This window comes from Pinus tabuliformis, chromosome 7 (genome assembly GCF_031772625.1).
Source record: "Pinus tabuliformis cultivar Carrire ecotype Pingquan chromosome 7, CPIR1, whole genome shotgun sequence".
In the NCBI taxonomy this organism is placed as follows: Eukaryota; Viridiplantae; Streptophyta; class Pinopsida; order Pinales; family Pinaceae; genus Pinus; species Pinus tabuliformis.
The window spans coordinates 454,782,974-454,855,062 of NC_142293.1; the positions used below are offsets into that span (position 1 = coordinate 454,782,974).

General features: G+C 34.6%; 2 protein-coding genes across 2 annotated transcripts; both read right to left on the minus strand.

The window, feature by feature from the left end:
* Positions 1-1,322: 1,322 nt before the first annotated feature.
* LOC149247928 (FT-interacting protein 3-like) lies at positions 1,323-40,756 on the minus strand. The gene is made up of 2 exons (XM_089446254.1): positions 40,440-40,756; positions 1,323-3,119 (listed from the first exon to the last, which is right to left on the minus strand). Exons 1-2 carry the CDS (start codon positions 40,754-40,756, stop codon positions 1,529-1,531), a joined length of 1,908 nt encoding a protein of 635 aa, XP_089302380.1. The 3' UTR covers positions 1,323-1,528.
* Positions 40,757-43,126: 2,370 nt separating this feature from the next.
* LOC149247929 (uncharacterized) lies at positions 43,127-45,374 on the minus strand. The gene is made up of 3 exons (XM_089446269.1): positions 45,209-45,374; positions 44,320-44,449; positions 43,127-44,201 (listed from the first exon to the last, which is right to left on the minus strand). The coding sequence occupies exons 1-3, from the start codon at positions 45,372-45,374 to the stop codon at positions 43,127-43,129; spliced, it is 1,371 nt and encodes a 456-aa protein (XP_089302395.1).
* Positions 45,375-72,089: the final 26,715 nt, after the last annotated feature.

Below are 72,089 nucleotides of genomic sequence, written 5' to 3' on the forward strand. Positions count from 1 at the left end.
TAAGACATCTTTACTTTTTTTTATTATTATAACATACCAACATGCCACTTTACATAAATAGAAACTTTATCATAAAATATTAACATGTCATTTTATAGAAATAGAAACTGTGCAAAAAATGAGGGCACATTAGTGGGACTACTGTAAAGCAATTCCAAACACCAAAACTCCAAAAGTAAATTTTTCTTATTCACTCAAATTAAACACATGTGATACTTCTTACAAAATTTTGATTCATTAAAAGAAGAGGTTTTATGAAATCCTGTTTGGTGAGGACTTTAGAATTGAACTGGATACTGGGAGGGTTAGGGTATGTTTAGCACTGTTTACAGGTTGAAGATTTGTTTCGTTCAATGCAAAACGGTAACTCAGGGAAGTTTAGGGAGTCTGACCTGCTTTCTCCATAGTTGTTGCATATGTGTTGCACAGTGATGCAAAATATTTACATGCTGAAATAGTTAATACAATGGTGTTGCACAGCCATACAGAATATGGAGATGGAGAAATAACTCACATCAATTGCATAATTCCACAAACCACTTCACAGATGTCACTGTAAGCATCCTAGTTGAAGTAAAGTGATTGAATTCGCTTTAAGCATCATAGTTGGAATAAAGTGATTGAACTATTTTAGTCGAAATGAAGTGATTGAACTATTTTGTTTGAACCTTAAGTTACAACTGCTTCTTCTTATGATTGAACTATTTTGTTTGAACCTTAATTTACAACTGTTTCTTCTTAGTTTTGGATAATAAACAGAGACTATGGTAATCCTGTGGTGGTCTTCCACTTTCTTCTTAGTTTTGGATAATAAACCGAGACTATGGTAATCCTGTGGTGGTCTCTCTGGTGGAAGGATCTTCTCTGTGGTTACAAATTTAAATCTCTTAAAAACCAAATAAAGAGTTACTAATCTCGTGGCATAAGCATTTCTTCTAGATCACAAATCTAAAAAAGATCAAAAATTTCAGATATTGATCAGATTCAACCACGTTCCCACACCAAATTAACTTGTTATTAATGCAGTCAGTCCAGTTAAGAAACATAATATTGGTTTATCTTCTGAAGAGACTATGGCAGAAGCACGGGTGGCTCCTATATAGTATCCAAAGCTGGAGCTGTAATGTAGGGAAAAGAGAGCACAGCTGAAATAGCATCCATTTTCTGTGTTGAAAAATATGGTACAGTTGGCTATACAGCGCATCAACTCTCCAGCAGTTCCAGAAGGAAATTAGATTATAAGAAAATTTACAAGCTCCTCCACTACACAACATGAGGAAGTGCCAATACATTAGATTAGCTGAAGGAGAAAAACCTTGATGACATAGTCTCGGAACAGGAATGCTGGTAATTCTGCACTGTTGCAGCTATAAAATCATAGATAGATCGTCAATTACATCGGTTAAGAAATAACATGGAAATGTAAATTAAAGAAACATACACAACTAGAATAGTATATTCGCAGAACAAAAGCTAAATTAAAAGAACAGAGGTCTAGCTTCAGCAGACATGAAAGACCAAGCTATTTTTACAACAGACTATCGGTACGAGCAGGCAATCTCCTGAAGAAATTGAGAGGAGCAGAAGGAAGCCCGTGGCGGAACCTCGGATGGCGCAGGAGATACAGAACAAAAACCACTGCAGTTTGGAAGGGCGTGGTATAGAGAACTGTGGCAGCTATCAAGCAAAATATGACAAATATGGTAGTCGCTCGTGGATCGCTCCACCTCAGAAGATTTTGAAGCCTTTCTACTTCAGTAGCCATATCCCCCGCCATGGTCTGTATTCGCCCAGCAAACTCCCGGATTCGATCGTATCGCATTCTCACAACGTTAGAGGCTTTGCTAGTGGGGAATGTGTCGAATTCTTCACCGATTTCGTCAGGATGAACCAGTCCGGCCTGGAAGAGGCTTGTGTCCATATCGAGTGAGTGCCGTGGACGGAAACGAAATTGCCATAAGCCAATCAGGAACATGCAGAGGAAGACGGTAGGAAGAATTAGCTCTGGGTACCAGATGAGAATCAAGAAGAGGATGTGCACCAGGACGGTGGTTGCAGGGTTTTTCCAGAGGCATATATCGTTAAACGATCGCCCTGCCGCTGTGAGAGGAGCCAGGATATTCATTATGCGGAAGAATTCCGCCTTACTGCGGCGCATGCTCCACATATGTGAATCCACATCCATGATATACTCCACCACTTCTCTCCTCAGAGGAGGCTCGGCTCGGCTCAGCTGCATTGCCACTATCCGCATTGCCTGGTATGTCAAATGGTCAAACTGCCTTAGAGAAAGGGGACAAAGATAATGCATCTTCGGCAGCAATGTCTGTGTATAAATCAGCATCATGTTCATCAGAGACGAACAGGAGAAACGAAAAGCCAGATGAAGCTCGCCCACCTTCAGGACTCCTGAGGGATTAAACCTCAACAGAGGATAGGCATGCGTGTATACGCGATCTGTTTCGAGAGTCGAAAGGCGGATTCGAACCTTACCGATCCTGGCATCTTTCACGGATGCTGAAGACTTTTCGTCTCCTTGAAGATGGAAATCGTCAAAAACACAAACAGTGATTACTGTACAGGGATCATAAACTTCCCAGGTATATTGCACATTCCATTTTGGACTCAAGGTATCAATCATAGTCCTGGTACGAACCCATTTCTGTCCATATTTTGCAACGCAGTAAGCATCCATTCTGTGTCGTCCATCTTTGCACTTCGTAGGAAGCAAGTTCTGAGCGCTTAAGATCTCAACCTGCAAAATACCAATGTTAGGCTTCCAGAGACGCTCGTCGGTCGGCCTCACATCGCCACTGTAGTGAATAGGCTCGCCCAGCACATGATAGCCCCCATCTAAAGACAATCTCAGATAAATTCTACTCGCGGACTCCACTTCTTTCTTCTTCGACTTTCCCTCCCCCGGAGCAACAGCAGGGTTGTCAAGTCTGAACCATCGAGGATTCACAGGCTTATCATCCAGTCGTTTGTCTATGTTATTCACAGGAATCGTTACTCTCCCAAGAATTTCATCCTCAGATATCCCCAAACGATTCTCGACCGTGAGAATCAAATGATGCTCGAATGGTGCCGCGTTCAGAGTAATATTCCTTAACAAAACTCTGCACTAACGCTTCTCTGCAGGTCCCCGCCTCCGTCAACATCCCCGCCCTCCTCTACATCAAACGTTGATATCCACGCGTCAGGACGGGTTCGATAACGGTTTTCTTAATGTTTTAAAATATTTCTTATTAAATTGGACGGCTGATTTTATTTCAATCGTCTAACAAAAAGATCCGACGACTACCATTAAGACAGAAAGGCATCTGGGGGACTTCATCTCAGAGGGAAACGCCTTACGGCGTAATAAATATAATTATGGACAATATATTAAATTTCTATAAAACAATTCATTGCAGTTGTGAAAACAATGAATTAACACTATAAACCTATTAAATCACAAAATAATTATAAACCATATAAATTCTAATTTCTGATAAATGTATCCACTCTAACAGATCAATAACAATAAATGACACACCCATCATGAAGTTTCAGAAAGATACACTAATCAAACAATTGTGAAGTTTTAAGAAGATAAACTAATCAAATCTTAACATAGTCATTAAATGTACTTAAGAAATAATGTATATCTTGTTGTAATAAATTAATGATAAAGCAATCAAAGAAATATCAATAAAGGATCATAGTCTATCATTAACTCAATGATTAAGTTCAGATCATCTATAGGGCTGTATAGTCGTTTGGAAAGAGAGAAAAAGGTTTTGAATATAAGTAAGAAAGTTTTTACATCCACATTAGAATAAGTACTGCGAGACGCGCATTCGTCCATGAAATAGGTCTACGTATATGAACTAAGTATAATATATATTTTATAAAAAAAGATTTATAGCTAATTTGTTTTATATGTAATTAATTTTTAAAATGTGAACTAAGTATAATGTATATGTTATAAAAATATTTATAGTTAATTTGTTTTATATGTAATTTATTTTTAAAATGTGAACCAAGTATAGTGTATATGTTATAAAAAATATTTATAGTTAATTTTTTTATATGTAGTTTATTTTATAAAAAGTTGATTATTAATTTAAAAAAATAAGGTGTTACTGAGTTTCGATAGGTATATTATTCGTGTTTTCCAAAATTGTTCTGATATTTATTTCATAAAATAATAATTATAAATAAAAATATAAATTTATAATATTAAATTGAAGTGAGGAGGGGAAACAATAATTTCTATGTAAACATTTTCATAAGAGTAGAATTCTTAGGGTCGAATGGGTAGGAATGGGCTCAAAGATATAAAATCTTTGTAAAGTTGTGGTGATAATGATTCTCGATAATTTGGGTTGCTGTACTTGTAACGGTGCTAGAATCAACATGTTGGAGAACGAATACAAATGAATGGGTTAGCAAATTGGATGAGAAATGAATGACACGTTAGAACCAAAGATATATCCCAATGGGATGACCGAGGTATTTGGAAAGGTTCGATATGCCTTGGTTTTCCTACAACTTTCTAATCACAATGGGAACTCCTATTAAATTTACTAAAGAGATTAGTCCCAATTGAAATCTCGTATGGGTATCATCTCTCATGGATGATCAAACCTCACCAAAGATACTATGTCAAAGAAGGATATGAGTTTCTAATGAAAAGACTATTGCATCCAACACTTTCTAAGTTGTCGAAAAAAATTGGCACAAATATGGGATTGCTAAAGTAAAAAATATGGTTGGATAATGGTTCATGGGAAAATTTTAACTAACAAGAAGAGAAACATCAAAGGTTTTTCGAGGTGTGTTCTTTGCTAGGTAGTGGAATAAGAGATTCCTCATCTATTCAGGAAATGTTAGTTCACTATGGAAATGTGACAAAAAGCCTCTGAAATGGTTAGCTATATTGAGGCCATCCTTGAAAGATGAGATGACATGCTTAACTCTTGGAAAAAAATATTTTGTGGCTGAGGAAAGCCTCATCTCTATCGGTGTGTTGTATGGAGGGTCTCTGAAAATACTTATGTTGTTCAGTTTGGTTAGCTCAAAATAGTGCAACATTTTATGGGGATGGACCGACCTTTACCTCGAAAGCAAGTAAAGTTTTAAATCTCTTATTTAAATCCATCACGACCCGAGGATTTAAATTATTTGATTTGGAGGGCTTAAATCCAAATTAAAAGGACTGGATCAAAGTAGGAAAGGTTCCATATCATGCTAGCAACCTTAACCCCGGACTAGCCTTCAATAAAAATCACAGTAGAAGAATGGAATCTGTGGATTTCTAAATATGGTGCATAAGTAAAGAGCATTACTCTTTGTTCTTTTATGGGGCCTCAAAAGGTAATCTGTGGTTGGCAAAACTGAGTGGTAATCTTATGCCTCAACAATAAAAAAAGAGATACAATTTACATGGGGATTGTGTACCTCAACCAACAACCAAGTGAAATATTTGGCTTTATGGAAAAGGCTAGGAATAACTATAGCAAGAAGAATTTGCCAATTAATGGTATTTGGTGACTCAACGATAGTAATTAGACAGGTAAGACGAGTCAAACAAAATTTATCACTCCCAACTCTCCCATTCTATAAAGGACAACAATAAATTCGACATTTTAAAGAACTGGAATTTTATCATGTATATTGACACTCGAACACTATGGAGGATGCACCCACGAACAAGGGAGAAACCTTAAATCAAGGTAGGTTGGGGCAAGATTAAAGAAAATGTCATATATACCTTTTCCATGACTTGTGGAAACAATGTTCTTGTCAATAAATATGAGAAAAATGGTGTTTATAGTAATGGATCAAGTCAACAAATAATTGAATGGATTACCAATATACATCAATATTTAAGCTTCTCGGAACCATTTAATCACTCACTCAAAGGTAGAGCGGAACGGAAACCAAATCATAAATGGGGGATGATGGTGGAGTATGTTTGAATTGACAACAATCGCCTCTGGTTAACACATGATAGAATTTGGAAGGACACTTCGCGACAGGTTGAATGTTTATGAGCTGTGGCATGGAGGATGCAACAAAAGTTCCCTATAGCCATGAAGAGGTAAGCATTCCATTTTAGACCTAATTTAAATGTACAAAATATCTGTATTGACCAATTTCCAAAGGAATTAAAAGTGGTGAACAATATCATTGATGCCCAAAATCAAAAGATAGAACAGAAAATTATGAAATGGGAAGACTTAAGTTTTCGATAACATTGGATTGTTGATAATCCAAAACCCCCTCCAATGCAAAAAATCACTTCTGCTGATATAAAAGAGGGACCATCATTTTCTGTAGTGTCCTTTCCTAGAAGATCTACCATAGATCACAAAAGAATTGATTTAGCCAACAAAGCTCCATCTATGTACATAGATCCACAATATATTGATATTGCTAGTTCTCATCCACTATCTGTAGATTGCCAACATATGGATTTATTTGAATATGCCTAGATTGTAAACTTTGCCTCTTGGCAGGTAATGTGTCCAAGCTGCAATCATAAAGTAAATATCAGTAGCCTTGCCGACTTTGTTATAAATTAGAACCATCACCCCAGAACGGGAGAATCCCCACCAAAAACTTTTGTAACTCCTTGTACTAATATGGAATGTTCTGATATTCCATTCCCACATGATCCTAATCATGTGATGATGATTCATGAGCTTCCTTCCTTAGAAAATGAAGATCCCTGCCTTAAAGAGATGTTCACAAAATGCGTCCCTCTGGTATGCCTCGATATGGTCTACGATATCTAGAACAACTAGATGACATAATCCCCTAGTCCAGATTTAATAATTTTTTGCCTCTTGATTGTAAGAAACCTTCAAAACTAGAAATGCACAAATTCTTCTCAGTTATGAAAGGATGTAAAAAGCATACGATTGATAATCAATGGATAAAAAATATGCTAAATTGGGATTTGTATACCCATCCAGAGGCTAAGAGTTTTGACCTTAGTACTCCATATCCTGAGAAGACCAGACTATCATATGAATGCAAGACATACATGAGAAAGGAAAACATTTGGTTATCCTTTTATGAATGTAAAATAAAATTGGAAAGCTCAGATGTACATATGACAGATGTTGAATCATGTTCAACAAAACATGATTGGATCGCTATAGATGGTAGAAAAGTTGAAACTCCTACCACTCTTCCTCCTTACAAAGGAATTCTATTAGAAGAAGCACAAAACAGTGCTAAAGCCATTCCCTTGATCTTAAAGGATGTTAATGCCCTTGGCATTAATGGTAGGATACAAAAGGTCAGTGAAGAGATAAACTGGACCAACACGGCAGTAAAATGATTGGAAATGAATTGTGCAAAGACTACAGAAGTAAAAGAGAGTTTTGATAATTTACAAGATTTTGTAAATAGCATCAACAACACTTTGAATGATGTAAATTATTCTACTACATTATTAAAAGGCCTTGTCAAAGAATCTTTAACAAGAGTTGAGGATGTTGAAAAGAAAGTGGATATAGGGAAACAATCTACTAAAGGATCCATTGAAAAATTATCTGAAAAATTTGACAGATTGCATATAGCCTCCAAATACAAGTCTATTCCTATTTCTTCTATGTTTAAAATAACTATAAATATCCAACATCCTATCAAACCTATTGATAAATTTCCTTTTCTTCTCCCAAAAGAAACAATGGAAGAAAAATCTGAGCCCATAACTCTTTCCTCTATGTTTAGAGAAACAGAACAACCTGAAATCTCAGAATCACACATGTTCCCCATTTATGAGCCTCTCCAAAGCCAATATACCACTGCACCAGAACTCAGTGGAAAAGGGAAACTCCTGAAAGACACAGTTTCCATCCTGAATCACACAGAGAGTGGAATATTGACAATATGAGTATTGTTTAGATAAGGCAAATGATAAACCTAATGTTTATTGAATATAAGATTATGTGCCTTAAAGGGAAAAATGAAATAGAATCTTGTAAATCTATCATTCAGTGTTTTACTGGAACCTTATTAAGATGGTGGGAAACATAGTCATCGCCAGCATTGGTAATACAAATGGAAAATAAAATCTCGAAGGATGAAAGGGGGAGATATCATCCATAATGCTGATGGAGACCCACAAAGCAACATGATTGTGGCAATAACCTCATTCATTTTAGAACATTGGTGTGGAGAGGAAATTGAAATTGCAAATAAGCATGAGATTATTCTCATGAACATTAAATGTAACAAAATTTCCCAGTATGAAGACTTTCATAGGGACTAGATTCAAAGAATATACGAGGTCAAAGATAGTAAAAATATCTTATGGAAACAAGTCTACTTATCAACTCTACCTTCAAAATTTATAGATTATTTCAGACAACAAGATTTTTTTCAAATTCCTTTTGAATCCTTCACTTGGGGATAAATATACAGTATAATAACCAAAGTTCTGGCAGGATTATGCACGAGCATGAAAGTAAATAAATCACTGAAAAAATTGTCAAAACTACTAGATAGTAAATCCATCTGTAGTAAATATGGCTTATCTGTAGATGACCCCATAGTAAGAAGAAGAAAATCCAAAAATAAGGCTAAGAAAGTAAGAAGACAAGGGTATAGGGAATATCCACAGAAGAAAAGAAAAGGAACCACGAAAGGATACTACAAGTATGTCCCAAAGACACACTATTATGAACCTAAGGATATTCATCTACAAACACAAAAAAAGGATCAGTGGAACAAACTGACTTGTTGGCTCTGTGACCAACCAGGACAAACTTCAAATCATTGCCCCCTTGCAGATGAATCTAGGAAAAATAGAGGGAAGAAATCCTTCGAAGTAGCAAAGAAGAAAAAAACAGTAAAGGTAGAGAGCATGGTGTCAATCATGTGTTGTGTTACAAATGTGGTTCTAAAAACCACAATTATGAAAATTGTCCTAGCCTCTCACATGGAGAACAAATACAAAAACAAATCTGCTCAACCTCAAAATCCTCTGAATATTATTCCTCAGAATCATGTGACAAAGAATTGAATATGCACATGAATGAATGCAATTATACTGATTCAGAAAACTACCAATGTGAATCAAGCACTGGATCAGAAAGCTCTTCTGATGAAGAATTTGTCTCTAAACCAAAAGAAAAGGTTCTCATTGCATAGACCATAGATGATTCTGAGGAAAAGATGCTTGCTCAAATGAGAACATTAGAAGAAGGAGAAATGAAAGAAAATTTACTTGAAGCTTTTTTAAGTACCATGCACAAAAACCAGGGAGGCAGTAGTAAAGCTGCTTCAAAAACTGAATCCAAGGCATTATTCATTGATGCCTCTTTTGAAAGAAATACAAGATCCTTCCAAAGAAGCCAAAAGATCTCGAAGGCTAGGTCCTTAACATTAGGAGAAGTCAGCGAAGAAATTCATCATCTTAAGAAGGAAATTGCCTCCCTAAAAATAAAGATCTCTGAGCTCGAAAAAAGGAAAGGCACCTGAAGAAGAAAATGATGAATATTCTGCCAACTGAAATGTTGAAATCTTTGAAGGAAAACGAGATGACTTTATGGATTTTAGAAATATTAGAGTCATGACTATCCAATATCAACAACATCATGTTATGTTGGATATTTGTATAAATAGTGAAATGTTTTCCCTAAAGACACTTATTGACTTAGGCGTAGATGTTAATATACTAAATTCAAAGATAATACATGAAAAATACTGGGTAAAGTCCTTCAGACAGGTAATTGGGTTAGGGAACAAAGATTTATTGTATGAAGTTCCTCAGGTTTCTATCTGCTTCAAAGAACATTGTATAAAATTAAAATATGTTGTTGATGACATTCCTATTGATTGGATCTTAGGAAATGTATTTTTGGCTGCTGTAGAGCCACATGGATGAGGTAGACCAAAAAATGCAAAGGCTGGCTACTTTATGTATATACCAAGCTCAAATGGTAAGTTGTAAACAAACAAATTACCTTTTATTTCTACTCCAAGGGTATCCACTATGGTACAGGCAATGAAAGAAATTGAGAAAGCAAAAAATAAATTAAAAGATCTCAAAGAGCTAAAGACTACCATGAAAATAGGAGACTATCTTCAGACTCCTATAATCAAGCAAAGGATCTCAGACTTGAGATCATAGATAGAAAAAGAATGATGTGCCGAAGAACCAAACACTTTTTGGAATAGGAAATAACATTATGTAGAATTATCATATAAGGAAGAATATGAAGGTAGACCTTGCATGAAAAGAGAAATTCCCATGTACAAGGAATACAAAGATCTATGTGAAAAGGAAATAGCAAGCTTGTTAGAAAGAAAATTAATCAGAGAATCCAACAGTCCTTGGAACTGCTATGGCTTTTATGTAAATAACCATTCAGAACAATTAAGGGGAGTTCCAAGATTAGTCATAAACTACAGACCTTTAAATATTGTTCTTTTAGATGATACTTACCATATTCCTCATAGAGGGAATCTCTTAGCAAGGATTGCAGGGACTAAAGTATTTTCCAAATTTGATATGAAATCAGGTTTCTGGTAAGTGGCAACTCGAGAATTTGATAAATTTAAAACAACTTTCAGTGTCCAAGCAGGACACTATGAATGGAATGTGATGCCTTTTGGTGTAAATCATGCTCCATCCAAATTCCAAAAGGTCATGGACACGATTTTTAAACCATATTTTGATTGGTTATTGATATATATTGGTGATGTGCTTATATTCTCCAAAAATGTCCATGAACACTTCAAGCATGTTCAGAAATTTGTACAGCTGGTAAAAAATAATGTGTTGGTCCTCAACAAGAAAAAGATTGAACTTTTTCAGAAAAGTATCAAATTTTTAGGCCACACAATTAAAGATGGGCAGATCACTTTGTAAAGGCATGCTCTAGAATTTACTGATATATTTCTAGATATTATGACTAACAAAACTCAGTTGCAAATTTTTTTGTGATGCTTGAACTATGTGAACAGTTTTTATAAAGATTGTGCTAAAGACAAAATATTTCTTAATCATAGGTTGCAAAAACATCCACAACCATGGTCTCAGGCACACACATAAGCCATAAAAAGAATAAAAATTAAGGTAAAGACTCTCCCTGTTCTTCATATTGCTGATGAAGATTCTTTCAAAATTGTTGAAATAGACGCCAGTGACATGGGGTGGGGAGGAATTCTAAAGCAGAAGAAAAAAGGATAAGAACAAGTTATCCAGTTCATCTTAAAAACATGGAACCCATCTAAGAAGAACTACTCTACTATAGAAAAGGAAGACAAGGAAACATGGAACTGCATTGACAAATTTGATATCCACCTAATCCATAAAAACTTTATTTTGAGGAATGATGCCTCTACACTAAGAATGGTCTTCAACAAAGACATAAAGAAACCTCGAGAAGCTAAGTTTGCAAGGTGATAGGCTCTATTCACAAATTTCGACTTTGAAGCTGAACACATTAAAGGAGAAAAGAATTGTTTACCTAAATTTTCGAGTAGAGAATACCTCAGTCAGAAATATAATGTCATGTTGATAGTAACTGAATGGGATCCTTCCCAACATATAGAAATCCTAAGAAGCATTCTTGAAACAAAAATTTGGGAAGAATACTGAACAAGGTGGAAGCCTGCATGGCAGCTAAGAAGTACAAAGATACTAGATGCAAATCTACAATCTCATACAGACATATAACATTTAGTACCAGAAAGAAAGATCTACCCCAATGGCACTAAGTGGATAAATGACATGGCATATCAACGAAGTAAGTTACCTGCTCATTCGGTCGAATAATCCCTAAGCAAGGATTTTCGGGATATCAAATGTAATCTGGATAGAAGGAAGTAGTAAAAAAAGAGTCTTCGATAAGTTTTTTGCTATTAATTGAACAAGATGGTTAAGATGGTATGATATGTATGGAATGTGGCCACAAGGTGATCTAGCCATTCTCTTTCTAGATATTATTTATAATTTCATAGACTACAAAAAACTATGGTGGGACATTACGAATGTAGATGGGAAGGATGAGACTCATTGTACCAGAGTAAAATTTGGAGCTACATGGACTACATAAAGACAGAGACAATGCGAATGGTTTCAACAATGGTGGGTTGATCTTGGTATTAATAAAACATCTATGGAACCTCTCTTCTTCCAAAAATATTTCCAAATAGAATGTAATGATTATGGATTCTTAACTCAGTGTTGGTACACTCCTTGTAAGACTATTGGGGATTCAAATTATTACCTAGACACTCAAATTTTTGGTTACTTTATGAAAAGACAACATGAGTGGTTAGTCACGACCAAGATAAAACACCAGATTGTTCTAAGGAAACCAATGATTGTACGAAGAATATATACAAAATCTTGTGAATCATATAGATATTCCAAGATAAGATTTCCAGGGATCACACCTTTGGGAGACTAATGAAGGCTCTCGTGGGCTTGTCCTAGAAATGATCCACTATGTAATAATGATGTCTAGTCATAGGACTGCATGTGAGCAGTTTTCTCATGGGTTTTACTATTTAAAAGTCTCCACTATGTAAATATCTTACCTTCTACAGTTTAAAGAAATGAACAATGTAAAATGTTCTGTGGGATTTGTTCAAATCATCCATTGTGTAAACTGGTACAAAGATCCTTTTCTAGTCATGAGAGTCGGAGCACTTCTCCAAATTTTGGTGGGATTTGACCCACATCTCAATGATTGATGGATATAGTACTCGATTTGTCTGCTAGATGGTCGAATGTTGGTCTCCTCAATATCCTATATAAGGAGAGAGCTAGGCTCACTTAAGGCATTCAAAGTAGAGTGTGAGTAGGAGTTGTTGGGTTTTTTGAGTCTGAAAAGAAAGTTCTTGCTTTCATCTCCTTAGAGCTCAGATCTGAGAAGCCTGCCCATCAGAGTCAGATCTCTGGTGAGAACCTAAAGTGGCCAGATACTTAGGATTGAAGTCTGTCAAGTGTGTTTTAGAGATTGAAGTTCTGATACTAAGTATGTGAAAGGCCAGGAAGCCTTCAGATGGCTTCTTGCTTTTCAAGTCACAACATCTAATAAAAGCCTAAGCAATCTATCTCTAGTAAAGAACTATAGAATCTCTGTCTGAAAATTGTAAGAAAAATCTTCATAAATAATATAAGTATCAATTTCTGAGTTGAATTTTCATCTGAGTACTTTCTATTTTCCACCTATATTATATTGTCTGTTGAGGTAGTATCTGTGAAACGAAAGGTTCGCTTGAGGTTCGGCGAGGTCTAAGAAACACCAGTCTATTAAAGGCAGGAGGCCATGTGAAGGATGCTAGACTGTGAAAGATCAGAGGTTCGTGTATTGTTCACAAAGAAGAGACTCAACAATAGCAAGCTTTGTGTCTGAAGCCCTTGCAGCAAATTGGTAATCAAACTAGAAGCATCAAACAAAAATGTGGGGAAGTCGAATGCAACATATATCATTCTAAGTGTTTTGGTGTACAAGAGAGCTCTAATAATGACAAGCGACCTAAAATCCCTTAAAAATGCACAAGAGAGGATGAATAATTTATTGGAAAGATTGTCATAGGTCATGGGGGCCATGCTCGACCGCATGAGGCACAAGACGACATTGAAGACTCAGAGATAGATGCACATTTGGAATTGTTGGAGAAAAATAGGAGTTGTTGCAATGAAAAATTTACAAATTAGAGGCAATCACAGAGGCTAAATTGGTTGTGTATAATTTAGCAAGGGAGAAAAAGGCCACTAGGATGACATGGACTACAATGAAGAATAGCTAAGAAAGATGATTAAAGGCACAATTGAACGATAATTGAAGCCCCATCTTAAAGTTGGACCTTTAGTGCCAAGATAACTTGATATTCTATGATTTCTGTTGATGTATTGCAAATTTACAGATTCATAGGAGTTCACTTTAAGGTTTATGGTAGAAATTTGTATATGAGAGTGGATAAAAGAATGCATAGGAAATAAATATTTTGGACATGTATGCATAGTGAAACACTAGAGAAAGCTAAATTTTGTAAAGATTCTATCTACAATTAAAATTTTTCTTATAATAAAAAATTGCTATATGTTCCTTTAAAAACATAAAAAATAAAAAATAAAATTAGAGTAAAAGATTTAATGTTTCCTAAGACTTGATAGATAAATGTTAAGATGGATCTAGATTAATTTAATTATTAGTTATAATTATAAATATAATTATTAATTTTATGTTTTTTATATTATTTATTTTTATTTAATTTGAACCAATTAAAATATTCTATTGCTAATTATAATTATTACTTCTCTTATTTTAACCATGTTAAATATTACCAGAGTTATTTATTTTATTTTTAATTTATTAAACAAGATGTTAACCACAAATGTTTCAAAGTTTAGAATAATGAAGTTAAAATAACGGAATTCATGTACGAATAATAATTTTTTAAAAATTAAATTCCATCAAATCAAATTTATATAATTGAAAAATAATAAATAATAAATAAACAGTTTTAAAATATTGAAGTAAATAAAAAATAAACAAATTTAAAATATTAAATTAAATACTACAATATTTATAACATTGATGCTTTTGCAATTTTTAAAAATGAAAGAGAGATTTTTTTGGATTTTTTTATAAAAAATATTATGACTAATTAATTAAAAATTAAAATAATAACCATTTTCATTATTCAAAAAAAAATACAAAAATGACTTTTCATTTTTTGATTTATTATTATTATTTTTATATAATAAAATGGTGTAATATTAACATTTTACAAGTTTAGATTTTATTAATTCAAAATAATTTCAAAAATGTTATTAAATCTCCATTTTATTTAATACAAAAATCTTACTCTAATCATAATTAACATAAAAAGTTATTCTTATCTCAATATGTGTTCGTTTCCTTATCTATTTCAACGTTCTCTTTTAACCTATTAACAGAGTAAAATGGTAACAAGGTTCTAAAAAATTGCAGGTACATACTCGCTGTTGCTAAACTGAATGAAAGGAGAGCCCAGAGAGAGTAAATCCTCTATTGATATCGAACCTGGATCTCCTGAGGGCTAATCGACCCGTGATTGTTCTTATCAATGCCATTTCGTAGTACTGAAAGCACAAAAATAAAATAAAATTTGGAAGAGATAGAGTGGTTTGTTGTGTAGGGTCTACTTTGAAATTTAAATGATTTTGTTAATATATTATAAGGTAAATTATGAAAAATTTATCATATTCTTCTTTTAATTTGATGTCCTCTAGTCTGTATGGACATGGATATAGTGATATAAAATTAAAAAATAATTCACGTCATTAGATTCGTAGATAGTTACACAGAATTAAAAAATAATTCATATCATTTTGTTTCAGATTACTAAATATCTCGAGAGTATCCCAAAAGCATAAACTTGTCAAGAAAGATTACTAAATGCACAGAGAATGGCCCAGAAGCACCAATCTGTTAAAAAGGAAAATAACACAGCAGAAACGTTGTATTTTAACATGATCTTATCATTCTGTTTCATACAAAAATGCACAAAGAATGTCCGAGAAGCATAAACCCGTTAAAAGATTTTATTTAATGCACAGAGAATGGTCAAGAAGCATAAACCTGTTAGAAAGAAAAATGACATCGCGAAAAGCTGTATTTTAACATAATCAAATCTTTACTATTATAGACCAATCTGAGGTCACGATCAGACCCAATAGATGATTTTACAACCAGCCTCATATTGTTATTTTACAATTGGCATTCTCCACTACACGCATCATACTGAAAGCAGTAGCTCCAATTTTATTTTATTAGGTTAAGCTTAGGTTTGGGCTAGCTTAAAGCCGATCTATTCACAATGAGATGTTTATCAGTAAGACTGTGGAGGTTCGGTCTAGTATGGTAACCTCACAGAAAATTTAATTCCATTCTCTACCCTTCACCATAAAAGTCTTCTTATGAATTATTATACGACCCTTTCGTAGTTTCGGTTTGGAGGGAGCTGAGGGCACACCTTTCACTCTGTGATTGGATGCCATTGAGCATGCGGTGCGATCAGCAACGGCTGATTCTTAACTGTTAAGTGCTTTGGTCGGCTTGCGAGTGGGAACTGGCCCATTATATTTATACATATATAAGATTCGAACACTGGTCTGTGTGAGGCTGGGATGGAGATGGAGCACCTGATTTTCCAAATTTTATTCCAAACATCATCCTCCTACTCCTACCTTTTCTTACTATTATATTGTCGTTCTTTCACGATTCGTTAGATTTTTTGAATGGTATTATTCTCCATTTTATTCGCCGGAAAAACCTAGAGATAAATAATAATTTTCTTCTCCTGGTTGATGACTTGGAGATGAGCATCAACTGAACTTAAAATCTTTGAATATTTACTATTCGAACGTCATCTGGGGCATCCAAATCACGTGTTTGCCATAGAAAGAGCTCGGTCATCCAAATTATGGGCTTGCCAAAGAATATCAACCTGCCAATTATTGAAGTAGTCGTTTGATTCATTTATTTTAATAAAAAATTAAATCATTAAAAAAACCCTTAAAATGATACAACCCGAAATTAAAAAAAAAACAAATTAAATAATTAAAATGTGTAATTTCCCTCCCCAAAAAATTATTATGGCAAAAAAAAAATTATTTAAATACAAAGAATTGTAGTTAATTTCAAAAAATTATTTGAAAAAGTAGTAAGAGTAGCTAGATCCGTAATTGAATGAATGTGAGCATATGGTAACTGATATATCTAAGGTTCAAAATATATACTCGTATTCTAATTAAAATAATATATAATTCCTAATTCTAAATCTTTATATACACATTAACCCATGCAAAATAATTGGTCTTTTCTACAACAGTTAACATATAGTAATAACATTCAGTTAACATATATTAATAACATTGATCTCATTTACTATAATTTTACTATGACTTTTTTCCATTACTATTAACAAATACTCTACTTAGTTGTCTTATAAGAAGAATAATAAAACCTCCAACCCTTCAAAAATTAAGTGTGTACAAAGCTCTTTATATACACACTAACCCCATGCAAAATAATTGGTCTTTTTTACAACAGTTAACATATAGTAATAACATTTCAGTTAACATATAGTAATAACATTGATCTCATCTACTATAATTTTACTATGCCATTACTATTAACAAATACTCTACTTAGTTGTCTTATAAGAAGAATAATAAGACCTCTAACCCTTCAAAAATTAAGTGTGTACAAAGCTCTTATCGAAAGTAAAGTGCTATATAAAGAAGAGGCAACAGGGCCTTCTCCACCTTTTTAAAGATGAGCGTAGAATTTTTTGGAGAAATATACATGTTTGTAAAACGAAAAAATTTAATTTGATCTCCATGAATAACTTGGGTACTTATCTTAAGAATCTTTAAGACTCTTGGGACACCACGAGAAGCGTCTTAAACATTCTTGTAGAGGAGGATATTTTCTCTTCGGAAGACGTGGTGTTTGAGATTAAGAAACTCACTAATGGGAAAATCAAGGATATTTAAGGCTACCGAGGTGAGATTTTCCAAATAGGAAAGTTTATCCCCATCCCCTATATTCACAAGCTTCTCAATTTGGTTGTAAAACATGGCTTTCCTAAGCCTTGGATGGAAAGCCATTGTGCCTATCTTTAAAATTGGGGATAAAAAATTCCCCTTTAATTACAACATCATTATGGTTAGCCACATCTTAACCAAACTATATGGGCTCATTTTGGAAAAGAAGATTAGCCTATGACTTGAAAGACATGAAGACATGATAAAAGAGCTAAAAGGTGAGTTGGTGTTAGAATACATCACTCAGCTATTGACCAAGTTGTCACTCTTAGGATGATTTCCCAGCAATGTCGCAATATTAAAGTTGATCTCTTCTATTGTTTTTTGTTAAATTTATAAAATATTTCAACACGGATCCTCACGACAAGTTATGGAGAATATTCGAAGAGATATAATTTCCTCTTGAATTCAGGGCTTTTGTGATTCAACTATATGAGAATCTTGCCACTAAGCTCAAGACCACTAAGGGTTGGTATACAAAAATTAAACGCAATCTCAACATTAAGCAAGGATGTCCCCTATCCCCTACCCTTTTTGGAATTTACATTGATAAGCTAGAAGCATATTTGGACATAGGCATGTGTTGGCTTGAATCTTGTTGGTATGGTTGTTACTCTTCTGTTTTATGTTGACGATATTGTTGTTCGAGCTAGAAACCATGAAGATCTTGACAAGCAACCTAAAATCCTCCATGATTAGTGCTCCAAGATGATTATGACCATTATTACCAACAAAACTAAATTCAGGATAATTAAATCCAAAAATATCAACCATGGCGATTTCATCTATGTCAACAATTATTTAGAGAAGGTTTCCTCAAACAAATATTTAGTTATTGACATTCATCATCAACTCAACTTGAATTAGGGCATTGAGAAAAAGATTATTGGAGGTTCGAAAGTTTATTACAGACTTGAAAACATTTGCAAGATGACTAATCTTTAAGTTTGGCGTGAAAAACGTTTCTCTTGAAATGTGATTTGAACCTTTAAGTTTGGCGTGAAAAAAGTTTGTATTTGAGATGTGATTTGAAAGCACCTGCTAAGAGTTGTGACAACAACAAGATGAGAAACGAATAGAATACAATGAATGTTCAAAGAAAAGAAAAGAACCATAGAGCAAAGCTAGAATGGATAAAAACAAAAAAACTTGTTTCCTTGAATGGATTGCAAGTGTATAATGAGCCATTCTTCCAAGTGTGAGAATCCACCACATTTAATGGCAAGGCATAAGTAGTTAGCCCATCTCAGTCTACATTTCTTTCCACATCTTTGTAGCCTTGCATATGCAGTAGCATTGAATTGTCACTATTATGAGTAATATATCCCTTAAACATGAAACATTAATATTTTGTCTTATCGAAATATCTTTGAATCAAAAAAGTTACTTTAATAATTGGTTTTGGAAATATTTCTAAATTGAATATAACTAGAATATTCGATTTTTTACTTCACTCTTATTTTATCTATTTCATTCCAATAATTTTGGATTCCAATATTTTTCTAAAATTAGTAATCAATTTTTTTTATAAATTACTGTAAATTTGAAATAAATAAGAATAGCTGATAAATTGCTTAGACATTGAAATAAATTTTCCTAGATTACTTTTATATTTGATGTAATTGCAATAATTAAACACTACGTCTATCGATATAGCTCAATTAACTCACATTCAAATGAATGACCTAACAAAAAAAATTATATCTATTTCATTAAAAACAATTATTTTACCTATTACTCAAACTAATAAACTGTAGATGTCTAAAATATTTTAGAATGTGATAAAATTGGTCCAATAAATAGAAACGAAGTTAATTATTTAGCTTTCTCTACATCAATTTCAAGAATATTTATAAAATCTTAACTTTTAGGAAAAGAATTATAACCTTACTTCCATCCCAAAAAATGTTTAATATTCATTGCAATACTGTAAATGGAATCAAAGTGCAAGCTGGTGAGAAATTAATAAATGATTACCAACATGTTGAGTGACACAGGTCTAGGAGTAGTCCTGCAGGTGGTTGTTGATGATATAGGCGATAAGTCTCTCATCTTCATCAGGTGATCAGAGCTCTTACAAGTCTCAGATCAGGTTTGAACTAAGATCCAGAAAGGATTTACTTGTATGATAAATCATCTGTCATTCAAGTCATCCACAACGAAACCACAATTAAATAAAATCTTTAAACATTTACTGTTCGAACAAGACCTGGTTCATCCAAATCATGTGTTTCCGAAAGAATCTCATGCTGGCAGTTATTGAACTATACGTCTGATTAATTTATTTTCACGATGGAATCATATCACCTAAAAACATACGGCAGCATTAAACTATAGGCGCCCGTGTGTGTCAATGATAATATATATATATGTGTGTTTATTATTTGGATTTAGATTTAGGTATATATAACTAACAATAATTTCTTTTTTTTGCTTAAGCAAGAGATAGACTTTTTATTTGTTTAAAAAAGAGATAAAATACAAAGGTTACAACAAGCGCGCAGAGGCACAAACCCCCACAAAGGTTACAATATGCCCTAAAAGAACCGCCTAAAGGAAAACTAAAGTCCAGGCCAAGACTACCCTAGAAACTTACGCATGCACTTGGGCCATAAAACTGCTCAACCATCGTTGGCCGTTGATCATCTCCAACTAATCTGACGGCTAGAAACCATATCACATGGCTTAAAAGCATGATATATATTGCGCGATGAGGGTGGTTTACTTTTCCGGTCCCCAGCCACGTGTTGCTCACAGAGTGGCATCGGTGGCTTTCTGCGAAAACCACTTCCGGGCCAAAGAGCACCCGATGCAAGTGGTTTCCCTTAAGCAGGATTTGAGTCCGGTTACTCAAACCACTGTCCTCCAAAGTATGGTGCATGGATGCCTATCCTCCAACATCCATCTCGCATGCACGTGGGCCCCAAATCCGTCGATCAATGAACTAGAAACCAAATTGCATGGATCATTAGCCCGCAGAAAGTCCCTAAACTGCTCGACCATCACTAGTCGTTGATCATCTCCAACTAATTTGACAGATAGAAACCATATCGCACGCCTTAAAAGCACGATATAAACTATGTGATGAGGGTGGTTTACTTTTCCGGTTCCCTGCCACATGTTGCTCAGTAAGTGGCATCACTTGCTTTCTGGGAAAACCACTTCTGGGCAAAAGCGCGCCCGATGCAAGTGGTTTCCCTTAAGCAGTTTTTGAACCCAGTTTCCCAAATCACTGTCCTCCCGAGTATAGCGCGTGTACGACCTGCCCAAAAGGGTCACCTCATACATGTAAAGACCTGGGATTTGTGAAGGCGTCCATCGTCCATCTTCTTGGTGACCCATTTCCTCATCATTTTTCCTTTTTATGCAGCAATCCCCTGGCCCTATGACAGTCTCTGTCTAGGAATCCTATGAGAACTTACGATGCTCATCCTTAGAGAAATAGTTATGCTTCATTAATGTGGAGGGAAATACTGTCTCGTTATTTATTCTGATGATGTTGTCTATCACTAAGGGCCCACGCAGAGCATTCATCTCTCAATCTGTCCTCCATTACCTCCTTCCACCAGCAGCACATGTCGGTAAGCTTGCTTCTAACCCCCTCATTGGCAAGCCAATCCACCACTTTGTTGGCTTCCCTGCGAGCATGTACAAACCTGAGAGTCCTTAGAATTCTAAGGTGTAGTTGAATTCTTTGGTAGACATGGAGAAGCCGCCAATGACTTGAAATTCGCCAGTGACTTGAGATTCTTTCTGGAGATGCCCATGTGCTTATCCACTTGACCAAATTAATTATTATTTCCAAGTCAGCCTCAATGATGGCATTTTGTATGTTGTGTCTGCATAATATTTCCAAGCATAGCTCCATCGCCATGAGCTCTACCATATTGTTGGTTGCCTTTCCTAGATAGCTATAGAAAATGACCTGTATGTTTCCCTCCTCATCTCTCATGACCCCTCCATAACCTGCTTCACTAGGATTTCCTTTTGAGGCTCCATCTATGTTAAATTTGAAAAAACCTATAGAAGGGGGTTGCCAACATGCCTTACCTTCTGAGATATTATTGTTGAGCTGTAGAGGACACTGGGTGAGATGAACGTGAAGCTCCAACTTTTCCAGGATTTTCGCTTCTCTAGGTCCTATGGGTCTAACAGTAGAAACACCCGTGAGAATGTTGACAGTCTCCTTGAGTTTCATAAGGATTAACTTTAGGATGCTGCTCGCCAGGCCAATTTTGTCTTTGAAATTCCTATTGTTGCACTCCTTCCATACATTCCAGATTAAGAACCTTGGAGTCAGCTCCCAGGCTGAGTTTAAAATATTATTATCTGAAAAAAATTTCCTCCAGTTTTTCAGCATAGCTATGATGTCATCTTCTTGCCTGTCTGTCTGCTCGAGGACATTTCCCACCCAGTTCCATAGTGTGGCCGTGAAGGAGCATCTGTTGAGGAGATGATTGGTGGTTTCTTCCTGGAGTCCACACAGGTGACATCTTGAGGGGCCAACAAATCCTCTTTTTCTAAGATTATCCCAAGTCAGGATCTTGTCTTGATGAACCAGCCACTTGAACAGTTTAACCTTCATCCAGTGAGGGTTGTCCTAGAGTTCTTTCCATGTCTTGTTAGTGCTTACCAGGTTGAGCCCTGTGGCTATTCTTTTGGCCTCTCTGAGTGTGAAGAGACCTTTCTCGTTTTTCCCCATCTTAATTGAGCTCTATGGCTATTCCTTTGGCCTCTTTGAGTGTGAAGAGACCTTTCTCGTTTTTCCCCATCTTAATTGATCATCCAAGGTTCAGATTAGGATTTTCCTTTTTCCCGAAAGACCTTTGAGGGCAATAGCTTGAGTATTCAGCCTACTCATCTCATTGTAAACTAGAAGTTTCCATATTCTCCATTTCCCATCGTTCCTTGAATGATCCTAGAAATCACTAACCCTCCTTAATCCTTTGCTGATGGTATTTGTTTGAAGACTAGCTAAATCCTCATTACAGATATTTCCTTCCTGCTGCCAATTGTCCTCCCAAAACCAGGCTAAATTTCCACTTCTGATCTCCCAGAAAATATGATTTTGAACTGGGGCTCTGTTCTCCCAAGCCCTGTTCCAAACTTGTGAACATTTAACTTGACCTCTCATTCTTATGAAGTTCATGTCCTGCCAATTAATTGCATACTTTCATTTCCATAGTTTCTCCCAGGGGGATTGTATTTCCTTTAGCAATCTTCACCAAACTTTGTCGCCCAACACATTTTTTAGAATTTCTGGGTCATGTAGACCTAGGCCCCCATGGGATTTAGGTTTGCAAACCGTTTCCCATGCCACTAGGGCCCATTTCTTCTTTTCGTCACCTTTCCCCCAGAGAAAGTCTCTTTGAATGTTTCTCATTTGAATATTGACCCCAGTAGGTACCAGAATGGCTGATTGCATATAGATAGGGATGGTTTGGAGGATAGCCTTTGTGAGTATCAGCCTCGATGCAATATTTAGTGCTCTGTTTGTCCACCTGATGATCTTGTCTTTCAATTTATTTAAAATATGCCCCTAGATGTCCTTCTGCAGCGGTTTATCAGTGAGGGGAACTCCCAGATATTTCGAGGGCAAAGAATCCCTTTGAAAGCCCAAGATTAGTATTGAAAAAAAAAATCTTTGATTCAGTAAGGCTTACCTCAGTACCTACTGCCATAGGAAACTCATGTAGAATTAGCTTGAATGCTTTGGCCTCCTTGACAATAGGTGTGCCTTGGAGCATAGTATCATCTACAAATTGCTGATGTGTCACTGTGTCCCACCTCTAGTGAGTCTCAGACTGTGAATTCTGCCTTCCTCCTTGGCAGACCTGATTTCTCTACCTAACCATTCCATCATTAAAATGAAAAGGAAAGGGGAAAGAGGATCACCTTGTCTGAGACCTCTTGTAGGCTTGAAGGTCTTGGAGGGAGAGCCATTGAGAAGAATTGAACAGCTAGCAGTGGTAACTAGAGCCATGACCCATTTAATCCAATTATAGTCAAAGCCATAAGCTTTTAGTACTGCTCTTATGTACTTCCAGCTAAGTTTATCATAGGCTTTCGCTATATCCACCTGAATTATCATTCCTGCCTGCTTATTGGTGATGAGTGAATGAACCACTTCATGAACTTGAATTATGTTGTCAAGAATTTGTCTTCCTTTCACATAGCCCGTTTGCTCCTCAAACACCAGGGTGGGGAGGAGTGGTTTGAGTCTGTTAGTAATTACTTTGAATATTATTTTGTTTACCACATTGCATAATGCTATGGGTCTAAATATGTCCGGAGAGGTGGCCTTTTCCTGTTTTGGGATTAAGGCTATGAAAGATTCATAGAGTTCCCTTAAGACCTTTTTATTTCTACGAGAGTCTTCCACTACCTCCAGAATATCATGCTTTACAATCCTCCAGCAAGTCTTGAAAAAGTCCACATTGAAGCCATCCTGGCCTGGAGCTTTCCTATTGTGCATCTCTTTGATGACTTCCTCTAGCTCTTCCTCTGTCACTGGTCTGTTGAGATTGTAATTTTCTTCTCTGGAGACTAGTTTAGGAATGTACTGTGTAAATTTTTCCGTAAACTGTGATCTATCGTCATTAGTCTCCTCAGCAATTTTTTGAAAATGCTGAACTAGAATCTCTTCCATCTCTTCATGAGTGTTTCTTTCTACACCTTGCTGATCTGTAAGTTTGACAATTCTATTGTTGTTTCTGTGAGCTATTGTAGATATGTGAAAGAATTTGGTGTTTCGCTCCCGTTCCTTTATCCATTGGATTCTGGATTTCTGTCTCCAGAATATTTCCTCTTGTAGACATCTATTTTCCCATTCATTCTGAAGAGACTCTGCTATCTTCTTCCTTTCCACTGTTTAGCCTTCTGTGATAAGAATTTGGTTTATCTCCTTCAGTCTCCTTTCCAATTCTCCTTTAGCTTTGAAGATATTACCAAATTCCTTATTATTCCACTCTTTGAGTCTGCCTTTAATGTGTTTGAGCCTGCAGTGTAGGAGGAACATCTTTGTTCCTTGAAAGTTTATCTCTTCCTTCCACCACTTTTCTATGTTTGTGAGGAAATCTGAGTGAGTGAGCCAAGCGTTCTCAAACCTGAATGGGTTGTTCCTCGGTTTACCTAATAGCGAAGCTTCCAATTCTATGGGCCAGTGATCTGAACCTCCAAAAGGTAGGATGAGCGCAGTCAGGCTACCTCCCATGAGAAGAAGTTCTTCTGAGATAATAAATCTGTCTAATTTTGAGGCTACTTGGAAAGAGTGCCCCATTTTATTATTCAAAATGAAGGTTCCATTACTGGTTTCCATGTCTACCAGTTTCATACTGGTGAGGAAGTCCTGGAAGGTAGTTGAATCCTTGCCTAGTGTTCTAGTTCCTCCTTTTTTCTCCGTGAGTGATTTTATCATGTTAAAATCACCTCTTAGAATCCACGGTAGAGCTGTGTACCTCTTCTTCATCTCCTCCAGTGTTGTGAGGAGTTTAAGTTTGTCCTCCATTGTCTGTGGACCATAGATATTAGTGATCATGTAACATTTCATGTCGCCCACTGGTTGGATAATCAAAGAAAGGTGGTGTCTGGACGCCTTTGCATCAATCATGCCAAATTTCTGTGGGTCCCATAGAGTGAGAATCCCACCAGCAGATTTGTTTGCCTTAACCTCAAGGTATTCATATCTATTTAATCGTTTGTTGTTTTTGTCTCTGATCTTCTCCACTGAGCATTTTGTTTCCTGTATGAACACTATATCCTGTCTTTCCTCTCTGATCGTATTACTTAGATTCCTTTTTTTTCTTCTACTCTCTAGTCCTCTAATGTTCTAGGTTGTAATCTTCATTGAGGTGGTGTTTTGAAGGAGTAACTGGAAAGGTCTTTCATCCTTCTAGAGTCAATCACGAGTTTGCCACACTCTAGCAGCAATTCTTTCTGTCTTTTCCTTCCCCTTTTCTTGCTTGGGTTTTTTGTTAATTTTCCCATTATTAATCCTATTGAGGAAGTTCCTTTATGTTCCTGGTTATCATGTCCTCGTTTGACACCAATCGCTGTTTGGTGTTTGTCAATGTCCTCCTGAGGTATGGAGTTTATTCCTAGGTTTCCTCCTTGTTCTAGAAACTTTTCCAGCTCTAGGTTCTCCCTTTCCAGGATCTCCTATAAGTCTTGGTCCTCTATACCACTTTCACTTTGAGTCATTTCATGGTCTTTTTCTATTTCCATGGTGCTTAAAGGGTCAGTCATGTGTTCATTTTGTTCCTGTGTGAACTGCATGCTGGTCTCTTTTCCTTTCCCCCTTGCTGCCTGATTCTCTGTGCTCTTTTGGATACCTCCATCTTCTTCTCTTCCTTCTAAGATCTCAAAACTATTGTAACTTCTTGTTTTGTTATCATTCTCAGTAGGGTTCTTTTGTGTCTTCTTTCCCCCTCCTTTCCCTTTTCCTCCTACTTTGATGAAACCTGGCTGCTCTTTCCTTTTGCTGGTGCTTAGGAATTCCTCCCTTTTGTTGAGAGGACAATCTCTAGATAGGTGCCCATGCTCATGACATTTGTGGCATCTAAATGGGATATGCTCATAGTCCATTGTTTGAACCCATTCTTCATCACAGACTTCTAGAATGACCTCATCTGGAAGAGTTCCTGATAGGTCCATCTCCACGCATATACGGGCATAGGATGTATATTTTTCTCATAGAGTTGTCTCTGAAATCTTTAAGAAATGACCTAACTTATTTCCTATAGCTTTTAAAGACTCTGGCATCCAGTAATCTAAATGTAAGGAGTAGAGTCTAATCCATCCCGGTACCGAAGTGAAGGTTTCTCGTTCTGGTACAAAGTTTATCATCCATCGGCGCATATAGAGACCAACAGTAGCATAGAAGTATGGTCCTCCTTCAAAAATCCTATCTCTATCCTCCATGTTTGTGAACACCACTGTAAAAAAGCCTTTAGATCCAAGATGTATCTTTAAGTCCCCCTTTTGTTTCCAGTTGTATTTTATCCAAGTGTACAAAGCTTTCTCTGACGACCACAATCCCATAAACTTTCATATAATGGCATGGTTTGCCATGTGATCCTTGTGCTCTTGCAGAGCTAGATCGCTCGATATTACCTGCGGTTTAGTTATGGTATTGGGTTTACAGGGCCCCATTTTGGTTCTGCTCTCTGCTCCCTGACCTCTCTCTTCCGTTGTCTCCTCATGTTTATCTTCCTCGTGGGTCCCTTGCTCTGCATGGGATTTGTCGCCTTCTGCCTTCTGAGTTTTAGTTTTTTTTGTCTTGACCTTCAAAGATTGTGGAGTTTTTTTTCTTATTCTCTACTGTTCCTCTGTTCAAAACCACATTACTGTAGGAGGGAGTGGAGCTCCCTCCTCCCTGTGCCTCCATGGTTGCCTGCTACCCTCTGTCACTCTCTTTGTTGAAACCTAACCCTAGTCTCCAATCTAGCATCATCTATAACTAACAGTAATCTCATTATCAGTCGGGATATATATATATATATATATATATATATATATATATATATATATATATATATATATGAGATTAAAACTATTATGATTAATGTTTTGTGGAATCAAATTAATTTGTTTTTTTAATGAAATATAAATGTTTAGTGCTTCGCTGAGTTTTTTTAATTAAGAAGAAAATATCATTTTTAAAAATTAACAAAAAATTTTGAGATGTTATTGTTGTTCATAAGAAATCAAATTATGAAGAGTTCATAAGAAATAATTATGCTTTAATGCTATGAATGAGTAATGTTATATATGTGTGGGGTTATTATGTTACAAAATCATATAAGTTATTAGTTGTTATATAAGTTATGAATTGTTATTTCAAAAGACAAAAAAATATTAGTTAGTTATTGTCTATAAATGAGTGGGAAAAAGAATATTTATGAAAAGAGAGTATAGTTGTGTAGATAAGAAAAACAAAATCCATAAGATAGAATATAGAAATTATAGACTAGAGTTTTGTGTTCCTAGAATTTGTTTAAAAAGGAAAGTAGTTGTCCTAAATACCTAAACAAAATAAACAATACAAAAAATAATAAAATAATTATGAGTCATGAACATAAGAAAGTATCCAAATCAATGGGATGATTTGCATCCTTCTAGTGTGTTGTTGAAGCTAGACCTAGAGGTGAGCCCATTTCAAGGCTTTTGGTGTTCCTTGTGTTAAGGATCCATGTAATGGTACCCTCCAGAAATTGAATCTAGAATACCCTGTTTCTCATGATGCACTTAATCCTTAGCTACAAGAATCTCAAATTAGATCTTAGGTGACTGTGAGCTTGGTAGTGGCACACACAAATCATAGATACTTTTATGAACTCCACCTCCCTTAGGGCTATGAGCATGCTAGTGCATCATAGAAACCAAGGGAAGAAAGAAACAAGTGGGATAGAGGAATCCTAGAGTTTAGGGATAGATGAAATGTACCCCAAAGAAGAGATTAATGCCATCTTGGTGAAAAGAGACTGTGACTACTACCTTTGTTGCATGTTCCTCAACAACCTTCAATTCCTACGAGGGCGAGAAGAAAGTTGGTGAAAAGTAACTAAGTGGAGAACCAATAAAAAAGGAGTTGCATCCAAATGCCATAGGAGATAGAGGAAAAAATAAGGCAGATATTTCCAAAATGAAATTAGGAATCATATCAACGAGCCTAGAGATAGCACACCTAATGAGGGATTGCAGGTTCTAGTATGATGAGATTCAATGTTAGACATCATGCGATGAGCGAAATGTCATGTCTAAGACAAAGTTTAATGAACTTATGTTCGAGGGGCTTGTGGCTTAGAGGTAAGAGCCTCCTTTTGACTAAAAAGTCACGACAAGTGTTATAGATAGAGTGAATTAGTAATGTTATTACAAAAAAAAATATTAAAATTAATATAATTAATTTGATTTTCAAAATAAAATTTAAGGAATTTTTCAATGATAACGAAAATCTAAATTTTACAAGTAATTTTATTAAACTAAAAATTATAATATTTGAAATATATTTAGAAATAAAATTATAATATTGCAAAAAAATTACCATATTTGTAAAACAAAATTATAATATTACTTTGATATTTTGGAATAGCAATTACAAAATTTTAAATTAATTACCAAGTACCATGACCATATAGTTAAATAAACAATAATACACATCAATATATAGTAAGAATCAAAACACTTCGTGATATAAGTTAAGATGTTAAAATTAAAAAAGAAAAGAAAACGCAAAAACTAACAAAATTATAATTTTTAATTATTATTAGTATTAATTATAACAAAAAATTAATATACAAGTTAAATATTTTTACATTCAAAAAATATGAAAAAAGATTCTTAATCATAGACATTTAGTCCCAATTAAATATGGGGAGTCTTAATTTGTAAATAAACTTTGTTACAATACAATGGGTTAATACTATGCCTTACCAATACCACAGGCCAAAAAACCATAACTCACTTCATATGGCACCCATTCATATAAAAAGGAGATAACTAATTTGAAGATAAATCTGAATCTTTGACATGTGTATACTACTATGAATATTGTAGGTGGATGGTAGAGATTCAATCTCAATGGATATATTAAATTTTTCATGGTAGCATACACAAATCAATGGTTTATATTTATCTGCAAAGTAGTTATGCTTTACCCTTTTAATTAAATTGATTAATTAAAACAAATGCTATATGGAACAAATGTTATATGGGTAGCATAGTCCGGCCACCAAAGTGAAAATAGTGCTTTTATAAAAATTGTAAATTGACATATGAAATAAAAAAAAAAATTTCCTATTAAGGAATCGCATAAATTTTTAGTGGTAGTGATGATGATTAAGTTTACACATTTACATTTTTGCTCTTTATTAAAATCTTGTGTAGGGAAAAACTAATAAAATAAGCCAATTTTGATTTGAATGTAAATTAACCATCATTATATATAAAAATGAACACAATTGAGAAATTCTTAAATTAAATAATATATGAAATAATATTCAAAAATCCAAATTTTACACTTAATTATACTTATTGAGAAAGTTCATCACCATAAATATATTATTTTTTTTTAAATATAATTTATTTTAGAAAGATTATAAAGCTTTATAATTTGAAATTAAGAAATATTATTTTTTTTTAATGTCAATTTTATTTTGGAACATTTGACATTTAAAAATGCGAGGAATACTTGACGTCATCCGAGAGAGCCACCCTACTGGTTGTCAACACTGTAAACAATTTTTCGAACTACTTTGCGAAGGATCATAGCCTGCTTCCATATCCACTGCATTTCTCCAATGGAAGTATTTGTTGCTTCAATTTCAGTGCCTCGTTACCCAGATCCAAACTAGATCGAAATTGGCCATTTTTATTTGAAGTACAGAGTAGCCAAATGAACAATGTAGACAAATACCATTGTCACTTTCTCCAATGAAAGTATTTATTGCTTCAATTTCAGTGCCTCGTTACCCAGATCCAAACTAGATCGAAACTGGCCATTTTAATTTGAAGTACAGAGTAGCCACATGAACAATGTGGACAAATACCTTCTCGAAACTGGGCCTTGATTGAATTCTTGCTCGTTGAGTCCTGAAAAACTTCTCTCCTTTTTTCTCAACATGGAGTTGCACTTGTCCAGTCCAGAACGCTTTTGACAAGATTCTTGCAGACTTTGCACCTCTTTCTTTTCTTGATCATGAATTTCCCACGATTACGATGTGCCCTAGTTTATCACATATCATTTGTCCCAATGCATTGGAGATGTCAAGAAGCTTCACTGGTGGTTGTGTCCACGTACCATCAGCCTTCAGTTACGACAGTGGTCACCTTAGGTTAGGTCTCAAATGTCGAGATTAAGGTTGATGGATACAAAATCACGTACATATATTGTTGTGGTAGAGAGTTTATTGATGAGATTGGGAAATATGACATTAAGGCTGAAATAACATATCAAATTTTTGTCTATGGAGTGTTTGAAAATGATTTTTTTTTTTAATTATAATAAAAATATGTTATTTATTTCTAAAATTTATATTGGGTTTTATATAAATTAAAAATAAAATAATAACAGTCAAATTTTAAATAGATTGTTAGAATCCTGTTTTGATAGGGACTCATAAGTGTAATATAAAGTGAGTGTAATATTGATAAATCATGATATTAGTTCATTATAATAAATCTTATATACAAATCATATAAATTAAGAGTAAATCTTTTTGGTTAATAATCTTATTCTATGCTTTTTTAAATTTATATATTAATTATTTTAATAATAATAATAGTGGAGGAAAATTATAATTTTTTTCATATATAAGATGTATTATGAAGTAAAAATTTTGATTATTTATTTTTTTCATATATAAGATGCATTATGAAGTAAAAATTTTGATTCTTCATGGATTGATGCAGTTTGACATTTGTCAACTTTTTAATTTATATAATTTTGTCAATAAAAATGTAGTTATAATCTCTATAATTTCTTTTATAATTTTGAAGAAATCCCCACGTAATCATCTGGTTTCTATCCAACGTTTCCAGAAGTGCCTTCCACCTCTGCAAACTCCTAACTTCTCCACATAAATCCAGGAGATCATTTTTTTTAAACATAGGGTTTTGTTATAAGGAAATATTTTGAATCTTGACCCCAAAATGGAAAACAAGAATAAATAACCTGTAAAATTAACTAGTAGATAGACAATCACGTTTAAGAATTTCAATCCATATTTAAAATGCGGTGATCAAGTTCAATCCATATTTAAAATGCGGCAATCAAGTTCACTCATAGTGCACATTGCTTTTCATTGTGGCAAAGTGGTTTCTGCATTAGATCGTAAGAAAGTGGTTTCTACATTAGATCGTAAGAAAACATATTAGGAGGTTTGATCCTTTCGTATCTATATTGCAATTTTATAAATGTTTTTAATATAGATTTAGTTTTTAAATTATACATTTTTGTTTATTTAGTCTATTTTTTTAACTTTAGGAGTAATAAAATAATTTAATTATTTTTATAATATGTTATTTTTATACTATTATAGAATAACATATACCATTATAGAAAGAAATTTGTATAACTAAATAGCTAGTTTTATTATTAATGAAAGAATAATTCTAATATTTTTTATTTGGTTGCAAATAATCTTAGTATGGTGTTATTAGTTTGTAAGATCTATTTCTTATATCTAAATATTTAAAGAATATATATATTTTTAATTGTGTATTATAATTAAGGGGGTTAGGTGTTTTTCAATATGGAGAGAAGTTGTCAAGAAAACATAATGTTACATAAAAAATTCAACAATCATAAGATTATATTGAAAAACAAAAAACTTGTAGATCTAATCTATCTTCTTCTTTTTTCCTTTGTATCTATAGGAATTGACAATTGGACCAATCTCATACTCATGTGACATGGGTTTGATTCCAATGACTATTACTATAACCTCTAGGCTAGGTGCTTAGATATGAGCATTCCACATATATATGTGAATTTGGGTGATGTGAACCAAAAACCTCTTCACATATAATATTTCATTTACTTACACAACCATCATTAGTTGATTTGTCCCTTGAGGGCTACAAATCTACTCCATCATTAGCAACATAAGACATATATATATATATATATATATATATATATATATATATATATATATATATAGATAATATACTTACTAAATAAAATATTTAATTCCTCTCATGCAATCACCCCTTTAAACATTTGCATGTCCTTCTCTCCTATCACCTAGGTCTACTCCAAGACTTCACAAGAAAGGATAGGCATGCCTAACCAAGTCTTACATTTGCATGCCATATACATGTAATTTACAATTTTCGTCTCCAAAGTAATATTTTTTTGTTATTATTATTCAGTATTTATGTCACTATTCTCTCATTTTAACACACTTGATCACACCAGGTGCTCTCCTCACTAGATCTCACTTTTGTAGTTGCATATCACCCTACTAGACCTCTATTTCCTCTCATACAATATTCATGTATGTATGTAAAATCCCAATCAGGATTCTCTATGTTAGTTTTAGCCTCAACATATAATTCTTTGACATTTGCAACCAGCATCTCCTTCTATAGGCCACAATCCCTTGGCTTTGAAACCCTTCTATAGGCCACAATCCCTTGGCTTTGAAACCACTTGTCAGTAAGTAAAAAATGAGATAGAAATACCTTTTAAAATACATGATAAGACATAAACAATTAAAAATACATGAAGACCATATTTTACCCTAGAATCCCTTACGAGAAAATTGAATAATATATCTACTATTTCTCATGTCTTAAAAGAAGCCAAACAAGCCAAAGTGAACCCTCCACTCAATTCAGGAATATTACAATAGAGAATCCTCAAGCTTTTAACAACTTCATCACCTGTAATCGACAGGCTCTAATACCATGGGCCACAAAAGTCATGTGCCCACATTTATGATTTCCTTTTAACTTTATTATTACTTAGTATACAAGCAAATACTGTAATCATGAGTAAAAAAATAGTAAATTACTCCATAATGGCTTCCCTCATCATTTTTAATACTAATAAATATCTTGGCTATATCCCTCATAACTTCCTAAAAATATTCTTTTAGTAAGAAGTCAAAGAAAACTTCATATGGATGATCCAATTAAATACTTTTTTTTCAATATTTATCAAGTTTCTAAAATTTCTTATAACATACTACAGTCTTACGACATTTCCATATGTGGTGCAATTGCTAGTTACCACTGTGTTCACCTTAGGTTATGCTTCAAAAGTTGAGATTATGGTTTATGTATACAAAATCATGTACAGATATTGTTATGGTAGAGATTTTATAGATGATACTGAGACATATGGCATTAAGGCATTTCCATTGCAACATGTGGTGCAATTGCTAGTTACCACTCTGCTCACCTTAGGTTAGGCTTCAAAAGTTGGGAATATGGTTGATGTATAAAAAATCATGTACATATATGGTTATGGTAGAGATTTTATAGATGATACCGAGACATATGGCATTAAGGCTAAAATAAGATATCAAAATTTTTGTCCAATCAAGTGTTTACAAATGATTTTTTCTAATTATAATAAAAATATGTTATTTATTTCCAAAGTTTACATTGGGTTTTATATAAGTCAATGATAAAATAATAACAATGAAATTGTAAATCCGTTGCTAGAGTCCTCCCTTAGCTATGACTAATAAGCCTAATATGAAGTGAGTTATATTTTTTGGGGCATGTGGTATTGATAAAGTATGGTATTTGTCCATGACATTGTAATAAAGTCTATTTACAAATTAAGTATATACATGGTAAAGTGTGAGTAAATCTCTTGGTTAATACTTTTGTTCTATGTTTTTTTTAAATTTATATATGTTTAATTTATATATTAATTCTTTTAATAATAATAATAATATAAGAAAGTTATAATCTAATTAATTTTGTTTTTTCAATATGTAAGATGTATTATGAAATACAAATTTTAAATTTTTTTAGATTGATACATTTTGACATTTGTCAATTATTTAATTTATATGATTTTGTTAGTAAAAATATAATTATAATATTTTCAATTTTTTTTTTATAATTTTGCAGAAACGTATTAAAATATTAAACTAAAAACAAACTATGTACTTGCCGTCATAATAGCTACATCCCCACTTAATCGTGTGGTTTCTATCTAACTTTTAACAAGTTCATCCCACCGTTGCGAACTCCTCGCTTCTTCACATCACCATGTCTAACTTTTCAGAAGTTCATCCCACCTCGGCGAACTCCTGACTTCTGCGCATTACCATGCCTTCCTACTCATTTCCTTTGGGGCTAACCAAAGCTCCTTCTCACAGTTATCTCATCCTGTGAATCATCCAACACTTTTCATGCAAATCTTTTCCATTTCGTTACACAAGTGGTTTTTACTATCTATGCTAGAGAAAACGCATGCCTTATATCAAATGGGGAGGCATCACAAGGATATCTATGTGGATTTAATATTGCCATTATGATCGGCTAAGATAACACTTTCTAATGTAATGTTAAAAACTTCCCATTAATTCTACTAAATTTTGAGAATTCCTTTAAAAATATAAATAAAATTAATTCTCAAATTCTCAATTAGATTCAATGTTACATCAACCTCAAACATTAAAAAAATCTCACCATAAATACCCTAGTTACAACTCTACTCTCTCCTTTCACCCTAAAATCCTTTTGATAACTCTCCACTACTTATAATTAGGCATGAAGACGAAAAACTATATAGTATAATTAGAAGTGGATCGATCATTAAGTAATGGATTTTAATCCCTACCTGGATTGAAACATTTTGGAAGTTCCAAACAAAGACTAGCGATTTCTGGTCAATGCATTTTTATTTAACCAATTAACATATTCCTCAATTAGTAATTCTAATTAATCTTAATCGAATTCAAAGAGAATGGTCGGATTGATTAATTTTCTGTGTAACTACTATACCGATAAGGATGAACCGATCTGACTCAACTTGTTTAGTATCAATGGCAATTGTTACTTCAGATAAAACATGACAATTACACATTCAGTAGGACATAAAAAGATGATATCTACACATTGCATAGATATGACGTAGACATATAATTAAGCTACTAACAAACGGGATGCGGATATAAGCATTAAAAATATTTATTTTGATTGATTAAAGCTTATTATTAGATGTTTAATGGTAAATATAAATATTATAAAAAACAAATTATTTCTGTTATTTAGAAATAATAAGTAAAATAGTAGAGATGTGGGGAGTCCAAATGCAACCGATATCGTTCTACGCAATTCGATGTGCAGAAGAGATCTAATGGTGACAACCTACTTCAAATCCCTCAAACATACATTGGAGAGGATGAATAATTTATTAGAAAGATAAAAAATATGAGTATCTACACTAGAAAATCAGGAAATTACAAACAATCATAGAGGCTCAATTCGTTGTTCTAGATATCAAGATGAATAAGATAGAGTCAGACTTCAACCCGGGAGCAAAAGGCCTTTAGGATGAGATGGAATATAGTGAGGAACCGCCAAGGAAGAAGAGCAGAGCTGAAATTAAATGAGAATCGAAGGTAAGGATGATGTTGCTGAACAAGCAAAAATAGATCCTGAAGTGGGGCCCTTAGTGCTAAGATAATTTGGACTTCTCTGATTTCTGTTGATGTATTGTAAATTTACATTATTGTTAGGAGTTTACTTTAAGGTTTTTGGTGTTGGGAATTTCTGACAATTCCAAACAAATATGAACACAGAGTAATGCTCTCTTAACACAAAAAAAAAAAAATTAAAAATTTGTTTTCCGAAAACAGAATTTCACACACACAAGAAAAAATTTTGCATTCATTAACAGGAATGCTCTTACAATATTCTTCCTCTCACAAGGGATTTCACCAACAGAACTGCTTAAATGCAGTTAAAAAAAAACTTCACCGTCTCCCTGAAAATTACTATGTCTCTGATTAAAAAGAAATTACTCTGTCTCAGCGTGCAAGTTTACACTACTATGTGTAAATTTTTTACATTACATTGCATTACAAAAGAAAAATTACATTCACACTGCTGTAAAATTTCTTCTTACATTCGCTGCGACGAGTTTTCCCATTCCATATTCCACAAGCAACTCAACATAACCCTTTTTTTTACTTTCCATAACAAAACTACACCCGTGAAATAAAAAAACAATAAAATTAAATATTTTACGTACATTTACCAACTGTAGTACATTTATATTAATTACATTCATGGCGGTAAATTTATTTCTTGTCCTTCACATCTAGTTCGAGCCGCTACCATATCACACGGCAATATATTTTTTTAATAGCCGTAAATCTGCCCCAAAGTTAATCGGACGGCGGTTTGCAATTGTCCGGAGGTCCCATCTTACTCAACTTTACCTGTCGAGGTAAGGTGGTTTTGGCAAGGATTTCCCAGAAACGTGTCCACCGTTGTACATGCTCGCTGCCTCCCCAAGAAATACCAGGTTTCGGCAAAAGTGGTGCGGGGGATAAACTTGCAGTTTTCACCTGCACGGCAGTTGAAATTCCATTTCAACACTCCCCTTTAATTTCAACTTTTGGGTTATCAGTCATACCCAGACATTTCCTCAAAAACTCAAAACTTTTCTGTCCCAATGGTTTGGTTAGAATGTCTGCAACCTGCTCCTGAGTTCTGCAGTGTTGTAAAACAATTTCTCCTTTCTTTACCAATTCCCTGATGTAATGAAATTTTGTGTCAATGTATTTCGTTCTCTTGTGAAACACAATATTCTTGGATAATGCAATAGCTGAGCTATTGTCACAAAAAATCACAGTTCCTTTTGTTTTTTCTTGGCATAAACTCCTTAACATCCTTCTCATCCAAATTGCTTGACACGCTGTTGTTGTCGTTGCCACATATTCTACCTCTTCCTTGAGCATTTGCTACATTGTTTCTTCCACCTCTGTTTTGGCTTCTGCCTCTTCGAAATGAACAGGGTCATCAACATGGCAATATAAAGCAAACAAAGAATTCATACCTTCATTTTCTGCCTCTTATTCATAAATGTCACTTAAATTTCTGAACTTCTTACCTCTTTCATTTGGTGTACGAGTGCTTGAAGAAGCACTTGAATTTCCTCTTTGTAATGTGCTTGGAGAAGCACTCTCATTTCTCCTCAAGGGTGTCTCTTGCTGCCCTTATGTTGGTGCTGCTGTTTGGGGATGTATTTCAGCCATCTCCTAATCATCTTCATCATGTGACAAAGGGTTTTTAACATTCACTGTTTTCTCTATGCTTCCATCCCAAGCTTCCTCCTCAATGAACTGAACATGTCTACTCACAATAAGCTTTTTGGTGGATGGGTTATACACTATATGCTTTGGATTCCTCATTGTATCCAATGAAAATACATTTCTCCCCTTTACTGTCCAACTTTTTCCTTAGTTGATCTGGATTTTGTCCATAAGCCACACATCCAAAAACTTTCATGTGGGTGACTCCTTGCTTTGTCCCACTCCATGGTTTTTCCGGCACTGTTCATGACTGCTTTTGTAGGGTATCTATTCAAAATATATGTTGCACAGTGTATAGCTTCAGCCCAATAATCATTTGGCAAATGCTTTTCCTTTAACGTACTCCTTGCCATATCCATGATTGTCCTATTCTTCCTTTCGGCAACTCCATTTTGTTGCGGAGTGTACCTAGTGGTAAACTGCTTATGAATTCCATTTTCTCTTCAAAAACATAGAAATTCTTTGGAGATATACTCGCCTCCTCTATCAGTTCTTAGAACTTTGATATGCAGTCTGCTTTGGTTTTCTACAAGTGCTTTGAAATTGTAGAATCTTTCAAACACTTCACTTTTGTTCTTCAGGAAATAAACCCAAGTTTTTCTAGTAAAATCATCAATGCATGTTAGTATATAGTGGCTGCCTGCAAGTGATGGAGTTTGCATCGGTCCACATAAATCTGAGTGGACAATCTCTAAAGGTGCTTTTTCCCTGATACCTTTCCGAGATGGAAAAATTTCTCTGTGTTGTTTCCCAAGATACCACCTTGACAAAGGCTGTTTGGTTTCTCTATCAATGGTAATTGTCTTACCATTCCTTTTCTATTCAACAAGTTAAGACCTCCAAAGCTGAGATGTCCAAATCTCAAGTGCCACAACCACTTTTCATCCTTTGGTTCGCTTTGGAAAGCCTCTTGTGTCACTGTTGCTATTTCTTCTCCATATTTTAAATCTTCTTTCATTCTGAGAGGGAACATTATGTTCCTTGTCATCTTCACTTCAGTAATACATCGTTTGCTGGGTGTTTTATCCATGATGGTGCGTACATCATCCACAAAGAAAACATTGTACCCCTTTTGAACAAGCTGTCCAATACTTAAAAGGTTACATTTCATTCCAGGAACATAATAAACATCTGATATGGTTTTCTTTTCACCTTTCTTTGTTAAGACATTTACTTCTCCTTTTCCCATAACATAAACTTTATTATCAGTCCCTAGTGTGACTTGTGACTTTACACTCTGATCTAACTTAGAAAACATGACTATGTTTTCTATCATGTGGTTACTGCAACCAGAGTCTAGAAACCATACATCTTCCCTCTTTTCTTCAGCCATATTACAAGCTAAAAACAAATTATTTTGGCTGATATTTTCTCTAGTGAAATTTGCACTAGTTCTACTACTCATATCATGCTACTTCTTCCTACATTCATTTTCATAATGCCCATATATTTTACAATACTGATATTGGACTTTGGATTTATCATATCTTTGTCCCTGAGCATGATGTTGTCCACTTTTTTGGCTGCTGCCTTGGCCTTGGTTCTGATTTGGATTGCTGCCTCTTCCTTTCTTATTTCCTCTGCCTTGACCTCTTCATCTTCCAAACAACATCTGGGTTTTAAAGGAATGTTCTAGAGATGAGTTTTCGTTTCTACTCAATCTCTTCTCATGTGTTATCAGTGATGCATGTAGTTCATCAACTGAAAAGTTTGTGAGATCCTTTGTCTCTTCTATGGTGGTGACAATCACATTGAACCTTGAGGGTATGATCCTCAATAGTTTCTCCACAATCCTCCTTTCTTCAAGAATCTCTCTATGAGACCTTATCTGTGTGACCAGACCAATCACATGTGTGAATATTATCTGACTCCTTCATGCAGAGAGTCTCATAATCTCTCTTCAGCAACTGTAGTTTTGTTGTCTTCACTTTCTCCATGCCTTGATAGGCTATCTTGAGAGTTTCTCATGCTTCTTTGGATCTCTTAGCTGTTGTTATCCTTGGAAACACACTCTCATGCACTGCTTGATACAAAAAATAGAGAGCTTTAGAATCCTTCTTCTTATTTCTCTTCAACAGATCTTTCTTTGCTTGAGTTAAGTTATTAAACTCATTTTCATCTGCTGGTTCTTCAAAACCATCCTCAACAAATTCCCATAAGTCTTGGGAAGCAAGCAGGGCTCTCATAGTTATCGCCCAATAGTCATAGTTTCTCCCATTAAATTGTGGGAGCTTGGTATTACAGATACCCATGCTAGTGCTGGCTCCAGCCATTCTTGCACTCTTAACTATGCTTCAAAATACTTGACTATGTATTTAAAATAGTTGATTGTCCTCAACAGTAACATTGAAAACTAGCTTGAGAAATACCTTGGATAATTTCTTGACTGAGTCTTCACTCTGTTGGAGAAGCTACTGCAGCAAGAAATCCTTCCTTCAGCTTCTTTGACACCTTCAACGAGCATGGACAAGCTCCGATACCATGTTGGAAATTTCTGATAATTCCAAACAAAAATGAACACAGAGTAATGCTCTATTTCTTAACACAAAAAAAACTAAAAATTTGTTTATTGAAAACAGAGTTTCACATACACACAAGAAAAAACTTTGCATTCATTACCAAGACTACTGTTACAATATTCTTCCTCTCACAGAGGGATTTCAACAACATAAATGCTTCAGTAGTTAAAAGAAAACTTCACTGTCTCCTTGAAAATTACTCTGTCTCTGCTTAAAAAGAAATTACTCTGTCTCAGCGTGCAAGTTTACACTGTTGTGTGTAATTTTTTTTTACATTATATACGCGCTGCTACGTATTGCATATTACATTACATTAAAAAACAAAAATTACATTCACGCTGCTGTAAAATTTCTTCCCTTTTTTTACTTGCCATAACAAAACTATACCCATGAAATAAAAAAACAATAAAATTAAATATTTTACCTACATTTACCGACTGTAAATTTATTTCTTGTCCTTCACATCTGGTTCGAGCTGCTAACATATTGCACGGCAATATATTTATTTAATAACCGTAGATCTGCGCCAAAGTTGATCGGACGACTGTTTGCAATTACCCGGAGGTCCCATCTTACCGAACTTTACCTGGGGGAAAGGTGGTTTTGGCAAGGACTGCCCACACACGTGTCCATCGTTGTACATGCTCGATGCCTGACCAAGAAATACCCTTAGATCTGCCCCAAAGTTGGTCGGACAACTGTTTGCAATTACCCGGAGGTCCCATCTTACCGAACTTTACCTGCCGGGGAAAGGTGGTTTTGGCAAGGACTGCCCAGATACGTGTCCATCGTTGTACATGCTCGATGCCTCCCCAAGAAATACTAGGTTTCAGCAAAAGCGGTGCAGGGGATAAACTGGTGGTTTTGACATGCAACGCAGTTGAAATTACCATTTCAACATTTGGTAGAAATGTGTATATAATGGTGGATAAAAAAAAACATAGACATATGAAAGGAAATGTATGCATAATGAAACAGTAAAGAAAGAAGAATTGTGTTTTTTTTGGGTAGAATTTAGATTTTATTCATAATACAATGTTGCTATTTATTCTTTTAATTTTTTTTCAAAGAAATTTTGTGTTTTCACTATTTGGTAGATATGGAGTTAATATGGATTTAAGGTTTTGACCTAGAATCTAGATTTTTCTTATAATTAAAAGCTAATATTTATTATTTAGAAAAAAAATGTAAATTGATCTTTCATTTTTGTTTTTTATTTTATATAATTTGACCCACTTAAAATATTTTATCAATAATTATAATTTTTTATTATTTTATTTTGACCAAATTTAAATGTTAAATATTACATTATCTCTACACAAGATAGTATTATTTATTTTAATTTTTGATTTATTAAATAATTTATTAAAAAATTAAAATCAGATCTTCACAACATTGACATTAAAATAATGAAATTCATATATAAATAACAATTTTAAAAAATGCAAAATTAGATAAATTATAATTTATATAATTAATGAAAATAAATAATAAATAAACAACTTGGAAACGTTAAAATAAATAAATATTACAGCGTCTATAAGAGTGATGTTTTGCAATTTTTAAATTTACAATGAAAGACATATTTTTTTTTGAGTTGTTTAAAAAAAATATTATGACTAATTAATTAATCACTAAAATAATAAGTATTATAATTATTAAAAGTTAAGAAATATAAATATTACAAATAAAATAAAATACATAAATCTAAAGTTTGATTTTTTTTTTAATCTTTTTTATATGATAAAATAATAATATTAACATTTTATAATTTTAATTTTTTTAATTCAAAATGATTTAAACAAAATTATAAAATCCCTATTCATTATTTAATATATATATATTTTTAAGTTGTTTTTAGTGTGAATTTTTGGAAATTTTTTAGCTAGATTTTTCTGTCTATTTTCTCTACAATCTAATAGCAATTCATTCATATCACAAGTTTGAAGGTAAACCCTGCATCATAAAAAAGCCCATGGAATTTTTCAGAGTGCTAAGTCAACTCCGATTTTTTTACTTTAATCATAACTAAAATCGAAAATTATTCTTTATCTCAAAATGTGTTCGTTTCCTCTAACTACAACGTTCTCATTAACCTATTAGAAGGGTTTGCTGGTTTAAAATGGTAACAAGGTTGTAAAAAAATTCCACGTACACATTCATTTTTTGCTAAACTGAATGAAAAGGTAACCCAGAGAGAGTAAATGCTCGATTGATATGGAATCTGGATATCCTGAAGGCTAATCGACCCGTGAAAAGCGTTTTAGCCGACATTTAACTGTTCTTATCAATTCCATTTCGTAACATTGGAAGCACAAAAAATAAAATAAAACAATTTGGAAGAGAGGAGTCATTTGGTTTGTAGGGTTTAGTACTGAAATTTAAATGATTATGTTGATATTATATATGGTAAGTTATGAAATATTAAAGCTGATATGAACTTCTAATCTGGTATGAACACGAATATTGTGATTAAAAAAAAAATCCATCTCAGAAGATTCGTACATAGACAGAATTAAAAAATAATTCATATCATTCTATTTCAGATAAAGAGAGTACTAAATGTCGAGAGAATTTCCAAGAAGCATAAACTTTGAAAAAAAAAATTACGAAATGGACAGAGAATGGCCAAGAAGCAGAAATCTGTTAGAAAGGAAAATGACATGATACAAACGTTGTATTTTAACATGATCATATCATTCTAATTTCAGATTACTAAATGCGCAAAGAATGTCCTATAAGCTCAAATCCGTTAAAAATTTTGTTAAATGCACAGAGAATGGTCAGGAAAAATAAACCAGTTAGAAAGGAAAATGACATCACGAAATGCTGTATTTAATTAATCAAATTTTATACTATTACAGACAAAGCTAAAGTCACGATCACACCGAATCGAAGATTTTACAATTGGTGTTCCCTACTACACGATTCATACGGAAAACAGAAGCTGCGATTTTGATTTTGATTTCCCTGTGACTTGGCTGAACTTAGGCGTGGATTAGCTCTCGTATTGGAGGAAAGGGATTAGCTCTGGTATTGGAGGAAGGAAGGCTGATTTACTCCACAATGGGAGGCATGTCATTAAGATTGTGATCACGCTTTAAAAACATTAATTCCACATTAAAAGGATTAATTCGCCAAAGTGACTTTTATCTTCTAACTTTTATCAAAATCTATGCATATGATAATAAAATCTGTAATAGAGTTGAAATTTGTACATTCAACTTCCACTGGATTGCATTACTAAAAATTTACCTAATTCTTTAGTAAGTAAAATGGATTTGATCAAGATAAGAACCGGTGGACATATGGATATTATACATTTCGTCATCCTCTGTCCAAGTTTTTATAATCTGCTCTGCTTCGAACTCGTCATATTCGAACTCGTTCGCTTCTTCATTGGAGGTTCCTGAACAACTCAGTTGATCGGGAACACCTACTCTTCCTCCGATCTGGTCATGGTTCTCCTGCTTACTATTGATATTAGTGTGGGCTGGAATGCTTAAGCTTACGTCATCCATGAAATTTTGACCATCCTCCCTATCATCCACAGCATGAAGATGGCTAGACTGGTAATCAGCCCAACTATATTGTGAGCCAGAGACAGAAATAAGTGGCAGGCATGACTGATGGGCGGTCTTCCCATGAAGATGCAAGTTCCCGTAATCTTCCACGACACTAATTCCAGACAGCCGATCATCATCATTTGAATACGAATGACTAACGCTCCATGCACTGCTTATTCTACAAGACGCATCTGTGAACGATATAAAGTCGATCATGACCTGATTATCACTTACGGCGCCATCATTCTCAATTGATCCTTTCGTGCAGTCGCTTTCAGCGACAGCTGTCATGGTGATACCGGTGGAGCCGTCAGAGTAATCGGTAGGGGTACGGGCTTCACGGGGCAGTACTGTAGTCCTGTGTGACTCTGTTATGAATTCATTGCAGACCGATGATTTTGCAGTGTTATAATTATGCAGGCCTTGTGTTTGCAGACTTGGAGATACAAAAACTGCTTGACTTGAGACGCCTTGACGGGTACTCGAATTGGCAGAATCCCAGAACTGAGAAATGAGGTTGATGTTGGTGAAGTCGCTATCAGCTGAAAGCTGACCTTGATTATCTTCAGTGGCCACCAAATTGAAAGGGAAGATTGGCGTCCGCGTGACTGCATTGCTATCAGCACGATCAGGCAGGGCGTTAGATTTCATATTGGTGGAGGAAGAGGGGCGTTGTTTCAGCTTCTGCTTATTCTTTTTGATGTGAGTGTTCCAATAATTCTTGATTTCGTTGTCCGTGCGGCCCGGCAAACAGGATGCGATTTCAGCCCACCTGCTTAGCGTGGTCGTGTTAATGGCGAGACGATCAGCGAATATAGAATGCAATGAATGTTCAAAGAAAACAAATGAATTAGAGAGCAGAGCTGGAATGGAGAAAAACAGAAAGAAACCTGTTTCCTCGAATGGATTGCAAGTGTATAATGAGCTGTTCTTCCTCGCGTGAGAATCCACCGCGTTTAAGGCCAGGGCGCAAGTAGTTAATCCATCTCAGCCTACAGCTCTTTCCGCATCTCTGCAACCCTGCATATATATTAGCATTGAATCGTCACTATTAAGGATCAAGAATGAAATACTGTGGTAATTTGTCTCACAAATATTTTATGATTTTGGATTTACTTGATTGTTGATTTTGGATATATTTCCAAATTTTATGGCCTAATAGGCTAACTAGACAAAATGAGAAAGATGTAATGTTTTAACTCACTCCTATCCTGTCCATTTCATTCCAAAAATTGATAATCAAGACAATAACAGCTGATAAATTGCTTAGACATTGAAATAGATTCCCCTCTCAATATTTATGAATGGGTTATTTTTATATTTGATGTAATTTCAATACAATACTTGAACATTGTAGTACTTTGTCCTGCGCCTATTGGGACTATGGGATAGTGCGACAATGGGGCAGTTCAATTAACCATGGGTTTGATAATAAAGTGTGGTGTTTAATGAAATTTTAGGTTGAAATCTCTAATAAATTAACTAAAAAAATGGTAAGTATTAGATTAGATTGAATTAATAATTATTTTAAATATTATTTAAAATGAGTTAAATTACAAATTTCTAAAATATTTTACAATTTAATAAAATTATTAGATAATAGAAAAGGAATTAATTACTTAACCTTCAATTCAAAAATATTTCTAAAATCCTTACTTTTTAACTAAATATTTATTACAATATCTTAGTCCGGACAAACCCAAAAAAAATGTTTAATCTTCCTTGCAATACTGCATTGGAAAAAAAGCCTGAAATGAAATTCCATTAATAAATGATTACCAGCTTGTTCAGCGACATAGGTCCAGGAGTAACCCTGCGAGCCATGGTTGATGATATATGCGATAAGTCTCTCATCTTCATCAGGTGACCAGAGACCCTTTCGTAGCTTCGGTTTGGAGGGAGCTGAGGGCACAGCTTGCACTTGGGTACCCTGTGGGCGCTTCATTACTATAGCTGTACGAGTGAATGGATGAATGAATTCCTGTGAGCAGGTGGTGCAATCAGCAACGGCTGATTCTTAATTGCTAAGTACTTCCGTCGGCTTGGAAGTGATAATTGGCCCATTATATATAGATATATAGATCGAAACACTGGCCCATTATATATACATATACAGATTCAAACACTCGTTTGTGTCATGTCGGGATGGAGATGGAGCACCTGATTTTCCAATTTTTATTCCAAGCATCGTCGTGATTCCCTTGCTTGCTATTATATTATTGTTCCTTCATCGTTGAACCTTAGATTCATGATTTGCAATTGCACCTCAAGCGGCCATTTGACTTCCACCTATCTCTGGGTTTGAGTTTTGATTGGGAAAGCGCATAGGTAGTTATTTATTTTTTTTATTGGGAGAGAAGTAAATTGTAATTAAGGGGAAATTAAAAATAGTGGTAGTAAATATTATATCAACATTTGTTAAGATAAATATAACAGAAATTTATGGCTTAATAAAAGCTAAAAATATCTTTTTAGTCTTATTACCATTTTTAAATGAAATATAACAGAAATTTACGACTTAACCAGAACTAAAAGTATACTTCTTGGCCTTATCACAATGACCAAAAACACTCCACAATTCTGAAAAAATATATACTTCTTGGCCTTATCATAATGACCAAAAACACTCAACAATTCTGAAAAAATACATGTTATAAATGTCAGGTTTGAATGTTAGGTTTCGTATGATTAATCATCTGTCATTTACGTCATCGACAACCAAACCAGACAAATGAAATAAAATCTTTAAACATCTACTGTTCGAACTTGATGTGGGCCTCAACCTGTCAATTATTGAATTTATTAATTTATTTTCAGAATCGAATCATATCACCTAAAAATACACGGCAGCATTAAACTATATTGTGCGCATCTATATCAAGATTATCAAAGATTATATATACATGTTTAGATTTAAATTTAGGTATATATAATTAACAGTAATATCACTCGGCATATATATGACTAACGATTAAAACTGTTATGATTAATGTTTTGTAGAATAAAATTAACTGGGTTTTTAATGAAACGGAAATGATTAGTGATTTGCTGAGTTTTTTTATTGAAGAGAAAATATCATTTTATAAAATAAAATAAAAAAAAATAGGATGTTATTGTTGCGTATTTTGTTTTCTCCCGGATTTAAAGAATTAATAAATTATGAAGAATTTCTAAGAAATAGATATGATTTTAACGTTGTGAATGAGTAATGTTGTGTATTTTTCTGGCGGCTATTTCACAAAATAATATAAGTTATGAGTTCTCATTTGTGTTTGTTACATGGAAATCAAATCAAAAGATAAAATAAATTTTAGTTAGTCATTGTCTACAAATGAGTTGAGGAAAAATAACACTTAACAAAAGATAGTATAGTTGTTTAAGTAAGGGGAAAAACATCCTATAGAATAGGAAAATTATAGATTAGAGTTTTTATTGTATTTTTAGAATGATTTAAAAAGAAGAGTATTTGTCCAAAATATTTTAACAAAATAAATAATAAAAACGTATGGGTCATGAAGAAGTATCCCAATCAATCGGGTGGTATGCTTCTTTGAAGTGCATTGTGGAAGCTAGACTTAGAGGTGAGTCCATTTCAAGGTTCTTGGTGTTCTTTTTGTTAATAAAAACCTGTGAGTGAGCAAGAAATATCCCAATCAATCGGGTGGTATGCTTCTTTGAAGTGCATTGTCGAAGCTAGACTTAGAAGTGAGTCCGTTGTGGAAGCTAGACTTAGAGGTGAGTCCATTTCAAGGTTCTTGGTGTTCCTTTTGTTAAGGATCGATGCATTGATAGCCTTCAAAACCTATGAGTCCAAAATCCCCTCTCACTCATGATGCACTTTACCCTTAGCTACATGAATCTCTAATTGGATCTTAGGGGGAATGTGCTTGATAGTGGCATGCGTAAGTCTCATATGCTACCACAACCTCCACTACCCCAAAGAGATATGACTCTCACATCAACCAAGGCAAAAAAGAAATAGATGGGATAGAGGAATCCTTGAATTGAGGGGCAGATTAAAAGCATCCAAAAGAAAATATTAATATCATTTTAGTGAACACATGAGTCTGCTACCTCCATTGCAGGTTCCTCAACAGCCTTCAATTCATACAGGGGCTAGAGGAAAGCTATAAAAAGACACTGAACAAAGAACCTAGAAAAAAGGAGTTGCAACCAAGTGTCATGGGGATAGAGGAAACGAAGTGGAATAGATTACCAAAATAAAATTGGGAATCATATCAACGAGCCTGTAGATACCCCCCAATGAACGATCTAGAGGTGTCAATGTGATCACACCAAACCTTCCTTCCGACTAAGTGTTAGGCATTAAGTGAATGAGTAATGCTATTACAAAAGAAAGAGTATATTAATATTAATATGATGAATTTTATTTTCAAAATAAAATTATGGTAACAAAATTTAAGTAATTTTTTAATGATAACATTTTTTGAAAAGTGGAGTTTTAGAAACAAAATTTCTAATATTTAAAACAGGTTTAGGAATAAAATTGTAATATTAAAAACATAAATATTATATTTGTAAAACAAAATTCTAATATTTATTCTGATATTTTATAATGATCTTTTTAGAACTGTAAATTAATTATCAAGTATCATGGTTATATAAATTAACTGGCTCATAAACATTAAGAATAAAAACACTTCACGATAGAGGTTATGATGTTAAATTAAAAAAAAAAGGTAAAAAAATTACAACTTTTTGTTTTCTTTCTAAAATTATTATTACAAACATTTGCACCAAATGTTGCAAAGGAAACGCCGTAAGGCATAAATTGAAGAACAATCACTACATGGGAATGGTTAAATCTAAATGAGATGCAAAGATGTAGCAGATATGAAATTCTAACACTGTACAAGCAAAAGTTGATTTAATGTTCCTCACACTAATTATTTTTATTAATTATTGAATTAATATTACATATAACTCTCATAAAATTCAACCAAACCAACTTATAATTCAGGGCTCTGATATCTAACTTTGACTTTGGGTCATTCGATATGTCGAAATTCCCTCACCAGAGATGCTTAGGAGCCTAAGAAAAGAATAGATCCACCAAAGCATGAATGCAACTCACATAAAAGCAAGTTATAACTCCACCCTTAATTCAGTCGTCAAAAGTGTAGCCTACACTTACAGTTCTCTTGTCCACAATCTGTATAGGCTACCATAGAGATGAATCCATTTTGGCCAACAGGAATCTCTCTTAGCTAGGAAATTTTGATTTTGGAACTTGCATGACCCTACATTAATACTCTATTCCTCTCTGAATCATTGCCTTTTGGTTCTCCATTTACTGAAACAACCCTTTATCAAATGGTCTGAATGCTCAAAAAGTGACCAACTGGTTAACTCAAAAACCCTCAAAGCAAAACCCGTGATTTCAAAATGTTCTCAAAAAGCTTCAAAGGAGGCAACGATTGTGAACTTCTCCAATTCCTAGCTAGTTAAGGATATTGATTGAGGATGAGGCTCCATTGCTCCTCCCAGTTGACTCGCAATGCTTTGATTTCCTTGCAAAGTAGTTGCTTCTTCCACTTCTTTCCATGCTTTCAAACCAATGACCCAACCATTCTTCGCCATCCTCTACAATTCAGACAACTCAGAAACCATATTCTTATGTAGAGAGGCGAATCTTAAGCGATGAAATGTCTAGCTTCTAGAGACTGCATAGCTTTAGAGTCTGAAATGCAGCATTTGTATGTTAAGGAAAAATATGATATCCAAACGTAGGAACTCGCAACAAACTAGAGAACCAATATAAGAAGTTATCTCAACTCCATATCCAACTAACGTTCTTCCACTATGCAATGGTAGAGGATCTTTTAGAAGAGTTTGAAATATTTTGTGAAAAAAATCAAACCAAACATTTACATTTTTTCAGAATTATAAAGATTTTTTCTCTACAATTAATCAAGCTGCCACTCATACCTTTGCAAAAGCTATGGAAAGCAACCCAACAATGCAAAACACTGAGCACACTCTCAAATCCTGAATTTAGATACATATAAGCTTGTATTGATGAATCCACATCAAACTGTATCTCACGAGATAATATTGCATTATCTAGAAGAATATGACCTTGTGTTCAGGCTTTTATAAATCCCACATCAGGTCCTAATAATATCATATATTGTATTTTTCATAAGCCAATATTTCCTCAAGATTGAATTCATTAGCATAAATCCCGATTTGTTAACCTTTGATCTTTTAAGGAAGATTAAAAAACACCCATGTTAGTTTATTTATAATGGTTGTTGAGATAAAAATAAAATAAAAAAAATTGGGTAACTTTTTTTTTAAGTGGAGACATTTGCCACTGTAACTAGAAAGCACCTTACCTCTCTCTGTTAAAAAATTTTCTTACCCCTTTTTCACCAAGGTAGTCTAGAATATAGACACTCATTATTGCATCCATCATAGCACCAATTGTTAGCAGAGAACCAAATGTAGAGTACTGCAGAGTATCCCATGTTCTTAATAAATACAATGCTTAAGGTCTGAGTTCATTCTTGCGTAATATTATCAAAAGGAATTATAAAAGCTATGATAGTCATTTAAATAGTCTTTATACTATAAATAATGAGGACTACATTGAGATTCGTAGGCTTTCATATTGCTGTCAAAAGAATTCTGAATGCTATGAGAACCATGCTCATCTTTTGTATACTAGAATTAACAAGAATTGTGATGTCTAATCAAATCACAGATCATTCAGGTCAATACAAATATCGAACAAACTATTTTCAATCTTTAGAATGAAATTTCACTAAAGATAGTTATAAACAAAACTTAATATTTTTCAAAAACTAGTGAAGTTTTTAAGGAATAGAATAAATTCATCGTAGCACTGGATTTGTAATCTAAATTTATGAAGCACAAATTTCCACTTTTATTTTTAAATTCTAACTTCTTGATTAAGATTGGCTAATCATTACACCAGGAAAACATAGAATGAGTAAACCGATAGCTCCCCGCCTATGCTGCAGAAGCACCCTTGCTTACTCTTCTTGGTACAATAAAACAATCAACCATTTGAAACTTTCTAAAACATTTCATTCCTTAAAATGTCTACACCTCTGCTTACCCTTATTTGTACAATAAAACATTCAACCATTTATAGTTTTCTAAAACATTTCATTCCTTAATATGTTTTTATTAACGTTGTTAGCACACCTGAGATAAGGTGAGGTCAAGATTCTTTGATCCCAAATTGCGTTGGAGAAGAGAAACAAGCCTACAACATTGTAGCTTGTTCCATTTATTTGAACTCTAGTTCATTATCATTTTTTCCCCTTATGAAGTGACTTTAAAGGATTTGAGATACTAACATTAAAGCCGAATACAACTAAACCCGACACAACCACAAAAGTAAACTCTTTGGCCTCCTCTCCTTGTCTTCAGTAATCCCCTACAACAAATGTGTCTCGATGTTATTGGATTCGAGTTCACTCACTTCCCTTGATCTCTCCATATATAGGATTTCCATATTCTGAAACTTGTGCTGTTGAATTATGCTCGAGTTCCCTTGAATTACAACGAAACCAAAGTTGTTGAATTATGCCTTAGTTCCATTGAATTAAAATGAAACCAAAGCTGCTGAATTATGCTTCAATTCTCTTGAATTACAACGAAACCAACATGGCCCATCCAATACAAATCAAGGCCTACATTCGCACTAAAAGAAAATGGTTGTTGAGATAAAAAAATAAAATAAAAATTGGGTAACTTTTCTTTTAAGTGCAGACATTTTCCATTGTAACTAGAAAGCACCTCACCTCTCTCTGTTAAAAAAAATTGCTCACCCCTTCTCGACGAAGGTATTCTGCAATATAGCCACTTATTATTGCACCCATCATGGCACCAATTGTTAGTAGAGAATGAAATGTAGAGTACTGCATAATATCCCATGTTATTAATAAATACAATGTTGAAGGTTTGAGTTCATTCTTGCACACTATGATCAAAATAAATTGTAAATATTAGAAAATTATATATTACAGAGCAATGAAACACATAAAATATTGCAGAAATATAAACCTAGAAAACGCATAAAATAGGAGACACACAGATATACGTGGTTCACCCAGTTTGGGCTACATCCATGGAGAAACAACTAGTCCTACTTTTATTATATTATCCAACAAAATGAAGAGATACTACCTATAGTAGATCCGTTGTAACACTCTCTTCTCTCTCAATCTCCTCTCTCTTCCTCACTCAGAATACAGATATACATAGATGCAATACGATTCCCTCATATTTAGCAAGGGGTTTCCTTCTAGAGCAAAAAACCATAAATTAAACATAACTTCTATTGTGAGATCATCCGCCTAATGAATGGCCCAGATTGACTAGAAATTACTAGACTTTTACAAGGCAATTTTACATCTATTTTTAGCTTCAGGGGTGCTGCCCTCGAACCCTCGCCAGGGGAACACTGGCCCCTCGACCCCCCAACCGAGGGGGGTCGCCCCCCTGAACCCTCGTGGGGGGTATAAGTCCCCCCGCATGGGGGGGTGTACAGTCTCCTGGGGTATACATCTGGCTGAGACCTTTGAATACAGAGGATAACCAGGCTCCACACCCAATAATCTCCCACTTGGAGACTGACTATAGCAACTCGACCACTGCTTCATTTGCTAGACAATGACTCCACTTTGGACCTGGTTGTTTCTCATATTATTCATCATACTTGAAGACTAATTGAAATTGAGTAGATCCTTAGTTTCTCCCTAGTTACAACTTTTGTTACCATATCTGCAGGATTCTGGCCAGTGTGTACCTCTTCCAACTTCAACTGTCCATCTTCCAATGCTAACGGTCTGAAATGGTACTTGAGCCGTATATGTTTAGTCTTGGAATGAAATGCAGAGTTCTTTGCAAGATGTATGGCACTTTGGTTGTCATTGTATAACCTATCCAACTCCTGCTTCTTACCCAATTCATCCAAAAACCTTTGTAGCGAAATCATTTCTTTACTAGCCTCTGTAGTAGCAACATACTCTGCTTCTGTTGTTGAGAGTGCAACAACATTTTGCAGTTTTGAGTTTTGAGACCCAACTGACAGTTATTCAACCTACAGTAAACACATATCCTGCAGTGCTCCTCCTATTATCTCTGTCACCTACCATATCTGCATCAACATATCCCTGTAGAGCAATGTTTGAACCACCAAAGCATAATGCTTGAATTTTGGTAACTCTCAAATACCTAAGAATCCACTTCACTGCCATCCAATGTTCTATTCCTAGATTGTTCATGTACCTACTTACAACTTCCACTGCATGTGCAATATCAAGCCTTGTGTAGACCATTGCATACATTAAGCTTCCAACTGCTGATGCATATGGAACTTTAGACATATGAGCCATTTCTTCCTGAGTCTTGGGACACACTTCCTTACTTAATTTGAAATGGCAGGCCAAAGATATACTAACTAGTTTTACATTCTGCATATTAAACCTTTTTGACACCTTTTCTATGTAATTAGTTTGAGACAATGATTTGTGATTCTTCATGTCTCTAGTTATTCTCATACCAAGGATTTGTTTTGTATCACTCAAATCCTTCATTGCAAATGAATTTTCCAATTTTCTTTTGAGCACATTTATTTCCTGCATGTTAAAACCTGCAACAAGTATGTCATCTACATACAATAACAATATAATATAGCTACCATCATTTTGCCTTTTGAGATAAACAAAATGATCAGAATGACATCTAGTATAACCTTGTTCAGACATAAACATGTCAAATTTTAGATACCACTGCCTTGGAGCCTGTTTTAAGAATTACAAGCTCTTCTTCAACCTACACACTAGTTTCTCCTTCCCTTTTACCTCATATCCTTGTCGCTATTACATATATATATCTCTTCCTCCAAATCCCCATGGAGAAAGGTTGCCTTTACATTTAACTGCTCAAGATGCAAATCCTCAGCTGCTATTAGACTTAGAATAGTTCTGATTGAAGTCATTATCAAAACAAGAGAAAATATCTCATCAAAGTCTATACTCTTTTTCTGTGCAAACCCTTTCACCACAAGTCTAGCTTTATACCTTTTTCTACCTCCATCTTCTTCCTTCAACTTGTAAACCCATTTATTCTGCAATGCTGCTTTACTTGTAGGCAACCTGACTAAGTTCCAAGTCTGGTTATGTGCTAAGGAGTCCATCTCTTCTTTCATGGCTTGCTCCCACTTCTTCCTAGTTTCTACCCGCACGGCTTCTTCATAACATTCTGGTTCACCAGAATCAGTCAACAATACATAATATAATGAAGGAGAGTATCATTCAGGGAGTCTACTTATCCTGGTAGATCTTCTAACACCACTTTTAGGTGTTTGAAGTGCTTGTTGTTGTTGTGGTTGTTGATCATTATGATTTTTAGGCACCATCACTTTTTTTTTGATCTCGTCAAGCACTGTGTATTCTCTGTTTTCTTTTTCCTATTTCTTTTGCTGTTGTTAATCCTTATACAAACCTTTTAATTGAATATGACATATCTGCTTCTAATGAATTTATGTTTTTCATAATCATAAAAATGATAACCAAAATCATTAACACCATATCCAATAAAGGTAAATTTCTTTGATTTTTCCTTAAGCTTTGTTCTACTTTATTTATTAATGTGGACAAAGGCTTCACAACCAAAAGTCTTTAAAAAAGAGTAGTTTACCTTTTTACTTGTCCATGCCTCCTCTGGAATACCACCATCCAAGGAAATTGAAGGCCCTTTGTTTATTAGATAAATAAAAATATCTACAGCATCATCCCAAAATTGTAAAGGCAATCCTGCATGCAATCTCATGCACCTTGCACAATCCATGATTGTCCCGTTCATCCTTTCTGACATGCCATTTTCTTGTGGTGTTCCTGGAACTATCTTCTCTCTGTGAATTCCATTCTCAAAACAATACCTATCAAACTCTTTGCTGCAATATTCACCTCCATTGTCTGATCTGAGACACTTCAACCTTTTTCCTATCTAATTTTCAACCAAAGCTTTCCATTTCTTGAAAGTATCAAATACATCATATTTATTTTGAATACAATAAATCCCGGTTTTTCTCGTTGCGTCATCAACAAAAGTAACATAATAATGAGAGCCACCAAGAGATGATACCTACGAAGGTCCCCATACATCTGTATGCACAAACTCTAATTTTTTGCTCTTCTTTTCCTTACCAACTCTAAGGAATCTGACTCTTTTCTGCTTTCCATAAACACAATTCTCACAAAATTTTAAATAAACATACTTCAAACCTGGCAACAAATTTCTTGAGTGAAGAATCTGCATCCACTTCTCACTCATGTGCCCGAGCCTATGATGCTACAATTCCGTAACTTCTCCTGTAGCGGTTAAAGCATTAACAAAATTAGAAATACTATTGCATATATACAATGTACCAACCTTTTGTCCTTTCACTATTAGCAGGGATGCTTTAGTGACCTTCCAGGTTTTATCTGTGAAAGTAATTATGCAACCTTCACCTCCCAACTTCTCTATTGAAATAATTTTTTTCTTCAGATCTGGAACATGCCTTACCTCCTTTAATAGCCACTGATTTCCATTTTGTTGTTTTATGAAAACTATACCCATTCCAACGATTTTACAGGGTTTATCATCACCCAATTGAACCTGTCCAAAATCTCCTTGAACATAATCATGAAATTTTTTATTATCAAGTATGGCATGGAATGAGGCCCCTGAATCTACCACCCAGGCATCAATAATATTTTCTAATGAAAGAATCAAAGCGTATTGCAACACATCAAATGTTACATTCGCTTCATGATTAGTTTCTTGCTGCACATCTCCTTCTTTTCCCTTCCGAGACTTGTAATCTTTCTTCAGGTGTCCTTTCTTCCCACATTTCCAACACACTATCCCCGATCTGGACTTTGATCTGCCTTTTCTTGACTTACTGCGATATCCTAGTCTCTTTCCTCTTTCCAATTTTCTTCCCCTAGTCTCTCCATTCAAAGTATTGCTTTATGTCTCATCGGAGCTTTTCCATTGCATTTCCTCACTAAGGATTGAACCGACAACATTATCAAACTTTAAAGTAATAGATCCAGAGAGAGTTACTAATGGCCATAACTAAGCCATTCCAACTTTCTGGCAATGAGCACAGAAATAACAGAGCCCCAACTTCATCATCAAAATTCACCTCTACAGAACTTAACTGACTTGTAATTGTATTAAAACCATTTAAATGGTCTGCAACAGATCCACCTTCTGACATCTTCATATTAAATAAATGCTTCATAAGAAATACCTTATTTGAGGAGGAGGGTTTTTCATATAGTTTGGCATATAACATCTTCCGCCATTGTTCCCACTCGAACCAGGAACCCTTCTCTCATGTGAGTTTATCAGCCAAATAGACCTTCAACTCTGATACTAGTTGTTAGAAAATTATATATTACAAAGCAATGGAACACATAAAATATTGTAGAAATATAAACACAGAAAATGCATAAAATAAGAGAGACACAGATATACGTGGTTCGCCCAGTTTCGTCTACATCCATGGAGAAACAACCAATCCTTCTTTTATTATATTATCCAACAAATTGAAGAGATACAACCTACAACAGATCCGTTGTAACACCCTCTTCGCTCTCAATCTCCTCTCTCTTCCTCACTCAGAATACAGATATACATAGACGCAATACAATTCCCTCATATATAGTCAGGGGTTGCCTTATAGGGAAAAAAAACCATAAATTAAACATAACTTCTACCATCAGATCGCCCGCCTAATGAACGGCCCAGATTAAATAGAAATTACTAGACTTTTACAAGGCAATTTTACATCTATTTTTAGCTTTGGGGGCACTGCCCCCGAACTCCCACTGGGGGACCACTAGTCCCTGGACCCTCTAGCCGGGGGGGATTGGTTGCATTGATCCCCCATGGGGGGCACAAGTCCCCCCCACACCCGCTCGCGTGGAGGGGTGTACAGTCTTCCTGGGGTATAGATCCGCTTGAGACCTTTGAATATAAAAGATAATCAGGCTCCACACCCAATGCTAAATTCTATGATAGTCATGTAAATAGTCTTTATATTGTAATTAATGAGGACTGCATTGAGAGTCGTAGGCTTGCATATCGCTGTCAAAAGAATTCTAAATGCTATGATAGCCATGTTCATCTTATTTATACTAGAATTAACAAGAATTGTGATGTGTAATCAAATCAATGATCATTCAGGTCAATACCAATATCAAACAAACTATTTTCAATCTTTGGTCTGAAAGTTCACTAAAGATATTTAGTTATAAACAACCCTCAATGTTTTTCGTAAAGCTATTCTAGTCAATTATTAGATTGACTTTTCAGACTTGCAATTATAATTAATGTTGATGCAATGTCGCAAATTTGAAACTCCTAAATCAAACATTATTTTCCTTGGACTAAGCTTTGCTCAATATCTCCATTCTCCAATTGTAGATACCTCAAACAGTCCAAGTTTCAAATGTTCTGATGAATCTTGAGCAAGCATTTATGGATGATGACTACCTGCAAAACATTTTCCTGTTGTATTAGGGGGCGGCGCCATAGATCTTCAAAGGAAACTAGATAATCAGAAACAGAGTATGAATGTGCCAAGTTTTGATATATCTCAGGTGTGTATGCCTCAAAAGGTTGGCCATTATTCTATATGTCTCGATATTCTCTAACCAGTTTTCCCTAAATATATGTTTCAATGTGGTTAAAGAAAACCCTTCCCAGTTCACTGGGGTGAAGCTTTGTTGGTCATAATATAAGTTGAAAATCTTATTTGGGCATAGTTTCTTCACTTCAAAAGTAGTATACTAGCCTAATGTTTATCATAAATATGCCGACATTATTTACAGGATCCTCATCATGTTCATGCTCTTAGGCAGATGGTCATGTGATGTAACTTTTATGCATGAGATCAATCAACTTTCTGTTGAATTTGATGTCGGTTTCTTTTGACTGTCACTGTGTCAGTGGATCAGTTTAATGGAGATCAATCAACTTGGTGTTGAATTTGATGTTGATTGCTTTTGATTATGTGTATTAGCTTCATTTAAATTAATGCAAATACAGAGGGAGGATTTTGATGTTTTAACCATCCACATATTTGAATGGAAAAGCTAACCAAAAATTATGTCACATTAAACTAGCACTTGAAAGGGACATTCCATCCCTTTACTACACATCTGTAACAATTTCTAAGTGTTTTTTTTCATGTAGTTTTCATATCAACATTTTGTACCATACATTACAATGAATCAAAATAGTTGAATTTTATCATTAGCATGAGAAAAAATAGTGAGCCATTTGTAATCCATATTTATATTTTACAACCAATAGTTAATAGATTGTTCCAGATTCCTTGTTAAGGAAGGACATAGCTACCCAATTAAGGTTTGTGGTTAAGAAGGTGCATGTACCATCAATGTTTTTCTTTTCCATACCTCAGTTGAGCATGACTTATGGGTGGCTGGATCCAATTTCATAATAGGAATCCAATATATATCTTGATGAGCTTCTGAATTCTTTTCCTCTGTCAAACCTTAGTACTATTAAGGAAATTATAACATTAGAATTATTATGATGATGTTATGATGTAGGAGTTCCTTCTGTATCTAGTCTATTATGGCTTTCAACAAGCATCTTTGTTGTTCAATGGCACAAGAAATAGTAAGGTTGCATAGTTTAGTTGCAAATAAATGATCAATGGATTATTTTGGAGGTGCCATTTTTAGTCAACTCACACTCCAATTTACGAAGATGAGATCATTGTAAGATTTATTAACCATCAGTGTATTGTAAAATAATTTCTAATTAAAATGTTGCAACTGTGTGACAGTCCTTACAGACGTTTTATACCAATCTAACACAGTCCTTAGAGACTTTTATAACAATATTTCTCCCCAATTTAATTATGAGAAATCGATTTAAAAATGTGGGTTTCATATAAGTGTGGAGTTACTTTTGGTTTCCCATCTTCCTCAGATCAAAATGAAAAGATCTACAATACCAGAGATTAGGGGACAACATTGAAGATGCATAAATTGGGCCTTAGTTTTATAGTTTCCATTGCTCAACCTACATTGGGTTTGTTCCCAGGTGGCCTTCTATAAAAAATAATATTTAAAGCTACTCTAGTCAGTTATCAGATTGACTTTTTAGAATTGCAATTATACTTAGTTTCGATGAAATGTCGCAAATTTGAACCTCCTAAATCAAACATTATTAGCCTTGGACTAAGTGTTTCTCAATATCTCCATTCTCCAATTGTAGATACCTCAAATGTCCATGTTTCGAATGTTCTGATGAATCCTGAGTGAGCACTTATGGAGGATGACTACCTGCAAAACATTTTCCTGTTATATTAGGGGGCGCTGCCATATATCTTCAAAGGAAACCAGATAATTGGAAGCAGAGTATGAATGCGCCAGTTTTTTACAGATCTTAGATGTGTGTGTCTTGAAAGGTTGGCCATTATTGTATATATCTTGATATTTTTGTAACCAATTTTCCCTAAATATATGTTTGAATGTGGTTAAAGCAAACTGTTCCCAGTTCACTGGGGTGAAGCTTTTTTGGTGACAATATAAGTTGGAAAATATTATTTGGGAATAGTTTCTTCACTTCAAAGGTAGTATACTAGCCCAAGGTCTATCACAAATATGCCAACATTATTTGCAGGATCCTCAACATGTTCATGCTCTTAGGCAGATGGTCATGGGATGTAACTTTTATGCTTGAGATCAATCAACTTTCTATTGAATTTGATGTTAGTTGCTTTTGACTGTCACTATGTCAGTGGATCAGTTTAATGGATATCAATCAACTTTCTGTTGAATTTGATGTTGATTGCTTTTGATTATGTTTATCAGCTTCATTTAAAGGAATGCAAATCATTATGTTTTACCAGCATGAACATTCTTCATACAAGTGTACATTTCCATGCGTTGTTGTAGTAAATAGTATAACATATTAGACCTTGGCTAAACCATAATTGGATTCCATTTACTGCTTTATTGAGCTCACTAATAATTGAACATATTATGGAATGACCTCTTTGAAACATATTATGGTGTATTTAAAGGTAGCCATAATTTTCATTTTTGTTTTCTTGAAGTATTTTAAATTTGGTTTGTATTATTTGGAAATACTAAATGTGAGGCTCCATTGCTCCTTCTCCCATTTGACTCACAATGCTTTGATTTCCTTACAAAGAAGTTGCTTCTTCCACTTATTTCCATGCTTTCAAGCCAACGACCCAACCATCCTTCACCATCCTATACAATTCAGGCAACTCACAAACCATTTTCTTATGTAGGCCAAGCTTAAGGGATGAAATGTATCGCTTCTAGAGACTGTATAGCTTTAGAGTCTGAAATGAAACTTTTGTATCTTAAGGAAAAGTATGATATCCAAACATAGCAAACCACAACAAACTAGAGAATCAGTTTAAGAAGTAGCCCAACTCCGTATCCAAATAACAGTCTTCCAATATCCAATGGCAGTGGATCCTGCAGAAGAGTTCAAAATATTTTGTGAAAAAAATCAAACCAAACATTTACATTTTTTTTAAATTATGAAGACTTTTTCTCTACAATTAATCAAGCCACTGCTCATACGTTTGCAAAAGCTATGGCAAGCCACCCAGCAATGCAAAATACTGAGCACTCTCTCAAAGCCTACATTCAGATACATATAAGATTGTATTGATGAATCCACATCAGACAATATCTTACAATATAATATTGCATTATCCAGAAGAATATGACCTTGTGTTCTCGCTTTTATAAATGCCACATCAGTTCCTAATAATACCATATATTGTATTTTTCAAAAGCCAATATTTCCTCACGATTGAAGTCATTAGCATAAATCCCGATCTGCTAACCTCTGATCTTTTAAGGAAGATTAAAAAACACCCATGCTAGTTTATTTATAATGAGTGTTGAGATAAAAAAAAAAAATTGGGTGACTTTTTTTAAGTGTAGACATCTGCCACTGTAACTCAAAAGCACCTTACCTTTCTCTGTTAAAAATTTTTCTTACCCCTTTTCGACCAAGGTAATCTACAATATAGTCACTCATTATTGCACCTATCATGGCACCAATTGTTAGCAAAGAACCAAACGTAGATTAATACATAATATCCCATGTTTTTAATAAATACAATGCTTAAGGTCTGAGTTCATTCTTGCATACTTTTATCAAAAGGAATTATAAATGCTATGATAGTCATCTAAATAGTCGTTATACTATAATTAATGAGGATTGTGTTGAGAGTCACAAGCTTGCATATTGTTGTCAAAAGAATTCTAAATGCTATGGTAGCCATGTTCATCTTTTTTATACTAGAATTAACAAGAATTGTGATGTGTAATCAAATCAAAAATCATTTGGGTCAATACCAATATCAAACAAATTATTTTCAATCTTTAGTCTAAAATTTCATTTTTATTTTTTAAATTCTAGCTTCTTGATTAAGATTGCTAATCATTGCAATAGGAAAACATACAATCAGTAAACCGATAGCTCTCCACCTATCCTGCAGAAGCACCCTTGCTTACTCTTTTTGTACAATAAAACAATCAACCATTTACATTTTTTGAAAACGTATCTTTCCTTCAAATGACTACACCTCTGCTTACTCTTATTTGTACAATAAAACATTCAACCATTTTCATTTTTCTAAAACATTTCATTCCTTAAAATATTTCTATTAACGTTGTCAACACACCTGAGATAAGGTGAGGTCAAGATCCTTTATGATCTTAGACTACGTTGGAGAAGAGAAACCCATCTGCAAGAAGCCTACAAGATTATAGCTTGTTCCGTTTATTTGAACTCTAGTTCATTATCATTTTTCCCCTTATGAAGTGACTTTAAAGGATTTCAAAGGAAACTACCAATACTATTGTAGATCCCATGATCTCTTCTTTGGGTCTGATCTATCTCTCCGCAATAGCTTGAGGATGACATTTTACCAACTCCTGGACATCTTCAATTTTGTAATTAGATTTTTAGGTTACATTTTACCAACTCCCGGACATCATCAGTCTTGTAATCAAATTTAGTGGATGAATTGGCTGGAACTTCTCTCATTTCCTTCACTGCCATTGATATCAAACAGTATAACTGACACAGATATTTATATTGTTAATGAGGGAAGCTTCAAGGAATCTAGAGTTCACTTGTGTCACTCATCAAGTAGAATGACAAGAAGAACAAAGAAAAAAAGACTCAGACTCGGATGGAAGAAGGCCGTGGCCATTTCCTTCAAAGCCCTCAAGGTTGTAGTACCAGAAACTCATCATGCAAAGTAAAAGAACCCATAATGATTAACACAAAAGAAAACCCTTTTCGAGTTTAGAAAACTCCAATAGGCCCAGAAGGGCAAACAAAGCAAGATTTTTTTTAAAATAGGTTCAGAAACCAACCTCGAGAAACATGGGTTGGCAATTTAGCAAGTTTTCCTCCTTTGCTGGTAAGGTCTACCACTATGTAGTCGCTCAGCCTGCAAACATAAATTACATTGGTTTGATTGCTTTTGTTCATAAACCAATTGGGAAAAATTGAAACAAATAAAGAAAACCATTACCTGTAGTGTTGAACACAAGAAGCCTGAGAAGACTTGAACCACATCATCCATTCTGGATCACAAGAGGAATCCCAAACTACCCTGAAAATTGTAGAATTAAATCCTATGGACTCCTCATTATGGGTACTGAATTGAAGATAACTGAAGATAATGAGGGCTTAAATCTAGGAAAAGAGCTATTTTAGAATCATTCGGCAAGCATAAGCCTAGTAATCATTGAGCAAGCATAAGCCCAGTAAGGAACATGGTTGGTAAGGAAAACCGTTATCTTGAAAATTTGATGCTCAGGACTCTGTTGCAGAGCAATTTCCTCCAACCCTCGGCGGGTCGGCGGGTGCAAATGACCATCATTGACAACCTTTGAAGAAGAAGTTATATGCATAAAGAACAAAGCGACTTTTTTCATCAAATATAGAAGATGCAACCGCTTCCATTTCTTCCATCCTGAAACCAGTAAAAATAATTAGAAGAGATATAAGGCCAATCTCATAGCCAAAAAGGATTCAAACAGTAGATCAGATGCACAGTACACATAACACCCAAATTCCCCGCCGAGTGCTTGTTAAGCATTGCGGAAGTTGCAAAGCATCGCGCATAAGGAAAAAATATTAATGAATGAGGGATTTGGCTTTCTTTACCCTACATCTTCAAGATGAAGTTGAAAACCCTATTGAAATTACAAAAATCCTAGTTTTTTTTCTTGGTCGTTGAAAGCCTTGTTGAAATCACAACACTCCTGGTTGTTTTTCTTGGTCACCAAGACCAGAGAACCATGAAAAGAATGTTGTAAAAACCCTGGAAAATGCTCGTTTTAACTTAACTATTAACTTAACTATTAGGGCTTTTTTGGTCTTAATTATCTATCTAAAGGTCTTAAAATTTCCAATCGTCTAACATCCCATCGAACAGTGCAGATGATTACACGGTGGCAGTTTGGGGAGTTGATTTCTGAGGGGAACGCCTTACGGTGTAATTACTATTAATTTAAAAAACAATTAATATATAAGATAAACATGTATACATTTAAAGAACATGGAAAATATTTTTAACCATGGAGATTTAGCCCCACTTTACTATGGGGAGACTTAATTTATAAATAGGTGTTGTTACAATACCATGGGCCAATATTATGGCTTATCAATACCACATGCACAAAAAGCCATAACTCACTTCATATGAAACTTATTCATATAGTATTTGTGTGATTAATCAATTTAGTTAAAAGGGAAAAATGACATAACTACTTCAGAGATAAATTTCAACCTTTGATTTGTGTATTCTACTATGATTATTCTAGGTGGATGGCAGCGATTTAATTTCAATGGATATATTAGAATATTCATTGTAATATACACAAACAAATGTGATATGAAACAATTGTTGCACTCACAACCTATTCCCTATGACTTAAGTGGAAATTATGCTTATGTAAAAATTGTAAATTGATATATGAAATGAAAAAATTAATTTCCTACTAAGGGGTAAGGTCTTGCACAAATTTTTGTAGGATACTGATCACTAGTAAGTTTGAAAATTTACATTTTACTCATTGCTAGAGTGGTCCATGGAGGGACTAATAAGGTAAGCCAAATTTGGTTTCAATGTAAACTAACCATCATCATTATATATAAAAGTAAATGAAAATGAATATCATTCACTTAAATAATATGTGGAAATAACATTCAAAAATCAAACCATCTACACTTAATTATATATATTATCAAAGTTGTTGAGGATAAATATTTAAAACAATGAAAACATAATTTATCTCAAAAACATTTAAAAATAGTATAAATGTTTATTATTAATTTGTATTTAAGAAATATTATTATTTTTAGATAGAATTTTTCATTGCGGAGATCAAAATTGTGTAGGGAAGTTTAGGTACTTGTAGCTACCTATCTTCATGGAGTAGTGTTGATTCTAATTTGAAACTTTTCACTTTTCAAAATGAGAGGACTAATTGATTCTATCCAAGAGAGCCATCCTACTACTTATCAACATGCTAAACTGTTTTTCTATCTACTTTGCGAAGGAAGCATAACTTTCTTCCATACCTACAATGCATTTTTCTAATGAGTGAATGGATTGCTTCAATTTCAATGCCTCATTACCCATATCTGAGCTAGTTTGAAATTGGTTGTTTTGATTTGAAGAAATAGTAGACACATGAACACCACAGAAAAATACCATTATTACTATTGATATATACTAAATTTCTAGGGAGAGGGCTTTGTTTCAATTCTTTCTTGTTAAGTCACAAGAAATGTCTCGCCTATTTCCTTAACATGGAGTTACACTTGTCGAGTCTAGAGAACTTTTGGTAAGATGCCTGTAGAATTCTTGACCATGAGTTCCTTGCAACTACCAGGCCACACGCTAATACAAAAAAGGGGATTTTCAGACAAAAAATATCATTTTGTCTTAAAATCAAAAGTTTGTCTTATTCACTTTTCAATTATTTTCAATTAAAAATGGCTCATTATTTCTAATTTCTCCTCCCTTGGCATCAAGGTTACTGATTTTCTTTCTTTTGCATCAGTGTTATCAGAGCATGGATGATTATGAGGGTTATATAATATCTCTTCCTTCGCATTAGAGTTATTAGGGGATGGAATGGTGGGTTGACAATAACAAGGCTTCCCATGGCGGGGTTTAGCCCACAGTTCCTAGTGCACCTAGATACCTCTATTGGTAAGCAAGGGAGGGTTGTGAGATGCATCCTCGAGGGGAATCTAGTGGAATATATGGAAAATCCAAGAGGCACTCCTATACCACCTAGTCTACAATAATCAGTAAGTAAAAACGTGGATTCATTTGGACTGATTTTGTGTTTGATTATTATCCTCCATTTCTTTAAATCAAGCCCCCTCATTTTTTATGTAGAATGTGCTTCTTGCCATCGAAAAATCTCCTTTCAACCATGGCTCTTGTGTGCCAGGGAATTCCCTCTAGGAAAAGGGAGGTGTCGCACAACCTATCTTTAGGTAATGTGACCAGTGAGACCATAAAGCCTATGCTCATGGAAAAATTTGTTAAGTTTCGGGAGATTGAGGGTTTAGTGGTGTACCCAAAAATGTAACCATGCATTTATGTAATTCAAGCCCATTAATCATGCCAAAGAAATCAGTGACCATATAGAGGTCTTGGTCATGGGAGGTAGCTCTTTTGTAATCTAATTTACCCAAGCAGTAAGGATTTTCCATTTCATTGCCCTTTGTCTATTTCTCTGGTGGAGGTTTTTATGTTAATTTTCCATACACCTATAAATTAGCTTGATATGGTGATAGATGTTCTTAAATCCATTTATTATCCAAATATATTTAATATGAACACTCTATTTCCCAGGGGATTTTATCAATTTTCCTTTAAAATTTTGTATATTTTTATGGGTGGATTTCTTTCAATTTCTTGGCTAAGAAGTTCTTCTAGGTTTCCTTTGAATGATTTTTTCACATGAATTTAGTTTATTTTATTTCATTTCCAGATTGGTTTATTTTTCTTCCTTCCCAGTTTCACTTAATGGTTTCATTCAAATTTTCATTGTCTATGATAGTTCAACAAGATCACATCTATTAGAATTCCCTAAAGAAGCTGTACATTTGTACCTATTGTATTGTACAATGTGCCATGTTTATTGTACTTGGGTTTGTTGTTGGATCTACTCACAATTTTAGAGAACAAGTTTGATCACATGGTCCTCAAAGAAACTTCAATTTTACACTATATTCCATGGTCATTCCCGTTCTCACATTTTGTTGATTTATGCTCTTGAGAAAACATGCATATATCAAATTTCTTCGGTTTCGTTTAAAGAATAATGTTTCTCCTTTGGACATTAGAAGGAAAATCTTTGTCTCCAATATTGTCTTTATGTGATAGATTATCTTGAATGTTTGCACCATCATTACAATCTGTATGTGGCATGTCAATGCTTGCATTTTCTTTTTCATTACCAATCTCTGGTTCCTCTACTTCACAAGCCTCTTGTAAAGAATGTAATTCATTTTGGATGTTTATCTCCACAGGATGAGCATTACAAACTGGAATGTTGGCACTGTCGTTACAATATTTATCTGGCATGATAATTTCAACTTTTTCACTTTCCTTACATGTTTTTTGATCCACTAGTTTATGGTGCTTTCGATGAAAACACACATTATTTCAATTTTGACAACAATGTTATCATCCATCTTATGATAATAAAAAGGATCAATTCTATAAGGAACTTGTTGCAACTGATCAAATCGATGTTCCTGCAAGAATGTTTCATGGAAGTCTTCATTAATAGGTACTTTTATGTCTTTCTCATATTTAACATAGTCTTTGACTTCATCAAATATTTCTTTCCCATTTTTATTCTCTCTATGTTTTCCTAAGAGGTTGTTTTTTGCCAATGTGGGTTCCTTGACACGGTACCTTACACATTCGTGATACATTACATAAAAACTTCAATACCCTTATGTGACATATTTTAATAGTTTTGGAAATTTTTAGGGTAAAATAATTTTATACTGTAAAATTTGGGCGAATCATTTTTAGAAAAAAATGGAAATCGGTGAATATTTTTTTTTTTTTAAAGATGGAAAATTAGCCCACTTGCAAATATTATCCCCTCAAATTTTCTATGGACAAATCTACTCAGAGTTCAAACTTAGTGTTCAACATCAAGAGTTTGGGAATGGATAATTTCTTCACTTTTCTTGAAGAAAAGAATTCTCAGAGGACATGTGTGCAATCGAATCATAATATGAACTCTATGATGGTGAATCTCATTGACACCTTATTTAAAAAAGAATTGTCTAAGTAAAATGAAGAAACAAGCAGAAAAAGACAGTTCTGGTGCACGACATTTAGTTAATATGTTCAGCACCATAAACAATGTTGACAAATAGATTACTCATCAGCCAACAACAAGCGAAGCTCCACCCAAGTAGTCATCTGATTGTTACAATTTGAGGAGGAAAGGACCTATTTATGAGTAGGAGATTAAGAAATAGTTGTTGCACAAAATTTTTCCACCTTCAAATCTTACTCATAATTCACAGAACAAGTCTAGAGATGCTCCCTTTGCAAAGTACACTTCTAGCAGCAATAAAAAGAAGTCCATCACTGTTATGGCAGTAGATAAAGCTACACTGCTTGATTCATTAGCATAGCTCATTTAAGATTGTAAGCATTGACTACATTATTGCTTCAGATATGAAGAGTGCTCATGCTAAAATTTCACTCTTTGAGCTTCCAAGGATAATGGGCTAGTGTGAACTAATTCTCCAAGCACTCTCATCACACACTCTGATAGGTAAGGAATTTTCTACATCACAAGTAATGTTTGGTAACTCTCGTGATATCCTCAAATCTATTGTAAAGGCTATAAATTTAAATTATGACACTATATTCCAACCATTTATTTTAACAATCAAAATTTTCAACTATGGTGTTCACAATTGTTTAGTTGATTATGGTGCATCCATGAATGTTATGCCATTATCTATTGCTAATGAATAGGATAAAACTAATGGGATAAAACTAATGCACATATTATACAACTAGAAAAATCATTCTTCTAGGCTATAAGTGAACTCAAGAATGTTCTTATTCGTTTGTAATTTTATTATATAGTTCAATAGTTTATAAATATCATAGTTGTGAACATCCTAGAAGCCTATGGATTACTACTAAGCACAAATTGGTCCAGAAAACTCCAAGGGAACTTTGCAATGGACTCGTATCATTTATGGATTTTGTATAAGGGCACAAATAATCATATTCAAGTTGATAATGAATCCTACAAGAAGCGCACCATGATTCAGCAAAAAGAGAAAAATGAATCGATGGGCTTCACAAGAGTGATTTTTGGAAATTGTTTTTTGGAAGTAGATCACAAATGTTGTCTAGATCAACCTTCGCTAGTCCCACTAGATGAACAGTTGGTACTCCTTCCTAGAAATCCAAGTGGTGATAATGACCTTTATATAGTAGACATAGGTAGTACTAGTGTAGGACATAGATGTAATATTTCTAATCCTTGGATTATATTTTGATGGTTTGAAAATTTAGGAGGATTTGGAGCGGGTTGTGTTTTAGTAGATGTGCAATAGAGAGAATATATTATCTCTTTTTGCTTGGAATTTGAGTGCACCAACAATATCATAGAATATGAAACACTGATCTTGGGTCTGAAGAAAGCCATTTACGTCAAAGTTGGGGTTCACAAATAAATAGGTGACACTAAGATCATCGTATAGTAGTTACAAAATACTATACACTACGTGTCACCTAATCTCAAAGGTTATCAAAAATAGGTATGGAATTTAATTTCGTAATTCCATTCTTTCAATATTATTTTTGTTCATAGGATACATAATATTGCTGCAGTTGCATTAGAAAATGTTGGTTCTAGGTTGTCACCACTTAGGGGTGATTTTTCTATTGAATTTATTTATAAGTCATCCATCCTTGATAATATCACTAAGTTTTGTGTCTTCAACGACGACCAATAGATACTCGAAGTTATGGAAAACGTTGATGTATGCAAGGATGCAACCATCGAAGAGGACAAGAAAAAAGAAGCATTGCAAGATGCAACTTGAGTAAGAAAAGAGAACTCCATGCCCAATGGCATGGTGTCAATTAAAATGTTGTACAACTTGTAAAATTTCTTTAAAGGGCCGGTGAACACAAAGATTCATAGCTCAACTTTTTCGCATGAAAAAATTAATCCTGGTACAGAAAACGATCTAAAGTTTAACAGTCTCAATACTTGCTGCACACCTCAAGAGTGAGAATCCTTTATCCACCTTTTGAAGAAGTACTGTGATGTTTCCATGTGCACTTACAATTATCTCGAAACTTACGAAATGTGAATAACCTAGCATGTGATTCCAATCAAATAGGCGGCCAAGTCATTCCAGTAGAAGCTACAAAAATTCCATATGATGCTTGAACCATTGATTCAAAATGATTTTAAGAATATATTGGATGCTTAGATCATATTTAAAGTGCAACATTCAAAACAAGTCCCAAATTTGGTCTAGTTAAGAAAGAAGTCCAGGGTAATATGCTTGTGTGTGGATTTTCTTGATCTTAATTGAACCTCAGACAAAGATAACTATCTAGTGTTGTCGATGGAACATATCCTACAGACAACATCGAGGCCATAAAAGTTCTCCTTTCTTGATGGGTTTTTGAGTTACAACTAGGTTCTAGTGTCAAAACATAATAGACACAAAACAATCTTTCAAGTGATGTGGGGCACATTTTCTCTTAAAAGAATGTCATTTGGAATCATTAATGTTGGCACGGCTTTCTAATGTGCGACAGACATCGCATTTCATGGTTTGACTGGTCAAGGCAAAACTTTCTATTTTGATGATGTAATGGTGTTTTCATGGAAAACACTTGACCATTTCCTCCATTTGAAGTAGATTTTTTAATGATGCCGCAAATATGGGATATCATTTAATCCTAAGAAGAGTATTTTCGCAATGTCTGAGGGAAATATCTTGGGATATATTATTGTGAAGAGTGGGATTAAGTTGGATGTTGAAGGGGTCATGGGTATCACACAGATTCCCTTCCAAGTAAGTAAGAAAGCCATTCAATCCTCCTTTGGTAAAATTAACTTTATCTAGTAATTCATCTCCGACTATGCCCAGATAGTGAAACCGATCCAGGAGATGGTGAATAAGGATGAAATGTAAAAATGGGATCAAAGGGAAAATGATACCTTCTCTCATACCAAGCAAGCTATCATAGAAGCGCCAACATTATACAATCCAAAATTTTTCAATGATTTCCTACTCTACGCCTCTGCTTCTGATAGTTCTCTCATTATAGTTCTTACGCAAAAAGATGATCAGAATAAAGAGAAATCTATATCATTCATGAGTGCTAGCTTGGAAGGATCTAAACTTAATTATCTTGCCATTGATAAACAAGTGTATGTAGTCTACCAGTCAGTGAAACACATTTAGCCTTAGCTTATGAAAAAATATTGTATTATCTTTGTCCCACATCCAGTGGTCAGATCGTTATTTGTTCAACAAGAGATGGGTGAAGTAAGAGCGAATTGGATGACCGTCTTACAGGAACAAGATCTTGATTTTAAACTAGTTGATACCATCAAACGCTATGGTCTACGCCAGCTAGCAGAAAAATGGTAAATGCACCAGAAGATTGTTCTTCCAGATGAGAGGATGAACATTTTATCGAATGTAGGGATTGTAGATACATCTCTGTTGGACGCAGATTGTCATTGATGTCAATATGGAAATATTCAAGAGGAGGAGACAGAGCCATCAGAGGAGCAGACGGAGCCAAGAGGAGCAAGTGGAGCAAAGAGGAGCTATAGGAGGAGCCATATTTATGCCAAAGAAGAGGAGCTATCGGAGCAAGAGGACGGAGGAGAAAATGCAACAAACAGAGCCGTATATGCCACAGTTAAGACTATCGGCAGCCAAAAATCATATAAACATGCACATAACAGCTATCGGGAGCTATTGGGAACCATATATCCACATGGCGGTTAAAACCCATATATATATATCTTAACACTATCGGCGCAACAATACCAAAGGAAGAACTATCGGGAGTACTCAGGAGTCTATATATATATATATAGAGAGAGAGAGAGAGAGAGGCGATATATTAACACGGACCCATGGCTCCATTATAAACTAGCTAAATGTAACATCGCATCCGCTATGTCACTGGTCTCAAAGGGCTGTCACTCCTGAAACCTCCGATTGCGATATACGGTTGGGGACTCGACGAAGGTATTAAAACCAGTCTAATGATATATTTCATCTGTCATTTTGGAGCGGGTATCGCAAGTGGGTTAAGCTTGCCACATTAAAAATGTCGACTACGATAATAACACAGACCTGATGCGGGATTGTGTTATGGTTGAATGCTATATCGCATCCACCCATCGTAGCAATACACTAAGGCATGACACTCTCCCGATCGCCGATAGCAATATCGCATCGGACCTCTGCCCAGGGCAGTCCCCGATTGCAATGAACTGTTGCGGACCCGACAGGAATATAGACTGTGGCTTAATATCATATCGCATCCGGTTCATCGGAGCAGTGGTGTATCGGCCATTGGCAACTGCCGATTGCGATAAGGGAGAGGACCCCACGGGCACATAAAATATGGTTCAATGCAATATCGTGTCCATGAGAGGATCGGCCCATCGGCCACCAGCCCTTTGTGATCACCGATTGCGATGAATGCTGCGGACCCAATATATTATAGATACGGGTGCTATGACCCTTGAAGTTCGCCCTTTAGCACTGTCGACTGTTTTTTCATATATTTCCTGTGTAATTTGATATTTGGCCTGCGCGCGCCTCTGAGGCAAAAATGCATTCGATAATGCTCCCGATAGCTTAGGAGACTAACCCATGTCGATAATGATTACGATTGGGATGTGGTTGTTCGTTAAGCTATGTCAATGTGTGTATGCGGCCTCTCTTTCCCTTGAACGTGTCTTGTGAGTATTGAAATTCCTGTATAGATAGAGGAAGCCATGGATTGGAAAGCTGAAGTGTCAAGTGAGCATAGAAGACCAAGAAAGTTAGAGAAATCGATAGCCACTGAGGAAGAAGCCAAAGAGCCAGCGTGTAAGAGGAAACGAATGGACAGAGGCATGGAATGTCTAAAAACAGAAAACACAGAGGACTGTGTGACTGTCGTTGTGGTGAAGAACTAGAGAAGAAGCAATAGAACCAGTGGAGGGTGCAGAGGCAGCAGAAGCAGCAGAGGAATAAGTGGCAGAACCAGTTTATACCAAGGTTGGGTTCGAGCCCAAGAGGTTGGAGCCTCAGAACTAAACAGGATTGAAGTCCTTGGGAGTTGGTGCTCCTAAAGTCCAAGATTGGTGTCTTGGCAAAACAGAGTTGGTGCTGTGGAGGCTGGAGGCTCACTAAAGTCCAAGTTGGAGCTTGGCAACTATTCACAGTCAGATATACTTATATTTTATTTATTTCATTGCACTGTCTTGAGTTTTAATAAAAGCATTTATTCCAG

Coding starts and splice junctions, on each gene's coding strand:
- LOC149247928 (XM_089446254.1), bottom strand. CDS start 40,756: ATGGTAATTTCAACTGCGTTGCATGTCAAAACCACCAGTTTATCCCCT. Junction 3,120..40,439: donor TTTCCCCCAGGTAAAGTTCG/GTAAGATGGGAC, acceptor GCGTTAGTGCAG/AGTTTTGTTAAGGAATATTA.
- LOC149247929 (XM_089446269.1), bottom strand. CDS start 45,374: ATGAAGCGCCCACAGGGTACCCAAGTGCAAGCTGTGCCCTCAGCTCCC. Junction 44,450..45,208: donor CTATGTCGCTGAACAAGCTG/GTAATCATTTAT, acceptor ATATATATGCAG/GGTTGCAGAGATGCGGAAAG. Junction 44,202..44,319: donor CAATCCATTCGAGGAAACAG/GTTTCTTTCTGT, acceptor CACGCTAAGCAG/GTGGGCTGAAATCGCATCCT.